The 72,089-nt window shown below is 47.2% G+C and overlaps 1 long non-coding RNA gene across 1 annotated transcript; it reads right to left on the bottom strand.

The window, feature by feature from the left end:
* Positions 1-47,205: 47,205 nt before the first annotated feature.
* Positions 47,206-59,668, bottom strand: LOC142574361 (uncharacterized). Its single transcript, XR_012826512.1, has 5 exons — positions 58,759-59,668; positions 55,026-55,119; positions 51,946-52,131; positions 49,963-50,123; positions 47,206-47,247 (listed from the first exon to the last, which is right to left on the bottom strand). It is a non-coding gene; the product is annotated as an uncharacterized LOC142574361 (long non-coding RNA).
* Between the last annotated feature and the right edge of the window lie 12,421 nt (positions 59,669-72,089).

Genomic DNA, 72,089 nt, shown 5'->3' with positions numbered 1-72,089 from the left:
TTGTACTTGTTTTCTTCGGTAGCCTCTGCAATTCCACTGCCATATTTCAAGTTTTTGTTTTTGCCTTTTCATTTATTGAGTCTGGCCATGATTAGTTATCTGAATGCAGGCCTAAGGTTGGACGTCACTGGTCAAATTTGTCTTTGACCCCTTGTGTTCTTTCTTGTTTACGCAAGTTGCGTATGTCTGTGTTTTGCATCTCGATTCTTTGCTCTATTATGTTGAATTTCTGTCTCATCTCTGCCATGAACTTGATAAAGTATTCGGGTGCTTCTGATGCCTGTTCTTGTGGATGCGATGCCCTGTGAGGGGCTCCCGATTGGAGGTCCCTAACTGCTCTCATTAGCTCTTCAATCTTTTTATCCTGCTCCTCTACCTTCTGTCTGAGGACCTTATTTCCTTTTTCTAACTGAGTCTCATGTGTTCTGGTGTTATTTCGACTATTGTTATACTAGTGTGGAACAAGGGATTTGGGAGGGCCTGCATCCCAGCTCACCTTGCCGTTGTTATTGTTGTTGGGCTTCTGCTTCTTCTGGTGCCGCTGCTGCTGCGGCTGTTGCTTGCCTCCCTTGATGCCTTGGGCCGACTGGGGAGCGTTGGTCCGTGATCAGCTTCGCGAACTGTTCCGAGAACGGCTCCGTGAACTCCCCCTCCGCTCCTGGCTCTGGTTCCGGGATTGGCTCGGGTCGCCCTCTGAGCTAAGCCATCTCTTCCGATGCTGCTCCGGCTCTTTTGGCGGCTTTGCCGCCCGCCATAGGCCGGCCCACGAAGCTCCTTGAACTGCTTGAGGCGCTCCGTGCAGTCCCTGGGCCCGGTGGCATGGTCGCCTCCACATACCAGGCACTTTGGCTGGCATTGATGTCCTTCCGGCGGGTTCCGTGCTCCGCACTGCCTGCAGGCCTTGGCATCCGGCGTCGGACATACGTCAGATCTGTGGCCTTGCTGTCCGCAGTTGTAGCACACTTGCCTCGTCGGTCGGTATGGGTGGCATTTGTATTCGCCTCCCCACCAGTTGACCATCCTGGGAATGAAGGGTCCGTCGAAGGTAATGAGGGCTGTCTTCGACTTCCCCAGCATGCTGGCCCCCAGTATGGTTACACCCTGGGTGCGCAGTGTCAGGTTTTCCATCAATTGTTCCTACGTGGTCCCGGCGTTTATCCCGTGGATCACGGTACGTAGGTGTTGACTTGAAAGGAGCGTCCACCGAAACTCAAGCTGGTGATTCCTCGAATTATATTCGCGGTCTCGTCGCTTGGTGTGCTCACTATTATGATGTTGGAGCCTAGTCACAATCTGATGATAAAGTCCTTGCCGCCTCTTTTCTTGTTTCCGCAGGCCGCACCGATGGCTTTCGCTACATCGGCTCCTTGTAGTGCCTTCACCGGCAATCCATTCTTCGGTCTAATAATAATCTTAGCGTCATTTTTCGGGAGCGGTGGCACCCTTTGCCTAGGCCGCTGCGTTGCCCTCCCTCCGATTGACTTTGGCGCGCTCGCGCTTTCCGCGCAGGCAGCTGCGTCGCTCGTTGTGACGGCACTCGCCGGAGCCATCTTGCCATTATTTGCCCCTGCCTAGGGCTCTCCGTTCTTCAAAATGACGGCGTTCCGTAAACCGCGTTTTTGGGCCTTAATTTGGTGCTTGGCCAGGAAGAGTGTCCAATCGTACTCACTCTTCGGATGATTTGTTGGGTCTGCTGCTTCGTGAAGCATATAGGCACCTTCGTAATCCTCGGTTTCCGCTGCCTCTAGGTCGGAAGTGGTCGGCTTCCATTTCTTGAGCTTCGAGCGGATTTTCGGCGACTCCGCTCAGTGTTGAATCAAAATTCGGCAAACTCGTTTGGTGGAGACCAATTTCAGGCTGCGTCGATGCCATGGTGTCGGTCTTGCTGCCTGCAAGCGCCGTCGAAACGCTGGCCTAACGTTAGGCCCAGGGCCTGCGCTCCGCTCGGCCACTTCGGTGGCCTCAATAGTCCGATAAAAACCCAAAAAGGGGCCTACCGGCTTGAGACCGGTATCCAGGTGGTCGGAAACTTGAGCGGTATCAGACACAACCAGTGGTTGATGGCTCGTTGATGGGTAGCGCACATGTTGCGTGGCAACATGTCAGCTCCTGCGGTGCTGTTCACCAGCGCAGCCAGATCGCCCAACGCTGTCCACGTCAAGCCATGCGTAACTGCATATGACATGGTCATAGCAGCAGCTCCTGCCTTGGACGTACCAAGGTTTGGCAGCGTTTCCGAGCTGAGTGCAGCAAATGTAGTGGCCAAAATTTCCTCTTTGATAAAAGGCGGCGGGGATCCACTGTCAACCATGTCATCGCAATCTTCCGCTTCCTCGCGAAACATGCAGCTTCCTTCAGACCAGACGTGTGAGGGTCAGCGGGACAGATCGTCGCCTGTGCAGGAAGGCGGTGCTTCATCCACGCACGTAGACGGCTCTGCCTTGCTCGGTGCGCTGAAACAATCCGCGTTTTTCTCGCCTTTTTTCCAACGTCTGTAAAAAGTTGTTTTCGGTACGCCGAGTTCCTTGCTATGGAGCAAGTAGTTCTCGCGCGGCCTTTTCGACGGAACGTCGGCCATCGGCTCAATTTGAGACCGATAAAATACACGTAATGTGTGCAAAACTGCCGCTACATAAAATAAAATAATTAACTAACCTCGAATAGAACAGTGAACAAGCTACTAATCATTAATCGAAGACTGAACCCTCAATTCGGCAGCGCCTGATTAAAGTCGCAAAATAGGAGGTCAAGATAAGTCGCTGGTCGTTGTCGCAGCTGTCACTGAATGTACCAATTACAGCGTAAGGCCTTTGGGTTAACCCCATCGGCTTAACCCTGTCTATTTGGGGCGAGCTCCACCAGTAGAAAAGCTGGCGCCATCGTCGGCGTGACCTGGCATGAAGGATTACGTGTACAAAGCGGCCGTGTCGGCTACTTCCAAAGCCCCGAAGCGAGCTGAAAACGCAAGTTTACGTCCCACGTGCGCTGTGGTTATGATTAAGTGGGGAGGCTTTCCCGCCTTGAGTGTCTGCTTGACAACATCTGAAATCACTATAATTGGTAGTGGCTACCTTTGCAGGCGCGCAGTGTGGTAGGCTACTGCTCGGTGCCGCAGTGCCGGAGGTACCAACGGAGCCCGATGCCAGCCTTATTCACAGGTAGCCGCAGGACAAGAAGATACGTGAAGCTGGCCCGCGAAACTTGGAACCGGCAGATAGCCATCGGCTACAACTCGGGTATGCAGCAATGACAGACGCGAGGAAGATTTCTGCTACGGCACCGATCTGCGATATTCGGTGAGAAGAAAACGCGCACTGAGACCCTCGCCCACGCTCGCTACCCGGCGTACGCAAGGACACACACACACACACACACACACACACACACACACACACACACACACACACACACACACACATATATATATATAAGTGTGTGTGTGTATACATGTATATATATATATATATATATATACTTGCAAGTTCACAGGAATGGAAAGGTATCGGTAAGAAGCGTATTAAAACCGGCATATATGGTCATGTTTGTTTTATGAATTAACGCACTGGATTCCGAAAGAGAAGCAGCAGGAAATCGCCCGCTGAGAATACCAATAAACATATAGAGTGCGATCGGTGTATTGAGACTTCATTCTGTTATGCACCATTTGGCTATACAGACAGTTAAGAACATAGACAGTTAAAACTATAAGAACATATTTCACATAGTTTGCGCTCAGCGACTGCCTACCTTTCAGGCAAGAGGTTGGTTCGGGAGACTCCATCGCTGCGACCGCGTGCAGTGGCGTTTACTCTATGTATTCGTTTACTGTATGTATTCGTATGCTTCCAGTTTGCCCCAGATTGTTATATATCGACAGTTATATAACGAAGGAATAATTCTGTTCCACGGTTGTATTGTTGTGAGCTGCGTGGTGCCACGAGGTGACCGCATTCACTTCGTTATAAAGGCGTTCGACTACAGCTAGGACTGTATTCGATCGATGTTTCTAATGAATTCTAATATATCACGATTAAAAGCCACCAAACATGTTGCCTTGAGGGTTAAACATATGTATATACATATACGCTTTCTTGCCGAGAGCATGCAGCTTGTCCATGTACTACGTGGACAATGCCATGTTTCTTGTTGTAGAATATATTCTACAACAACTATGTTGAGGCTGATTATGTCAGCATAGGTATGCATAGCTATGCTGAGTATGTCAGCATAGGATGAAGCGGTATACCGCTTTACCTATGCTGGTATAATTGTTTTGTACCGAGACAGTCTATCCCTGGTATGTTGGATTGGCGCAGTGTCCGGTTCTTTTATCGGTGCTTTTGTCATATGTTTTTAGCGACAAGTCGGTATAGATGAAATTTATGTTTATTTTGTTGAACGCTGATGACAAGCGTACGAATATTCTACGTTCATACGTTTCCGCTGGCATATATGCCCATTCATATACGGTGTAAATATTTTAGGCAATCGCGTCTGATTGAAATACGAAAATGGTTGAACCCAAAGTGCAACATTATGTCCACGGCGTAAGAATTATGACCACGGCGTAAGAATATCATCAGCTGTGGTCTGACCCGGGTTGAATTAGAGTGAAAACTGCGTTAGGAAAACGGCGGGGACGGTAGTCTTTCGTGCCAGTCGGATTCCACGTTTTCGTTGCAGCTTTCGTGCATCGAAATATGACATTCGGGGGCTACTTCGTCAGGATCTATATTTTGGGCACGCATGCGAGCTAAAATCCATTGTTCCAGCTGGCTCAGGTCTTCGAGAGACGACATCGACAATCCAGAAGCGGGCGCTTGGCTACAGCAAAACACGAATCGCGCATCAGGTGTGAAAGCGTCGTTTCGTTTTCGATGCGCTTGGTTTCGTTTTGACTAGACAAATACCAAATCAGTTCGACAGCAAACCGCAAAAACGCGTCGCTACTGCCGCAGAAATATTTTAACACGTTGGAAAACATGTATCGCAGGGACATCGACTTGATAAACAAAATAATACGTTCCCACACCTACGGCTGCACTTGTCGTCTGCCTCCAACTAGTGCCTTCTATAAGCGCTATCGCACTCACCTACCGCAGTCTTCAGCATGCTTGCGGTGAACGACTTCATCGACACTACAAATTGAAAAATGATGATAAAAAATTTTCCTCGCCGTTTTCTACATTATCTCTATTCTATGTTACTGCTGCAGCTATGTTACTGCTATGTTACTTCTATGTTACTTCAGCTATGTTACTTCTATGTTACTGCTTCAGACGCTCCAGCCAGTAAGCTTTCCACTGCACTAAAAAAGTGGGTACCATGAAAATTAGTTGTCAGTCTCTTTAACAATAACTTCTGAACAAAAACACTCAGATATTACGTACTGTGGGAATCGATGCCATGGGAAGCACATTTCAGGATGCTGACTAAGGCAACAACCCTATGGCGGTGCATCTCGACGAGCTGTTCTTTTTTTGCTGCGCTTTCACTTGCCAGAAGCACGATATAATTATTACGCACGCCGTAATGCGGGACTCTCGAATAAATTTGACCACCAAGTGTTCTTTACCGCGCATTCAATGCATAGTAAACAGGAGTCTTTCAATTCGGCCCTATGGAAATGTGGCGTCTTCGTCCAGTATCTTTTCCCGCGACTTTTTGCTTAGCAGTGCAACAACAAAGCCATAGAGCTAGCACGGTGGGCCCATCAATTTTACTCCACCAATGAGTTTGAACATGAGCTCGTTGTTCACCACGAACACGCAGAGAGTCATAAAGAGCGTGGACTTACCTGGCTGCTCGGTCATTGCGAACATGTTCCTCTCCCTCTCTGCTTAGTGGTACCCCAGTAGTACGCCCTCCTGTAGCCTCTCAGACTTTCTGAATCTCAAACCGGAAGGACACAAGTTCTGAGTTGGCACACTTTTCAGCTAACCGGCGGCCCTCTAAAGCTTTATTGTTTGCTCGAAATCTGGTGGTCGTCGATCCGAGTATCTGTAGTAAGGCTGCAACGCTGGATTCTGACGCAGCGTTTCATAGTTGCGCTCGATGTGCAGCACAACAAAGCAGGAATAGATGCCTGAATAAAGGGCGTGCTTAAGGCTAGAAGAGCCGTGAAGTCCAGTGCGATAGTAGACAGGAAGTAGGAGACGGCACGTTTCGGTCTGGTAATCGTGAATCAATGTTCGTGGGAAGCTAGCTTTTTAATCACTGTTCGTACGAAACCCACCGCCACCAGGCGTTTCACAGGCGCCATATGCGTATCATCTTAAGCGCGCCAGCTTGCTCGAGCACAGGCAGGAGAATCAAAGGCGAGAGTTCGATGCAACATTTCCAGTGACATCGTTGCAGTACACGAGCACATATTATTTGCTTAAGTTGGTAGTCGCCGTAGATTCCCGGCGTAGGAGGCTGTATACATATTCTACACTAACACAATTAGTAGCGGTAATTCGTACTTTTGCTTTTTCTGTTGGAAACAACAAAGAAATTGAGTTATTTTTCTGGATTTTAGTAATACTTTCGATGCTGTACCTTATTACAAACCAATAGTTAAGCTAGGAACTATGGCATACCAGAACAACTTGTTGCTTGGATCGCTGAATAGTTAAACAATCGCGAACAGTTCGTGGAAGTAGGTGGGTGTCACACGGCCTGTCTTGCAGCCCAATTGAGAGTACCACAGGAACGTGTAATGGGCCCTTTGTTCTTCCTCCTCTACGTGAATGACATTGCCAATGTTGTGAAGCCAAGTGTTTAGATAAGACTATTTGTAGATGACTGTGTCTTGTTTAAAAAAATTAGCCACAATAGGGACCAAGATTATTAATGATAGCCTCAGTAAAACTTTCTTTCGATGCACTGAATAGGCGATGATCTTGAATGTTGATCAATGTGTTTTTCTTCCCATTTCCCGCAAGAGAACCACTATCTCTCAGATTTATATGCTAGGCACTTCTGAAAATAAACAAGTCTCTAACTAAAGATAATTAGGTGCCACCCTTTGAAGCAAGCTTTCCTGGAACCATCATGTGCAAAATAAAACTTTCTCTGTTTTCTGTAAACGATGCATTCTCAAGTAGAATCTTAAACACCCTCTATCCTCTTCTAATCATCATCATCATCATCATCATCATCATCATCATCATCATCATCATCATCCTATATTGTGTTCACAGCAGGACGAAGGCGTCTCCCTGCGATCTCCAGTTGCCCATGTCCAATCCCTTATTACTACTTAATGCGATCGAATCTCGAGTACGCCTGCATTATCAGGGATTCCTACACTCAATGTAACATAAAAAACTTCCACGAATGAAAGACAGCCTGTCCGGTTTGCTCACAACAAAGTTTCGACGTTCGACTCTCCAACTGAACTAATGAGGTCTAATAGTATTCCTACCATTGAATCGCGTCAAAAAATATTATGGCTCTACTTTCTTTCTCAGTTACGTAATAAAAAAGTGCCACTCGATCCGGCAATATATGCACGCCAACTAACAACCTGACCTCCTCGCCAATACATTCGACATTCCGTAACCTCCTATTTTCCCCGAACCAACCTATTTAAATACTATTTCCTTCCAAGGATCATTAATGACTGGAATGACTTGCCTGTATAAAGTTGGATCAGCATTGCTTGCTTTTTGTGTCATTTGGTAGCATTAGCACTGCTTTATTTCTCGTGACATACTATTGAAGTTTAACCGCCCTGCATGGACTTCGTGTCTGCAGAATGTACTAAATATGTATATGTCAACATCAAGGAGAAGAAAGGGGGTTAACCGAGGGGCCCGATCTTTATTAGTGATATCATAAGAAGCCAACAAACACTGACACCAAGGACAACATAGGGGAAGTTACTTGTGCTTAATAAATGAGATAAAGAACCGATAAATTAAATGGAAGTGGATGATAAAACAATTTGCGGCAGGTGGGACCGAACCGATAACCTTCGCAACCCACAACTTTCGCTACATATATATATATATATATATAAAGATATATATATATATATATATATATATATATATATATATATATACAGAGAGAGAGAGAGAGAGATGGTGTGTGAAGGCTGATCATGAAGGCTCAGGAGTTTGGCGTGGCACAGCGAATGCAGGCGACATAAGTTCTTGAACGTAACACGTTTATTACATCGCTCAACGGAAACGCGTACGCCCGCATTGGCAGCGGGAACAGGATGAGCGAGAGAAGAGTGCGAGCGTACGAGCCCGGGCCTCCCTTGGGCCTGGTGTCGTGTAGGCATAAAGGAGGCGCCGTAATCGGCGCTAGCCATCAGAGACGCTGATATGGGCACTCATCATATACGGGCGCTCCCACCGTACCCCAGTCTGAGTGACGAAGTCTGGTAGCCAACGAGTTCTACACACTGTCAATAACGGTCACACACTGGCGCACGCGTAAAGGAGGCGCCCGGGGTGGCGCTAGAGATCAGTTTCACTAATACGGACAAGCTTGCGGAAGGCGGGAGATGGAAATTCAAGACGATGAGCAAAACGAGAAATAGGTACAAGCGGGAGCCAACGTGTCGGCAAGTGGACTTGTTTTTTTCAAGGCAAGTCCACTGGCGTAATAAGGGCACTCATATACGGGAGCTTACAAGAGGGAGAAAGACAGATAAACGCGCTCAAAGTACCTAAAGTTGGAAAAGAATGCTTCGCATCACAAATCAGCCTCTGAGCGCGTGTTATGGCTGTGTTGTGTATTCTTTTTATCAAAAAAGAAGCCAAGAATCTCTCAACGGTGACAGTTGCCATGCCGTTGACTTGTTACAGTGTGATGTTTCCTTCGTGCAATGTATAATCCTTCGTGCAATGTATCATTTATGCTACGTATCAAATTACGGAGCAATTATTCAGATACTAGTTCCAGAGTAATAATTCGCTTTTGCGACTAGCCGTAAACGAGAACTAAAATCTTCGTATTTCATGCACAAATCTGATAAGTTCACGCATCGCATAAATGAGCTTCCAAAACTTCTCTTTTTTTCTTTGAAACGAAATTTGCACGCACATAGAGCCTTAGCCTTTCGCCACGCAACATAGAGTGGAAGAATCTGCCCTACCATATTGCCGCCATCATGTAGCCTTCTAGGCTTATGGATAGTGCAGCTATTCCCTTTTTACAGTGAAGCTGTACCCTACGTCAACGTTCTTGCCTGCACGTGTACTTGTATTGCTTAAATCTTTTTCGCTCTTCTACGCTTATTGATGGTGCAGCTGCGCACTTTTTACAATGATGCTGCACCCTACGTTCAACGTTCTTGCCTGCACGTGTACTTGTATTGCTTAAAGGGAAGCTGAAGAGTCTGTCGAATTCAATAAGACGCTCATATACGGATGCGGGAACCTTATAAACTATGAAGGTAAAATTTTTTTTTTGGGGGGGGGGGGGATTTTTCAATTAGGAGCGACGCAAGCGTCAGTCAAAATTGCGCTGTAGCTCCGCCCCCCGTCGAGCGCCGCGTGCTGCTGCGGACGCTGACGATGCGAGCGGAGACCGGAAACCGCGGCTTAGTGACGTCAACAGTGGTGTACCGCTCCTTCGCACTCCCCGCGACCGTGCCTGACCGGGCTTATTTCTGCGTGCGTGCCGTCTTAATCTGCTTCGCTCGACCCTACATTCCTTTATTTGCGTGTATATAGGAGTGGTAGTTCACGTGCGCAGCATCAATTGAACTTGTAGGCCGATCATGCCGGCGTTCTGTGCAGCCTACGCTTCCACGAACACCAGCGGCCGCGACGATGTTTCATTAGTTCCTGCAAGACAAGAAGCTTTCAGCTAAGTGCGAGGCTGCTGTGAAGCGAAACAACTTCAAGCGCTCAACAACAAGTGTTGTGCTCTAAGCACTTCCCTGACGATTACTACCGGAGTTTATCAATAATGCGTGCTTTGGGTTCTCCTAAAACATTGTTAGCACGCTGAACGGAAGGTGCATGTTTATCGGCCACCCTTGACGCAGGTTTCATCGCCAAGTGCCGCGAATTTTCTATTCGCATGTGTGTTGTGAAACAGCCTGCATGCAGCTACCATAATGCAGTGCAAGCGTAAAGTTTGCATGTGTTGGAAAACCTGCTCACGCCAAGACGCTACACTCCCCCTTCTCTCGCACACATAAGAAACCGACCATATCACGTAGCCGATGGAATTCGCCGGTTACGAATAGCGCGTGGATGGCGCGCTGATGAAGGTTCTATACTACACGTGCTACAACAGCTGGTAAACTTTTCCCGCGTTTAAACCGTCTGTGTAGATTGCCGACAGCTTTGGGGCAGCGCACAAATGCTGAAGATCGCATCACCGCTTACGTTCTATGAGGAGGCATGCAGGAACATAACACTACAGTTGTTTGCCCGGAAACGTACTCACTGGAACGCTGAATGCCGCTTAGCAAAAAACATACTCGCCAAAGAACATTTCCAACACAAGGAGATAACACTTCGCCTTCGTCGCATGGAAAGCAGTGCTTGCACCAGCATTTTTTGCTTCTTGGAGAGGCCGGCTCTTCGCAATCGGCTCGTACATGTAGTATGTACAAGTATGTACGTACGTGTAGTATGTACAAGTACAAACCCATTACAAGTGATCTTGCACGCGACAGCCACAGCGCTGCAAGCGAGGCGATGGCTGTCGCGTTCACTCGTCGTCTGCAAGCCGAATCATTGTTGACGTCACGAGGCGCCCGACCAATCACAGGCGGAAACGAGATGCGCGAGCTGGGCGTGTCTGCTGCTGCACTTTTCGTCGAAATAAAATATGTTTGCGCTTTCTTTCACTCAATTTCGATGCGCTATTCTAATTCAGAGGGTTGAAAACCACGGCGTACTGCTCTTCACTCATTTTTTCTGGAAAACCTTTCAGCTTCCCTTTAAATATTTTTCGCTCTTCTACGCTTATTGATGATGCAGCTGCGCACTTTGTACGTATGAAGCTGTAGCCTACGTTAAACGTTCTTGCCCGCACGTGTACTTGTATTGCTTGAATATTTTTCGCTCTTCTACGCTTATCAATGATGCAGCTGCGCACTTTGTACGTATGAAGCTGTAGCCTACGTTAAACGTTCTTTCCCGCACGTGTACTTGTATTGCTTAAATATTTTTCGCTCTTCTACGCTTAATGATGATGCAGCTGCGCACGTTGTACGTATGAAGCTGTAGCCTACGTTCAACGTACTTGCCTGCACGTGTACTTGTATGGCTTAAATATTTTTCGCTCTTCTACGCTTATCGATGGTGCAGCTGCGCACTTTGTACAACGTTCAACGTTCTTGCCCGCACGTTTACTTGTATTGCTTAAATAGCTTTGGCTCAATGTGGTTGTATATATGTATTTATGGCGTAGCTAATGATTTTTATCCTTTGTGGGCTTAATAATATGATAAAATTTAGGCAGTAGTTTAGGCAGTAAGCCTTATGTAATCAACGGCTATTTAGCGAAACAATGTGAAGTGAAAAGAAAGCACAGGGGTCTTGGTAGACAATGAAACCGGTTTTTAATTTGGCAGGTCGGATACACAACCAGGCAACACTGCGAGGGCACCAATTCTCTTTCACATGTCGCTGAAGTTTGAATGAATGTTGCGCTAATTTCACGTGATTCGCAGCACGTGTATTGCCATGATGTCTGCTGTAACACCGCAGTGTTCAAGAAAATGAACATGGCGCATTATGTCCGTAGCCATCCGAGCTATACAGGAAAACCACGATAGTCATTGGCAACTAAGCAGCAATATGTGGGTCTTGCATATACATTCCACGCAGTCAAACGTTCCGCTGCATTTAGCATCAACCCTCAGCACACAACGTGCTCATTGTGTTTGACTAATAAGGGAAAACGAAAAGTTCAGGCATTAAATGTCAAGGAGAAGTGAGCCTTGCTTGTCATTTGTTGCCATAGAAACCGGTACCCAATTTGTCATTAAAATGTCATGAACATCGTAAGAACACTGATGGTAACATTCACAATGCTCGCTGCCGCAGTCGACTTTTCGCATCTCTGATGGAAGGGAACATATTCAACGGGCATCCTGCTTTTGTTTCTACTTGCCACGGGAAGTCTAATTAATTATTGAGTGACTACAAGTTATATTGTACGGTATTATGACTAGCTTAAGCACATTTACTACGCATGCAGAAAAATAACGTGCCAGAAGTTTCAACATGTTTCGGTGGTCAAGAAAAGCAATGAAGATCCGTGGAAAAAAATACATCGTTACATGCATTACGGTATGTCATGTCCTCCTCTTGGCCTGTATTTTGTGTAGCAACGTGCGCCGTACTGTCAAGGGCGACAAGCTGAGTGCTAAAGAAGATTCAAGCACTAATGTATTCACAGAAGAATTTGTACAAGGGAACAAATCCGAGTGGAAGGTAAGGCACGCATGTCGTAAAGCGAGCCTCAGGATACTGTATTTTGTGCACTCGGCGCCCAACAACACCGAGAAACGTCGCTGGCTTCGCAAGACCATAGGTGATCCAAAAATTGTGTCGGTTATGAATTCAGCCATCGTTTTCTTTGTTGGAGAGACATCTCAGCGGGAGGAGCAAGAGGCAGTGTCAGACGAAGCGATTCATGAGGGAGACGTTGTGGTGCTGAACTTCACGGACGCCTACAAGAACCTCACACACAAGTTCCTCCTTGGGGCAAAGTGGGTCTCCGACAACTGCCGTCTCGACTCTGCAGTGACGATCGTGAAACTGGATGACGACGTCTTAGTGAACGTGTTCGCCTTGCTATCGTACCTGAAGAGCGGCGTGATGGCGCTGACCGGATTTCATTGTAAAGTTGTGAGAGGTGCTGTACCCTTCAGGACGCAAAAATCTAAGTGGTACGTTAGCGAGAAGGATTTTCCATTGAATGAGTACCCACCGTATTGCGCTGGTGCGGCGGTCATTATGCAACCAACTGTATTATTGGCGATATACCATGCTGCAAGACACGTTCCTTACTTTTGGATAGACGACGTGTATGTCACCGGCGTCTTGGGCGAATATGCTAATGTCACTCTTGTAGACATGTCTCAGAGTATAATACTGGGTGAGCGTACCAGTAAGTCTACTGTAAAAGACACAACTGTGTTTGTTCACACAGGTTGGTCCACTAGCATCAGAACCGATATAGAGAAATTGTGGAACCGTTTCATGAAATACAATCAGACAGTCAACCATAAATTTAACAGAAATGTTGTTGCTTATTATCGTAGCGTTGGCTAAAAATCTAAGCAGACTGCATTTTGTGCATGTAATCACGAAGAGCCTTTATGAAGAGCTTGAGCATGGTAGCTGTAGAATGTCGATTTGGCTTTGCAACCATTCATAACGCCTCATTACAGCTAATTTTATACTATGAATGATGGCGAGCAGTGTTTAGATGCCTAATTGATCCTTATTAGGTCGAATATTTTCCCCCTTGGTGTGACATTTTAAGTACTCGACTGTCCCTTGCAGTTTATGCCTTGCTGAAGCCTCAAAAATATATATATGTAGGTCAAATTTGAGTTATGTTAATGCGAACATAAAAGCTTAACCGAATTATTCGCCAGTGGCGAACAGTACAGAGAATTATGAGGCAGGAAAAATGTGGAGCAAAAGTGTCTGCTCTAATAACCATTCCAAAGAAAAAGCAAAAAAAAAATATGTACAGGGTGCTTCAGCAAACACTTTCAAGAATTTTTAAAGATTGCCTGCGACAAATAGCGGTAGACCCTATTTCCAGAAAAAAATGAAATGCGTAAAGGCTAATAAAAATTTTCCAAACAGGTTTTTATCTAATTACCTTATGGCCCATTTCGCAATTTACAAATTCTAGCCGTGAAGCTCTCAAGGCGGGTATACTTGGAAAGGAATTCACAGGTTGATACCAATTTAGAGATATTGAATGCCGAACTTTGCGAACAAATCCAGTGGCGTTCCAGTTGTTTTTTGAGAAGACGACGTTTTATGCATTCATGCTCAAAATTAACTCAAACGCCAATGCATTTTGCTGCGAAGTTCAGAAATTAATATATATCCCGAAACTGGGGTCATCCTGAGAATTCTTTCCATGCGTATCCACCTTGGAAATTCCACGGCTAGCATTTCTAAATAGGAATATGAGTCATAAGGTAGTTAGTTAAGCATAATCAGTGAATTCTTGTTAATTATTGGGTAAAGCAACTCAGTTTTTTGTGCAAGTTTTGTGCTCTTCGAGTAGATCAGCTCATGAAGTAGTATTGGCTATCTGCCACAGTCAACATTTAAGAAAATTTGAAAGTTTTCGCTGAAATAACCGGTATGTGCCGGCTACTATTGCGTGTAAATACCAGAAATAAAAACAACCCCATCAAAACTTTTGATAGAGCGTCGTTTTTCTTCCGTATCATTATAACGTAAGTTCCAGCAAATTCACTCATTTGGCTCCTTTGGTAAACTGTTTAACTGAGAGTTAAATAGCAGAGTGCAGTGAAACTCTTCAACTTGGCGGCGTCTATCCGCGTTATATTGGAGGATACAATACGAATTTCCGTCTTCTCTGAATTTCCTGAGGTGCGTCGGAGCTTTGAAAGTGCGTTGTTTTCTGAAAATACAGCGTTGTTCTCTTTAGTGCTATATAATAAGATAATCAGGGGACCTACAACACAATTATATTTCACTCTGTTTTATTCCAATCTACTGACGTGAAATTTGAGTACCCGCCAACGCAAGCATCGGGCGTTGACCCGAAGCATTGTCTGAACAGTCCAATAAAAATCCGGCTCCTTTAGAGGATGTCACTTTTGTTTGTTTTCAGAACTAATAAAATTGACTACATCAAGCGGTTTTTCTTTTGTGATTAGTTGAAAGAGGAGAGGAGCATGCTCAAATGGAGAGGCTTTCGGGTGAGCCTAACCAGCACTGTTAAAATAGATAACCGGATGAGGAGGGTGGTGCCGGCGTGTGCGATTAGTCCGCTTCGCCTAACTAAGCTTGCGGTGGATGGTCGACAATCGCGGCGGCGTGCAACAGAAGGTTAAGAATGCCACTAAAACGGATAATGAGCAAAGAAAAATGGGCAAAGTGATGTAACATACATGACCAAAGTGCTGGATAACGTTTTACTGCCGCGCAAAATTTTTAATATACGCGAATAAATGAATGCTCTCTGTCAGATGCGAATAGCCAGTTCCTGAGCAATCAGTGGGCAGCCATCTTCTATTCCTTTCGAAAAAGGGCAGTCTCCGGTCTTTCAGAAAAAAATTGAGTGTTGTTCGTATATTAATGCATCTCTAATAAGCAACTCCGGCAATATTTTAATGTCAGCAGATGTCGATGATATTCGCTGCGTACGTTTCTCTCAACACTTTCGTCATGTCCTCAAAAAAGTACGTTTGAGAGTTGCACAGGTTTTTTTACAAATTAATTTTACTATTTGCCTCAAATTGAGTGCCCCCTCCTTAGTTACAAGCAACATTGTGTATGACGTCAAGAGCGTTCCATATTGAGCATGACGGGAGTATGCAAACGACAGTGACGACAGCGTCGAGGAATCGACGATCGTGAGCTGGCGCATAGCGTCAGATGTAGCTATCGCGAGAAGTTGTGTTCCCTTTAGACGTAGGCTGCACGCACTTCCAGCCTCGCCATCCGCCCACACGCTTTGAGCCGATGCCGATCGCGTTCAGCCTATATGTGACATTCGCGTAGTTCATGCGTCTGCTAGTGACGGGCCTGATCGATCGACATGAAGCTAATGAAGCCATCAGGGTGGAGAAAACTCCTTCTACAGTTCAGTTTTGACCATGCGGATTTGAAATAAACCATTCCTCGTTTCGCACACCATACACACAAAAAAGCGAGAAGCGACGACACAGAGCAGTATCGCCATTGGTAAGTTGCCGTTTTCGATGGAAAGGTGCCCGGCGCACTCACTGGTACTTCCCTAAATTAAATGCGACTACGAACATAGATGTATCTTTACGTATTGTCATGCATACCATTATTTACCTTCCGAGGTGCACTGCTTCCCTCGTATCCCAAATGGGCAGCGAGCGTAGGTCCCTCCATACAGCCGCGTAAACAATCGCGTAATTCGGCTGCCCGCGTTGTCTATACTGGCATCGACGTTTCCTACGCCGATGCCAGTTACTACGCGCTCTCGCAAAGTCCTCGTTTATGTCCACTATACCGAACATATTGTGTGCATGAAGAGAATACGAAGAATAATAATTAGGCAGCATAACAACGCTCCCGTACTATGGTCTCTCGCTCGCTGTTTTTGAAGTTGTTTGGTTGCGCATATCAGTGCAATTTAGAGTGATGCAACGATGCTGACATACAGAAAATCTGCCTGGTTTGATATGTTCTGGCATTAATTGATGTCGGCGAAGAGCGGATATAGCATATATCTCAAGCGAACGACGAGTGGTCGCTGTACCTGCCGATGTAAACAAATGCAACGTTCGGGGCTTGGGACTGTCAACGGCATTCTTGCGGTATTCAAATGCGTAAAATAGTGCTCCACATCTTACACTGAGCATGCGAAGCGCTTCCCTAAGAAGGGGTAAAACACCTAAAATAGCACGCAGCATGTCTCAAATCAATGGTTAAGGGTAGCCTTGGTCTTTATGTTGCAGCACGATATGCAGCGCATGGGCGCTACATGCGGATATGCGAACGGCGATTCGTGATTATCGAATTCGTCAGAATAAGAACTCAGTATTTGTTAGCTACGAAGAGCTAGTGTAGATGACATATTGTCACCCGTAGGCCCGGCGCGGTCACGATTGAGCCGAGCGTCTACTCTTCGCTGCCAGCCGGCGAGACCGGCATGCCTTGCGCGCTTTTCCCGGTGGAGACCATCATGACGTCACACGAAGAGGTTAGCTCGGCTGCTTGGTCAGGTTTCGGTTTCGCTTTAGCGCATTTTTGCTTCTTTAAGATTATTTTCGAATTTGCGTAACAATTCTGTCAGACGCGTGACAGGGGGTCTCTGGAACCTAAATATTCCATTACCTTGACACGGTAAAAAAATAATCAGATATGCAAATTAACGTGTACAGGTCACATTGACGTGGTGAATTTTGGCGCTTTTGTGACGTCGCGTGGCATACAGGCGAGGTGGGCGCCACGTGAAAGCTTTGGATGAATAGTAGACGGCTAATGGCCAAAAGGAGCCTAGTCAGAAATTATTCTTCATCTTTCATTCGGTTTATTCATGCACAATCAGTGCGCCCGCGTCATATCAGATGGGGGGCTATCTTAGTTTTCGTGACATCGCGTGACAGACAGGAGAATGGGGAGGGGGGGTGGCCGGAACCATTTTTGATCAATTGGGCTGATTGCATAATTCGAACAGAAAATTTCACAATATCTTTACGTCGTAGCGTCCTAGGTCTACCACAGGCTCCTGATTCCTACTGTACGTTCCAGCACTTTCCTTATGACGCGTTTCGCATCCCCATCTATAATGTAGGTACTTCGGCTGTGCGCGAATGTTTTAACGTATTCAAAAGAATCCTGCAGTTATATCGCGCTTCGGGAATCGGTGATAAGGAAAGCTAGGCTCGCCGGTAAGGTGTAGTGGCGCCAGAAGATGAAGCTGTGTGCACACTGTTGAGGCTTTTCCTTTTTGTTTCTCGCTGCCTGAAAATATACGTGGTGGTACTAGAATAAGTCCTCATCGCGCCGATCGGTCCGAGACAGACGTTCATCAATGGAAATAAACTAAATTGAATAATGCAGTTTTATACGACAAAACAACGATTTGATTTCGAGGCACGCCCTAGTGGAGGACTCCGGATTGAATTTTATCTCCAGCGGATTTTTAACGTGGCCCCAATACACGTGAAACGGACGTTTCTACATTTCGTCCCAATCGAAGTCCGGCTGTCGCCGGCACACTTCGATGAGGCGAAAATAGACGAACGTCCGTTTCCCGTGTGTTGGGGGTTCATAACAAACATAGAGTTTCTCACCATAACACCTAGAGGAAAATGTGGCGCCACCATCTGTGGGAGTTTCCTAAGGGGGCACCGTGCCGTCTTGGGAATGACGGTATATGTGTCTGCGAGGCTCGTGTTGGCTGGTGCTGTAAGAGGCTTCCTCCAAAACGTGGATATGGCTACACAAATAACGCGTTCTCAAAGAAAAGTCTTTATAAAATGTTTCCATTCACGCATATTACATATTTATTCACCTACAATGCATGACCAAGCGAAGAAAAGAAAGAAGAGACGACAAACTGTTTCAAAGCGAGCGCGAATCTTTTCGTCTGTCCTCCAACTTTAGCGACCCGGTGATGCTTTTTACGTATCATATAGTTATACATGCAATACCAAGTTCTCACAGTTAAAGAAAACATGTTTTTTGTGTAATAATAAAGCTAAAACAGCTTTTTACGTGCTGTCTTAGTATAAAATGAATCATTGTGACAGACGGAACGGTGCTTGCCAAGCGCGTCTTCCAGGTGACCTCTCTCTCCGAGAACGATGCCAATTCGAAGTGACAATATAGCGGTATTCCCATGCATACCACAGCGCAGCAGCGGCATATTTCGCTCTAGGTAATGTAGTGAGAAACTCTAGAATAAAAAAAATCCCCATGGGGTGAAAATTCAATGAATATTTGATGTTTAATGGTGCCAGGGCCAAGTTTCGCCAAAGAGCGCCATGCTAGTGTTAATGTTTTCGCAGTGGACTGACGATTTCTGTGAATTTAATGTGACGTGGCTGTAAGTGGGCCTACAAGAGTTGGGGTAAATTGCACGAAATCTAGGCGTCATAAAATTATAGCAATAACTAATGACGTGTATTATGAACACTAAAATGCATTGCAAAAATATGATGCAATATACAAAATATGCGGTATGCTAAAATTGTCTAAGAGCACTACTTCCTCGCCAGAGCCCTTGAAACGCAAGGGCCGAGAGACATGTGCTATACGAAATAGCTATCACCACGGCATCCTCTGAAGCGAGGATGCCTACGAATGTATGAGGCTAATAACATAAAACACAACATCTTTCATGAAACCTAGGACTGCGTTAGTGTCAAGGAGGGGTTCTGGGCCGAGTAGCATTACAGGATGAAAGGGGATGTACTGCCGGTATGCTAAGGGAAAATGTTTCTTTCTCTCAGATTCCGCTTCCCGACACTCCAGGAGGACGTGGAGGACGGTCAGCCTCCTCCCGCATCTACCATAGGTTGGAGGATCATTTCCAGTGAGTAAAAAATTAAAGGTGCCAAATGTGTCTACTATTCTGAGAAGACAAAATAGGATTTCTGTTCGGCGAGATTTTGTTGCAGAAGACCAGAAACCTAATTGTGGCTTTATTACGTGCAGCTTATTATTTGTTTCCACGTCCCACAAGCGTTACCAGTAGTTTCGCAGTTTCCTTCGTAACAAGGGCTTGAGATCTATGACAGGCACTGCAGCGGTAGGATTACAGCATGTGATGCACTTCATGTCACCATCTGGTCCGCCAGACCGTTACCCTCGATGCTGCTATGGCCAGGCACCCAGCATACAATCACATGCTGCTTAGATATATACGCTTTACACAGGACTGAACAGAGTTAATTAATTACTGGATTTTTGTGCCTACAGAATTACATCAAGGCCTTCACGACACTCAGGGAGTCTTTATATATAACTGCTTTTTGAAGTGTTGATTTCCTGATATGCTTCACAGCCGACAATAGTGCGTAGGCCTCGGCCGTAAATATACTTGTCTCAGGATGAAGTACCGCACATTCCGAGAAGGATGGCCCAACGGCTGCATAGGTCACCCCGGCATTTGACATCGAAGCGTCTGTGTAGAAACTTGTGTTTTTAAAAACGAGTGCTTGTGCTGGAATTCTGGGAAATGCATTCGTATTTAGACCTCTCGTGCGTGGTTTGTAAATTCTAGAAAGGGCATGTCACATTCTACCACCTGCAACTCCGAAGGAGGTAGCAGCTTGGTTGGATGCATTAAGCGATGCTCAAGGAGTAGGATATGCATTTTTTTCACTAAGTTCCCTCACACGTAGCGAAAACGGCTTCCTTACGGAAGGACGACTACGGAAAAGTCTAGCACACGTCATATCGTTAATCGTAATAAAACATGGATGTTCGTGTTTAGAGTGTGTTTTTAAAAAAATATGTGATGCTGATGTATGTTCTGTGCAGATGCAGTGACCACTCATTTGATTCTGCATATAAGCCTTCAATAGCGATTGTCGTGAAGGCGCCAGTGGCAACGCGGATACCTAAATGGCCGACAGGATCTAAAATGTTTGGTACGCTCAGAGCGGCAGGCTTATATACGAGGGCACCATAGTACAATCGTGATCGAATTAGGCTCTTATAAAGATTCATCAGACACTTCCTGTCGGCAGCCCATGTTGTGTGGGATTGAATTCTAAGCAAGTTCATTGTTCTTAGACATTTTCTTTCAGATATTTAATGTGCGGAATGAAAGTCAGCCTATAGTCAAGTATAATACCTAGAAATTTATGTTCTTTGTTGATAGGTATTTAAAGTCCACACAGTTGAACAGAAGCATGTGGAACCAGGCCTCTCTTTCTTTTAGAATGAACAGAAGAACATTTGTGGCATTGAGTTTAGTCCGTTTTTCCCTGCCCACTTGGACACCTTGTTCAAGCACTGCTGTACCTGTCTCTCCCATACGGCGAGGTTACAGGATTTGATGCCGATTTGAATGTCGTCCACGTAGATGGAATAAAAAATGGCAGGGGGCAATGAAGCACGAAGTGTGTTCATCTTCACCATAAAGAGCGTGGAACTAAGTACCCCTCCATGGTGTACACCAGTTTCTTGTGTAAAAGGTTGCGACAATACGTTGGCGATTTTCACGCGGAAGATATGATTTAACAAATAGCTTTCAATTATTTTCAGCATATTTCCACAGATACTCATTCCCGACGAGTCTCTCAAGATCCCGTAACGCAATGTTGCATCATGCGCCTTCTCCATATCGAGGAACATCGATACGAAATCTATTTATGTACAAATGCATCGCAGATATATCCTTCAATGCGAACAAGATCGTATGTTGTCGACCGCCCTTCTCTGAAGCCGCAGTGATAGCCATCAAATATATTGTTGAGACCAAGGAAATGTATGAGTCTGCCATTAACCATTTTTTTGGAAACGCTTACACAGGCAGCTTGTAATACCTATCGGGCGATAACTTTTCGCCATGGATGGGTCTTTCCCCTGCTCCAAAAAGGGACCAGAATCGCTTCTTTCCTTGTGGGTGGAAGGTATCCGGCAGCCCAAATATTGTTGAAGAGAAAGAGTGCGAGTAGTGTAACTTCTGTGTCAGTGTGTAAGTTTTTGGTCATGTCATACACGATTCGCTCTGGTCCCGGTGCAGTGTTCTTGCTTGAAATCAAGCCAGCTCTCAACTCAGCAACACTCACTGGCAGGTTATACACTTCGTCGTGTCTGCATTTACGTACGAATGGCTTAAGTGCTTCTATTTCTTTGTATTTAGGCAAAGATTGAGAATAGTGGATTCAGCTCGACACACGGTCAAAGTGTTCCCCAAGAAAGTGTGCCTGATCTTGCAAGGTATTCCCTTGGCCGTTCATCAGAGGCAGCGGATAGATTTGTTGCACTTTTAGCGTTCTTAAGCCATTCCACACGGTTGCCTCCTGCGTGTATGAGGTAATGCCGGAGAGGAAGCTCACCTAACTTTCTCTCTTTGCCTTACGTCATGTCCGCCTCCCATGTGATTTAATTTGTTTTAACTGAATTACATTTTCTGCATTAGGCGATATGCGCAATATGCCCCACGCCTTGTTCTGTCTCTTTCGCACCTCTCTACAGTCCTTGTTACACCAGGCAACTCGTCTGCTAAGTGAACCACCATTCGTATGCGGGAAAGACTTTTCGGCCGGATCAATAATATACTCAGTAAATTATGCAGCAGCATCATCGATAGTAATATCATTTATATATTCTTGTGTTAAACAAGATGATTCCTTAGAATGCTCCCAATCCGCCGATGCTAATTTTCATTGAGGAATAGGGTTCTCATCGAAGGTTGTAATGCAGATTTTCTCCACGACGAAGAAGAAGCGCTCATCCCTAGTCACAGATTCACTCCGTGATTGCTAGCAAATTACGAAGTGCTAACTACCTCGAACCAAAGTTTTGCTTGCATTATTGTGTCCGTGAAGGCTAACGGCATCAACCGATACTAGCTGACCCCAGAGGTCCGTATTTCTTTGCCCCATTTCGTGACTACTATAACTGCCGCCGTGCGAAGGATTGCTAGGTTTAGGCAGGTTCCGTGGACGCTAGGCCCAACACCGTCGCCCCGAGAGCGGCCTGCCGTACTCCTCGGCGGCTGCGGCTCGTCAGCTCCGAGAAGGAGGAGCCCGCTGAAACAACAATGATCGCGGACAATCATATGTGCGCTCAAGTTAAAGGAAAAGAGATATCACCCAAGGAATACCACAACGACGCCGGATGGCCGCTCACAGGGGAACGCATGTCGAGACTGTGCCAGCGGACCCCCGCCAGCGGCTAGCCCGACGGACCCGGCGGGAGTCAAACAAGCACGAGGTCGAAATTCAACAAGAACGTCAGAGTCTCGGTCATCAAGGCAGCACGCATGCCAGCCATGCCACTGGAAGAAAGCAAGATAGTTGTCAGAGGAAGAGCGGGACTGGAAATCGTTAAGACTGGCACCCCCCCCCTCCCGTCATTACGGCCATACTCGCGGCGGCCATGCTCACGAGCGAGGAAAGCGCCGCGGACACCATCTGCCCCAACACGCAACTGAACATCATGATCGTCAGTGCACCGAACGAAGACAACGCGGTAAGATACGCTAAAATCCAGGAAATGTCTATTCAAGGCAAACCCTACGAGGTCACCGCATCATCATCATCATCAGCCTGGTTACGCCTACTGCAGGGCAAAGGCCTCTCCCATATTTCTCCAACAACCCCGGTCATGTACTAATTGTGGCCATGCCGTCCCTGCAAACTTCTTAATCTCATCCGCCCACCTAACTTTCTGCCGCCCCCTGCTACGCTTCCCTTCCCTTGGGATCCAGTCCGTAACCCTTAATGACCATCGGTTATCTACCCTCCTCATTACATGTCCTGCCCATGCCCATTTCTTTTTCTTGATTTCAACTAAGATGTCATTAACTCGCGTTTGTTCCCTCACCCAATCTGCTCTTTTCTTATCCCTTAACGTTACACCTATCATTCTTCTTTCCATAGCTCGTTGTGTCGTCCTCAATTTGAGTAGAACCCTTTTCGTAAGCCTCCAGGTTTCTGCGCCGTAGGTGAGTACTGGTAAGACACAGCTATTATATACTTTTCTCTTGAGGGATAACGGCAACCTGCTGTTCATGATTCGGGAATGCCTGCCAAACGCACTCCAGCCCATTCTTATTCTTCTGATTATTTCCCTCTCATGATCCGGATCCGCCGTCACTACCTGCCCTAAGTAGATGTATTCCCTTACGACTTCCAGTGCCTCGCTGCCTATTGTAAATTGCTGTTCTCTCCCGAGACTGTTAAGCATTAATTTAGTTTTCTGCATATTAATTTTAGACCCACTCTTCTGCTTTGCCTCTCCAGGTCAGTGAGCATGCATTGCAATTGGTCCCCTGAGTTACTAAGCAAGGCAATATCATCAGCGAATCGCAAGTTACTAAGGTATTCTCCATTAACTTTTATCCCCAATTCTTCCCAATCCAGTTCTCTGAATAGCTCCTGTAAACACGCTGTGAATAGCATTGGAGATATCGTATCTCCTTGCCTGACGCCTTTCTTTATTGGGATTTTGTTGCTTGCTTTACGGAGGACTACGGTGGCTGTGGAGCCGCTATAGATATCTTCCAGTATTTTTACATATGGCTCATCTACGCCCTGATTCCGTAATACCTCCATGACTGCTGAGGCTTCGACTGAATCAAATGCTTTCTCGTAATCAATGAAAGCTATATATAAGGGTTGGTTATATTCCGCACATTTCTCTATCACCTGATTGATAGTGTGAATATGGTCTATTGTTGAGTAGCCTTTACGGAATGCTGCCTGGTCCTTTGGTTGACAGAAGTCTAAGGTGTTCCTGATTCTATTTGCAATTACCTTAGTAAATATTTTGTAGGCAACAGACAGTAAGCTGATCGGTCTATAATTTTTCAAGTCTTTGGCGTCCCCTTTCTTATGGATTAGGATTATGTTAGCGTTCTTCCCAGATTCCGGTACGCTCGAGGTCATGAGGCATTGCGTATAAAGGGTGGCGAGTTTCTCTAGAACAATCTGCCCGCCATCGCACAGCATCTCACGACACCGTAAAGGGCGTCATCAGAGGCATCCCCATCGATGCAAGCGCCGACGAGCTAGACAGAAACAACGACAACGAGAGGGACCTACAAGCAGTGAGCGTAAAAACGATTGGAAGCATGACCAGTGCGATCGTGGTATTCCAGGGACCAAAGGTACCGAACTTCGTCCGATACAGAGTCACCCTGATACCGTGCCGCCTCTACAGAAAACAGATTGACGTTTTCCAGCAGTGCGGCCGAGTGGGACACTGCAAGGACGTGTGCCCGACTCCCACAATCAAGACGTGCCTGGCCTGCAGACTCGCGAACCCTACAGAAGAGTATCGCTGTACCCCAAAATGTAAGTTGTGCCGGGACGAACACCCGACTGGAGACGAAACGTGCAAGGCGAAGGACGAAATCCCCTACGTAGTGCGCAAGCGTCGATGGGAGCGCCGTCAGGCCGAACGCCAGCTGCTGCCGCAGAGCGATTTCCCGCCACTCGACAAGGCGTCAGCTGCGCGAAAGTGAAGGACCCCATCGGATAACTACGCGCCTAAATCCAGAGACAGCAGCTACTGCAACAAGAAAAGCCTCCGCAGGAAAAGGTCACCATCATGAGAGCATCGTGAGCATCATGTGAGCATCGAAGGTCACTGCCGCGCGCGCTGCACGCAGGAGGGGCACGAGATCTGCAACGCGGCAGACGGGCAGATGCAGAGGGGGAAGACGTGGAACCTGAGGCGGCACCTGCTCGACGAAACCAAGACCATGTCGCACCAAAGAGCAGACTCGCCAGGCTCAGACATCCGGCGGTCTCGGTACACGGCGCCGACGAAGTCAGCAGGCGCATTAGCGACAAATACCTGCCGACTACATCCACCGAACAACACGCTCAGTACGACGGCCTACCTAACGCGAACCTCGATCGTGACATAGACGTCGAGGAGGTACGCGCGGCGCTGCACGACCTCAACAGCCGGTCGGTAGCCGGCCCGGACCTCGTCACGAACAAGTCGCTCAAGCACCTCGACGACGGCTCGATTGAGAACCTCGCAAAATACTTCAACAAGTGCTGGAAAGTGGGCGCGCTGCAAAACCTGTGGAAGAGAGCCAAGACCATCCTGATCCCCAAGTCGGGGTAGCAGCCGGACACGGGTAACCTCAGGCCCATCTCGCTCACGTCCTGCGTGGGCAAGGTGCTGGAGCACGTCCTGCTCAACAGGTGGCAAGACTACCTGGAACGGGAAGGGCTACCCGACCATGATGATCGGGTTCAGACTGCACCTAAGCACGCAGGTCGCGATGCTGGAGCTCAAATACCAAATACCAAATAACAAATCATCAACGATGGAGGCAGCGCCCGCGACAACAAAGCAATCCTACGGCTCGACCTGCAGATCGCCTTCTATAAGGTGAAACACTCGGCGATTCTATCCTAAGTCTCCAAGCTCAGCAAGGGCGAAAGATCCTACAATTACAACATGGACTTCCTCACGGATAGGACCGCCAAGCTAAGAGCAGGCGACCTACAGACGCGAAATCTCGGGAGCACCAACAACGCAGGGATCGGTCATTTTGCCGATGCTGTTCAACCTGGTAATGATCGGAGTGGCCGAAAAGCTCGCGGACATTGAAGACGTAAGGTACGCCATCTACGCGGACGATATCACGCTGTGGGTGACAGGTCGCAGCGACGGCCACATCGAGGGAACGCTGCAAGCCACCGTCGACGCAATAAAAGGCCAGCTGCAAGGCACCGAACTGAGGTGTTCGCCGAACAAATCGGAGCTTCTCTTACTCCCACCTGCCAAGAATAGCACAGACAAGACCAGACAACGCGAACACGAAAAAATCAGAAACGTAACCAAATCCGGCAACGTGATCCCCGAGGTTGGCAAAATTAGGATCCTAGGCATGGTCATCGAAAAGCAAGGAAGTAGCGGTGAAACCATCACCTTTCTCACGACGAAAGCAGCCAACGCGATTCGACTCCTTAAACTAGTCACTTCCCTGAAGCCTGGCATGAGAGCTGAGAGCCTAATTAGGCTTGTCCAATCCTTCATCATCAGCCACGCCGCAAACGTTGCAGCCTATCACAAATGGCTGTAACACGAACGTAACAAAATCAACGTGATCATCAGAAGAGCGTACAAGGCGGCGCTGTGCCTGTTGGAGTCCACGAGCACGACCCGCTTTGTACAACTTAGGATACATAATGCGCTTGAAGAAATAGCCGAAGTGCAACAGACCTTTCAACTCGAGCGGCTATCTATGACAAAAGCCGGGAGCAACATACTGGACGACCTAGGAATAGGATGCTCGAACGAGGTGCAGATGAAGCTTCCCGTCCCCGAAGAGGTACGATGCCAGAACAGAATCGACCCCGTACCGACGAACATGAATCCCGAGTTTAACAAGGGAAGAAGAGCGGCGAGAGCCAAGGCTCTCATCGACCAGAAGGCCGACGACGAGCACGCGCGGTACGTGGGCGCGGCCGAATACCAAGGGATCGCCTTCGCAGCAGTCATCGTAGAGGCCACAAGAACGGCAGCGAGCGTTAGAAGCGCCGGAGCGGACAAAGCTGAGGAGGTAGCCATCGCCCTGGTCATCGCCGACGCAGGCTGCCACATGGTGTTGAGTGACTCGAGACAGGCGCTACCAAACTTCGCCGAAGGCCAGATCTGCAGGGAGGCCGAGCGCCTACTGCGAGCGCCCAACCTACAAGGCAAAAAAGTAAGACACATGTGGTTCTCGGCGCACGCGGGCGATGCGTCGGAATGCAATGAGAAGCACGATGAGACGGCACACGCCTCGGCGCGACCGCTAACCAACAGCGCCCCGGCGACAGACCGTCCGACGTGGTTCGGAACTAAGGACCGCATGACGGACTACAGCAAAATCACGAAGCCCTACCTCTTGGCTCGCAGGACTCTCCCACTCCCACAGCCGAGGCTGAGTCGAGCAGAGGCAGTACTACTGAGACAGCTCGAGACCAGATTGCTACCGATCCCTGGACTGATTCTTCGCATGTACCCCGAGACATATCCGACCGATAAGTGCAGTGTGTGCCAGAGAGAGACGGCAGATTAGACGCACATCTTGTGGGACGGCGTTAAAAATCCAGAAGAAGAAAAATCAAAAACGATCCCACCACGGCTAGAGGCAGCCGCGAAGAGCTACCACCAGGACAACCAGATCTGGGCTGTCCAGCAGGTCCTGGGAGCGCTCGAAATGCAGGGACCCAGCGATCCGGCAACGGCCAGCGGAAACCCGCGCCGAGTAACGGAGACTTCGTAGATGACGTAGGACCTCGCCGGGCGCGCGAGCGCCCAACTTAACGCACAATTAAATTCTGCTCCCATCCAATCATATCATGCAGAGTTATCAGGTTTATAATTACGGCAAAGTGGTCAGTTCCATACAACTTATTGATCACAGACCATTCCAGGGGAGGCAGAAGAGAAGAAGAAATGATTGCTAGATCTATTGCTGAATATGTGTTGTGTTCGACACTGTAATACATCGGTTCCTTCTTTTTAAATAGGCAGGCACTAGAGTTCAGAAGAAAATTTTCCATCAATCAACCTCTCGCTTCGCAGCGAGAACCTCCCCGCATCGTGTTGTGGGCATTAAAATCTCCCACCAGTATGTAGGGCTTAGAAAGCTGATTAATTAGGTTATAGACACCGGTTTTCTCAGATGATAGTTGGGCGTTATGTTTATAGAACACACATTCACCAGTTTGTTAAAAAGGATTGCCTGAAGTGACACTGCCTCAAGGGGCGTCTGGAGGGCGATCTGTTGACAAGTGACAGACTTGTCCGCAACTATTGCAACACCACAGGAGGCGCTAGCCTCGTTGTGGTATTTACAATAGATTATGTACTGCCGAAGAAAGTTTGTCTCTATGGGTTTCAGATGTGTCTCTTGAACACGCAGCAACCTTGGATTATGTTTGTGCAATGGTTCTCGAATGTCGTCGAGCTTACGTAGAAGTCCTCGTGCATTGCACTGTAGCATTTGTGTTTCCATTATGATAAATCTGTTGGGTGCTGCATGTTTAAGAGATTAAGATTAGTTCACGTGCCCTTTGGAGGCGCCGTGACGCGAGCTTGTCTTTTTTGAAGCGATCAAGAGAGCTTCGCCGCTCCTCAGGCGCTGGTGGTGCCGTCTAGCTGGTGGTTATGTCCATCGCCTCTTGCGAGGCGCTGGAAACGCGTTCTTCCGAGCGCATTGTTGGAGATAAAAGTCTCTGAACGTTCGAGGAGAACTTTCAAGCCTCCTGCCCGAAAGTGGATGGCCCCTTCTGCCGGGGTAGCGGAGCAGCGCTAGCTGCAACCGCCGCGGGGCGACATGGTGTAACTGCCGACTCACTGCTTGTGCGTCGGACTGCCGACGGAAGCCGGCGCGTCACCGCCCCCTCTCACGTCACATCGCCAAATGTGTTCCTGGGCAGGTAGGATACCCGCCTGCGTTCCTCCTTGAAAGTTATGTTTCTCTTACTTTTATCGTCACAATTTCGTTTGTCTTTTTTCTAGGATGGGCACGACCGCGAGTATGCGGCGTGCTCCCCATCACAGTTTACACAATGGAGAGTGATCTCGCAAGCTTAAGAGGTATGTTCATGGGCACTGCATTTCACACAGGTGTGACGGCCTCGGCATCTCTGCGAACTGTGGCCAAAACATGGGCATTTGATACATCTGAGGAGATTGGGCCCGTATGGCCTAACACGGAGCTTGATGTACCCTGCCTCCATTGACTCGGGCAGGACACTTGAACCGAAAGTGATTATCAATTCCTTGGTTTGGATTTCTTTGCTATCTCGCCTCATTTTAATTCTTTTGACATTCATAACATTCTGTTCACTGAAGCCCTCCAAGAGTTCAGCCTCAGTGAGCTCCAACAAATCATCGTCCGAGACAATACCGCGGGTTGTGTTCATCGTGCGGGGCGGGGTTACTACTACTTGGGTCTCCCCAAATGATACTAATTTCGGCAGTTTCTCGAATTGCTTCTGATGGCGGAGCTACAAGACAAGGTCACCGCTAGCCATACTCGAGGCCTCATAACCTGGACGAAAAACTTCGGTAAAAAACCTCGATACAAGGAATGGTGAGATTGTTCGCACTGGTCTATCTGGTTTTTCAGAATGAATGACTTGGAAACGAGGGAAAGATTCTTTTTGCCGTCCAAAAACTGGAATACTTCATCGGTGCGCCCTCTTTCTCCAGGGCGATCAGGTAGTGGGGGGAATGAACTAGCCACAAGGATATTTGGAGATTTCGGCAGCAACGCCAGCCACCCACCATGGACTCCTATAAGGGGACACTGCAGGAGATGTGAAAGATGTTTTGCAAACGCCAGCGGTACGTTACCGCTATAAGCGAATATGACATTGCCTAGATAGGCTAATCACACAGGGTTAACCCTTGCCGCCAGGAAACTCGGAAGTTAGTGATAAGAACAAAGGAAATATTTAAAGGCTAGAGAGAAAGACGAAGGTTGGAGAGGTGATAGTAAAAGACAACTACCAATTTACCCCGGGTGGGTTGGTCCAGGGTTGCCGTCTACGTGAAGCAAAGTCAATAGGGTGTGTTGCCGCCGCCGAGGGACCTTAAAGGTCCAAAGACCCGGCATTGGCTCAACCCCAGGATTCCCTTTTCACCGGATACGGCTAAGCCGCGCACGGCTACACGCGGGTGCGTCCAACCCTTGTGTGCTCGGGTACCTGGTGTCGCCGCACATCAAACGTCTGCTCACGCAGACGCCCCTGTGAGGATGGGGCGAAAATTAATCCAGAGTACCCATTGCTGCCGTTATTTGATCCCGTGACCTCGTACGTAGTAGCGCAACGCCGTAGCCGCTAAGCCGCCGCTGCGGGTTGATAGAAATAACCGTCGTTTTTTGCAAGCCAATCAGAACGCAAAATTTCTGGCTTACTGGGCCGCTATTTTGTTGCGATGCCTCATCCCTTATTCTATGCTATTCTTATCATACACCACACAAGGTCGCCTGATCGCGTTGGTAATGTGGGCGGACTGCCGCTCTGACCAGCGCCCAAGCACAAAAATCCTGAAGAAGCATAGAATCGGAAAAGGCATCGCTACAAAATACCGGCCCTGGCTCGTAGAAGTTAGGCTTTCTAAATGTCATAGCACTCGCGATCTGCATAATTTTTGGGAGCAGGCATACCGCATATCCTTGCGCCTACCATGAACTCGGGAAAAAATCTACGAGAAATGATTTTGCGGGGTGCCATGCATACACAATACATTTCTTGACTGTTGGTAGGCGCCAATTAATGTTTCATCGCATGACGACAACTTCAATCTGAACGCACCCTACGAGATTTGTAGAAGATTCGTTGACAATAACGCATGCCTCAAACGTCTTCAGACATTAAGGAGCTCAAACAAACACAGCGCAGCGCAATCAGTGATGAAATTCGGTACCTTTCCGAAGCCGCACGGAAAGCTGCAGTAGAATGGGCATCTTAGTCTACTTGTTCAACCTCGATGAGAAAAAGGTTCTCTGTCCAACGCCCGCTGAGGCCAGCCAGCACATAAATAATGTGCACCAGCTCCACTGCCATGTTATGCCAAGCTTATGTAAGTGTCGTATTTATTTAGATTCAAGTGATCGAGATGCCTTCATTTGCAGCCACTACATTCCCATGGCATTCGTGATATCCTAAAATCTCAAGGGAAATTACTTTTCCTGATCCGTTTTTTTATACATCACCAGGCGAAGCAAAAACCTCCAAACTCCTTCGAAATGCGATGTCACCTTTCCGGGCAAGCTGGTTTTCGCTCAGGGAGCAAGGATGCTATTGCGATACTTTTCGGTTCTGGTAGTCCATGGCCTTTCTGGCAGGCACTGCCGGTTGATGCATATTCTGTGGTTTATTTTTCCACCTATAGTTGTAAAAATAATAGGTGTTCCTTTAACACCTTACGATGTCGTTAGAGCAGCAGTTATCAGATGCTAGTGGACCAGTTCAACGCAGGTGTTCTGCATCTATATACTCCACCAGTTTCCCCCAGCCCACCCACCTTCCGCCCTAGACGTCACCCCCTGGCAAGCCGAACAAAAAGTCATAATGTTGAGAAGGCATTGGCGGTACGGCGAAGGCGTCAGCTGAGAAAAGCACCGTTCGTACTTACGGTTAAGCATCTTGAGTATCTCAATTGGCGATACAAAGAAAAATAACACAACAGGCGAAACAAAATAAGACAAGTCTGTAGAAATTATTCAAGACTGCTCTGCAGAATGAGCTCGTTCATTCTATGGTTCACTAAATTTCAATGCCTATAAGCGCAGAAATGGGCGCCTGACCGATTGTCCCTGCGGCATCACTACAGCACACAACCGTCCGCGGTGTCGCCCGGGAGAAAGACATAGCAAAGTACCTTGGATTTCTATAGAAGGAGTGGAATAGTTTTCTGCACGAAGATCACTTCTGCGATTTCGGGTCTTTCGATTCAGGCTTGTTTAGATGCATAGGCCAAGTGCGATGAGAGGCAGTTGTCCTAGACGCTCGTCTTGCCAGGCTTGCCCAAATGCATCAAGCATCCGTTTTCGCCTTTCTATCGTGCATCGTACTATACAGAAACTCGACTGATGTTCAAAAAACGGGAAGTGCGACAGCTCCTTAGCCGGAAAGCTTCATCCAGTGAGGCTTCCAATTGTCGATGTACCTTGGGTGAAATTAAGGCATCTCTCACTTGTTCCAACAACTTGGCACCAGGTAGCGGTCACCTCATGTGTGAAATGATTAGGTATCTACACCCTAAAAAACTGGAAACACTCCTACATGTCTTTTTGCCATGTTGGCGGCTCACCACATTCCGTCCCCATGGAAAGAAACTATAGTGATCCCGATATTTAGGCAAGGCAATGAACCGTCCTTAGCCAGCCGCGACAGGCCAATAGCGCTAACAGACTGTCTGTGCAAAGTTGTAGCACCCACCGACGCTGCAATGCGGGCACGCTATGGCCAGCACTCACAGCCGGCGCCTTAGTGCCAGCTTGAATAGAAGAGCAAAACAAAGATGCTCAGCGCATGGTAGAGGCGCAAGCTCGGCAAGTGCAGTGTTCTACTAGGAATCCTGCCACGTTTGTCGCTGAAACCGGCGCTCCGCTCGCCGCCTTCGCCCTTCTACCAAAAGAAATATAGAAACGACGGCACGGCTCTTCGGCCGCCCTCACTTCGTCCTACAATGGTGACCCGGGAGAACATGATTTGCAGTGAGCGACACGATGTTACGGCTGACTGGACACCGTTCTAGTTCGACCCACCCTTACCGCGGTTGCGGTCAAGCTACATCGACGCATGCTTCTCGCAGTTCGTGGCGGCTCAGGAGCGGAACATCTGGATGCAAGAGTTCTAGTGCTTGGTGCTCCTCGACGTCCTGCGGCTTGATCTCCAGCTGAACCTCAACGTTCCACCGCCTGGCCCACTCGCCGAAGACGAGATGCGCAGTGCGGCCTGAACTTCTACGGCCCTGCGTACCACCTTCCAGACGGTGGTCACACCTCCCTTCTCCTCCAGCGCTGAGCTCATCTGGGTGCCCGCCTACTCGGCAAATCCCAACAATAAACCCGTCGATTCTTTAGCCTGAGGTTGGAGAAACCAGGCACAGGTTGATCTCATGGGGGTACCTCGAGGGACCGTGCGTGTACTATCGCTGACCTTATCGCGAATGATCGGACTGAGAGGCGAATATTGCCACGTGGGAGTGACGTTAAAGAACACAATAACAATACTGTGAAAGACAAAACTAGCTTATATTGGGGGAACCTGTGCCCACAATGACAGGCTACACTTAAAGCACAACAATAGCGGCGAACACAGTAGGCGATCGTTGAAAATCTGATCAGCGGGTCAAGCGCGTCGGCTTTTATAGAGCAGTCGTCGAATGTTCCAGACTAATCGTTGGGACCCACGTGCCTTCCGCAGAGTTCTACACCATTCGCGTCAGGCCATGAAATCAGATAATACAAGGTTCGGCGACAACAGACAACGGATAGAAGCATCGATAACTTTCCAGAAACTTCGGATACATGCAGGCGCGTCCCGCGCTGTGCGATAACATTTGTCAGGCGGCGAAACGTGCTCGCCCGATAAAGATAAAGAAATACACGTGTCATTACCCCCATCTTAAAGAGCGTCGTCCCGATGCTACAAATATAGGAGCAAAACACAAAAGGACACTTATTAAACAAAAGTGACAAAACAACAAAGTCCAACGGTGAGTTACGCGAAGTCTGAAAGTTCATTACCACTGGTAGTACGGCTTCAGTCGCACAACGCGGACTATTTCAGGTGGTGAGCGGCGCCGCTGTGATAGCGAAATGCCGTCTGGCAAGACCTCATAGTCCAGTGCGCCAATATGTCGGATGATCTTGTGCGGTCCGAAATAGCCTCGCAATAATTTCTCACTCAGTCCTCATCGGCGTATTGGTGTCCAAACACGGTCACTGGGCTGGTACTCGACGAAGCGTCGTCGGAGGTTGTAGTGTCGGCTGTTGGTACACTGCTGGTTCTTGATCCGTAGGCGGGCGAGCTGTCGGGCTTCTTCGGCGCGCTGGAGATAGGTCGCGACCTCAAGACCCTCTTAGTCGGTGACGTGTGGCAGCATGGCCTCGAGCGTCGTCGTCGGGTTCCTGCCGTAAACCAGCCTAAACGGCGTGATCTGTGTTGTTTCTTGCACCGCGGTGTTGTAAGTAAAGGTTACGTACGGCAGGACCGCGTCCCACGTCTTGTGCTCGACGTCGACGTACATTGCTAGGATGTCGGCGAGGGTCTTGCTCAGGAACACCGTGAGACCATTCGTCTGCGGGTGGTAGGCAGTTGTCCTCCTGTGGCTTGTATGGCTGTACTGCAGAATGGCTTGTGTGAGCTCTGCTGTAAGAGCTGTTCCTCTGTCGGTGATGAGGACTTCTGGGGCACCAGGTCGCAGCAGAATGTTCTCGACGAAAAATTTTGCCACTTCGGCTGCGCTGCCTTTCGGTAGAGCCTTAGTTTCAGCGAAGCGGGTTAGATAGTCCGTCGCCACGACGATCCACTTATTTCCGGACGTTGACGCCGGAAACGGTCCCAACAAATCCATCCCGATCTGCTTAAATGGTCGGCAAGGAGGTTTGATCGGCTGTATTAATCCTGCTGGCCTTGTCGGTGGTGTCTTGCGTCGCTGACAGTCTCGGCATGTCTTGACGTAACGGGTGACGTTGGCGGTCAGATGTGGCCAGTAATATCTTTCCTGTATCCTCGACAGCGTTCGGGAGAATCCGAGCTGCCCAGCGGTTGGATCGTCATGTAAGGCGTACAGTACTTCTGGACGCAGCGCTGACGGAACAACAAGAAAATAGCTGGCGCGGACTGGTGAGAAATCCTTCTTTACGAGCAGGTTGTTTTGTAATGTGAACGAAGACAATCCGCGCTTAAATGCCCTAGGTACTACGCCGGTGTTCTCTTCCAAATACTCGACAAGGCCTTTTAGCTCCGGGTCTGCTCGTTGCTGTTTAGTGCAGTCTTCCGCGCTTATTTTTCCGAGGAAGGCGTCGTCATCCTCATAGTCTTCCGGCGGGGGATCGATGGGGGCCCGTGTTAGGCACTAGGCGTCTAAGTGTTTTCGTCCGGACTTGTAGATTACAATGACGTCATATTCTTGCAGTCTGAGGCTCCACCTCGCCAGCCGTCCTGAAGGGTCCTTTAAGTTAGCTAGCCAACACAACGTGCGATGGTCGCTGACCACATAGAATGGCCTGCCATATAGGTAAGGGCGGAATTTCGCTGTAGCCCAAATGATGGTAAGGCTTTCCTTTTCAGTAGTGGAATAACTGCCTTCCGCTTTTGACAGTGACCGTCTAGCATAAGATAGCACCCGCTCATGTCCGTCTTTCTTCTGGACTAGGACGGCACCGATGATGATGATATGTAGTGTTTATTGGCGCAAGGGCCAAGTGTGGCCAAAGAGCGCCAAGACGGCACCGAGGCCTAGGCTACTGGCGTCAGTGTGGATTTCTATATCGGCGTCTTCGTCGAAATGTGCGAGTACCGACGGTGACTGCATGCGTCGTTTTAGTTCTTGAAATGCGTCGGCCTGTGGCGTTTGCCACTTGAACTCGACATCAGATTTGGTTAGATGCGTTAGCGGCTCATCGATGCGTGCAAAGCCCTTGGCAAATCGCCTGTAGTAGGCACACATGCCAAGGAAACCACGCACTGCCTTCTGGTCGATGGGCTGCGGGAACTTTGCAATGGCAGCTGTTTTCTTCGGGGTGGGCGTACTCCGGATTTGCTGATGACGTGGCGTAGGAACAGAAGCTCATCGTAAGCGAAGCGGCACTTCTCTGGCTTCAGGGTGAGCCCTGATGATTTGATAGCCTCTAGTACTGTCGCAAGCCGCCTAAGGTGATCGTCGAAATTTCCCGCGAAGACGACGACGTCATCCAAGTATACATGACAGGTCTGCCACTTCAATCCTGCTAACACCGTGTCCATGACCCACTGGAACGTTGCAGGCGCCGAGCACAGTCCGAATGGGATGACCTTGAACTTGTGGAGGCCGTCCGGCGTGATGAAGACAGTCTATTGGCGATCTCTCTCTTCGACTTCTATTTGCCAGTAGCCAGACTTGAGGTCCATCGACGAGAAGTATTTAGCCCTGCAGAGCCGATCCAATGCGTCGTCTATCCGTGGAAGTGAGTATATGTCTTTATTCGTGATCTTGTTCAGTCGACGATAATCGACGCAGAAACGTAGGGTTCCATCCTTTTTTTTTTCACAAGGACAACAGGAGATGTCCACGAGCTTTTCGACAGCTGGATGATGTCATCGCGGAGCATTTCGTCGACTTGTTGCTTAATACCTTCACGTTCTCGCTTAGAAACTCGGTAAGGGCTCTGGCGGAGTGTTTGACCGCACTCTTTGGTTATTATGCGATACTTTACAACTGGTGTTTGTCGAATCGTCGGTGACATGGAAAAGCAGTCCTTGTATCGTCGGGGAAGACTTCTGAGCCGTTGCTGCTTGCGCATGGGAAGACTTGGATTTACGTCGAAGTATGGTTCGGGAACCATGGTCGTCGGGGTAGACTCTTCAGAGTTTTCGTCGGCGGCGGAGCATCTTCGTCAGTTCGACGAACAGCAACCACACGTCCATCAGTTGCTGGTTTTTGTTTCCGGATATGGGCTCGCTGACCGGCCCGGGGCTTGATCAGGGTATGGACGGCGCTGCGGCGACAAGTAGCGACCTGGTGACGGCGAACGGGACGGTCGTCGAGGGCTCGACTGAGTAGCGGCGAGGTAGTCGGCTATGTCACGAGGTTGTTCATCTTCCCTCGGGTGCTGTGCGTTTACGGCGAAGCCTCGCAATCCCAGGTCGCGGTATGGGCATCGGCGATACACGTGGCCGGTTTCGCCGCAGTGGTAGCACAGCGGGCGGTGGTCGGGTGCGCGGCAAATATCCGTCTTCCTCGCGTAGGTGCGCTATGCGCCGGTTGACCGTGCTGGCGGTGGCGGCGGCGGCGTGACGGAATTGCGGCGTTACAGGGCCCTGGCGCGGTCGCGGAGGGGGACCTTGACGGCGTGCGACGGCCGCGTAGGTGATCGCTTCTGGCTGGGGACGTGTTAATTGAGGTTGAATTTCAGGAACTCCCAGCGATCGCTGAACCTATTCTTTCTCGATATCAGCGATCGAAGCTACTTGAGGCTGCGAAGAAGGCAAGACCTTGCGCAGTTCTTCGCGCACAGTGGCCCTGGTAGTCTCTTGGAGATCAACGGAGCCCAGCGCTTGGATGGCGCGATGAGGCGTGAGCATTTGGCGGTTATATTACCTACGGCGCATTTCTAAAGTTTTCTCAATCGTCGAACCCTCTGTCAGGAACACAGCTACGGTCTTCGGTGGGTTTCGGATTAGTCCGGCTAAAAGTTCTTGCTTTACACCTTGCATCAAGAAACGTACTTTTTTTTCTCTTCAGATATTTCCGGGTCGGCGTGCTGGAAAAGACGAGTCATCTCTTCTGTGAAGATAGCGATGGTCTCATTCAGTGGTTGGCTTCGGGTTTCCAGCATAACTTCGGCCCTTTCTTTTCGGACAACGCTCGTGAACGTCCTCAGGAAGTTACTGCGTAACAGGTCTCATGTTGCGAGGATGGACACCCGGTTCTCGAACCAAGTCCTCGCGGCATCTTCCAAGGAGAAGTACACATGTTGTAGCTTATCCTCAGATGTCCAGTTTTTAAAGGTCGCGATCCTTTCGAAGGTTTCGAGCCAGGTTTCCGGATCCTCCGACGTAGCTCCACGGAAGGTAGGGGGCTCTCTGGGTTGTTGAAGTACGACGGGTGACACTGGGGCTACCATTGTGGTTGTCTTGACCACAATATGTTTGGTCTTCTCAGGTAGAAGTCCGTGCTGCGGGGGCAGCTGTTGTAGGCGACGGCTTGATCAATTGTCCGGGACAACGTTGGCGCTCTCTTTGCGGTCCGGGCTTGGATCACGGTTTGTCGTGGGCGTCCGGTACATGGAAGAAAAACACCTCCACCAGATGTGACGTGGTAGTGACGTTAAAGGACACAGTAGCAACACTGTGAAAGACAAAACTAGCTTTTATTGGGCGAACCTATCCTCACAAAGACAGGCTGCACTTATAGCAGAATGATAGCGGCGAACACGGTCGGCGATCGTCGAAAGTCTGATCATCGGGTCAAGCCCGTCGGCTTTTACAGATCAGTCGCCGAATGTTCCAGAGTGATCGTTGGGACCAGTATGTCTTCCACAAAGTTCTACACTATTCGCCTCGCGCATACATGCACTCAGATTACACAAGTTGCGCGGAAAGACAGCGGATGGAACCATCGGTAATATTCCAGAAACTTCTTTTACATGCAGACGCGTCCTGAGCTGTGCGATAACATTTGTTAGGTGGTGACAAGTAGTCGCCCGATAAGGATAAAGAGGTACACATGTCAACATACACCCCCCCGCCCCCACTTTTCTCTCCCTACCATGGAGCAACTCTTATGGCGCCGTCTGCAAACGCAGACCGTACCTACCCCATCACTCTTCTCCCGACCACCGACCCATCCTACCTTCCAGTCCTTTGTGCAATGTACCAAAAGTAAACATCACCCCTATTCACCTGGCCGGCCCGGCTTCTCCTTCGCCCAGCGGGCCGGTGTCACTCCAAACCTGTGAGGACTGGGAGATGTCACTACGCTCGACGGACCCCGCAAGCCAGAATGAATATATTAGGCATGAACGTTTGCTTGCAGTGGGTTCGTGTGGGGACACAGGCGGCCTGGTAAGTTCCAAAGGCAGTGTCAAAATGAAGTTTTTTTCCTCGTGCTCCCGCTCTCCGAATGCGAAGTGGGTAGACCACGCGCCATACGTAATCCTGAGGAGCACAGCCTTCGATCAGCAACGCCGCGAGCGGAACCAAGAAGGAGCTCGTCTACGCCGTGCCGATGTTGGAGCCCCGGCACAAGAACGGGCTCATGCAACCTAGCGCACGCAGCAACGGCATACAGAGGATCCGGTAGCCTACCAAGGAGTCGTTTAATGAACTGTCGGAATTAACCTAGTGGTGATCACCGGGCCTGTATGTTTCAGCTTCGCTGGTCAACCATCCGTACGGAGTGCTTGGTCGGTGATTTACTTTTATCTGCTGCAAAGTGACGCCACCTAAGTGATTGTGAAGCCTCTCAATTCTCTCCCCCGAAACTCCACCATTATGTGCGCGTCGGTTTCGCAATCGTGGAAGCCCTTGCTTTTAAGCATTAAATGATTTTTGCTCCAGTAGATGGCGACCTTCAAGTGACCTTGAGCCAAAAGCCAGAGCCATTACCCGGGCACTTAAACAGGAACGTCCAGCCGAGTTGCGAGAACAAAACGAGATCACGGGGGCAATCAGTCAAAACTTCACGAAATTCACTCTTCCCCCAAACCCTTTGTACACGACCGCATTACGTACGCTATTTGCTTACTAAAGATGCTACAAAGAAATATTCCTTCCAAGTTCTTGCTAATGTTTGTTCACAATATCACTCTCAAGTTGTAACTACTAGTTTTATTTGTCATTTCCAATAGCGACGTTCAAAAGGCAGGTACACGGCACCACACTCTTCATTTTCATCTTTAGGCGCTGAGTCAGGGGTACCTGACCACATTAAACGCCAGCGCTTCGTGAGTTCCGCGGTGCGTGTTTTGCGCCATCCCGAGAGATCGCACCACGCTGTGTGCGGCTTCCTTGAGGCGCTTTTCTTCTCCTAGCTGAGCAGCGCGTTCTGTCTCTCGGCCGTGTTTCGCTGCCTTTCGTGCCGCCTTCATAGACTATCCTATCAGTGAGAAAGGAAGTGATACAGTTACATGGCCTTTCCTCGGAGCTGGTGGTGGTCTTGAGTTCCTCCAGGATGAGCTTGTGGCGCATGCTTTCGAAAGCGCTTTTCAGATTGAAAGCAGTCAGGATGTGTTCCGCACCGGTGGGAATGTAGCGTACGATTTCGCCCTGCAGGCGCCGGAAAACGTCCTGTATTGCGAGATTCGCACGGTAGCCATACATCTTGGTAGGGAAAAAGCCTCCATCCTCTAGATAATTCACTAGTCGCGTTTAAATGGATTTCTCTAAATGCTTACCGAGGCAGGGTGTAAGGGAAATCGAACGGAGTATATCAGTAAAGCCGGCATTTTGCCGCCGTCTTGAATAAGTGCTATTGAAGCCTCATCGTATTCTAGTGGAAGGCTCCCAGGTTACTATGCGTGCTCGTTAAAATATTGGGCCAGTGCCTCCAGGAAATTATGACTAAGGTTTCGTAGCTTGGCGTTAGTAACGCTATGGGGTCCCTGTGTGGTGTTACGTTGGGCATTTAGCACGGAAGCAAAGCGTTCCTTCCTCGTGATCTCGTGATCGATGCGTCCATCTCTGAATTCGTGATGCCCTCGTATCCCTCAGTGAATGGCGGGCCTCCGGCATTGTCTGCGTGTTTTGCGCGGAGGAAGTTGAATAACTCTTCGTCCGCGCCGGCAACATCGCCGATCAATCTCCGGATCGTCCTCGAGATCGCGGGTTTGGTGTTGCCAGGGTCGAGCGAAGTTCACAATATAGCTCACGTCAATGGTGTGTATAACGTATCGCTCATCAAGTCGCAAAAATTGGCGCAGCTTTCCGCCTCGAGTTTGCTAGCATATTCGTTAGCACGTTCCGTATCCTCCACTATTTTGAGTCGTAGTTTGCGATTGAGACACTGGCTCTTCCATCGCTTAGTGAGACTACGTGATCTGTCGCACATGTGGGGTAGATTTTGGAGCACTACCGGCGCTTCCGATGTAAGTGCTATGCATTTTGAGAGGCAATCATGCGCATCGCCCAAGTGGTTTGGCGATGTCTTAGCATCAGTGAACCAATGAGTTTGCCCTGTTTGCATCGCACACTTACTCAGCCGCGTTTCTTCCAACGCGAAGAAACGCTCCCTCTCCTATCAACGCGCTCTTTTGTTCCGACTAGTACTGTGCTTTAGCTTGTACTAACAAGGCGTTGCACAGAAGTAACACTACTTGAGAAAAAAAACACTATTCGTTACCTTATATTATTAAACAAAAAAGAAACAAGAAATCGAAAAGGCCCAAAAATAATGTCTAGATTACTCGTTCAGTTTTACACTTCTAACAGCCAAATGAGTGCAAATTCGAAGAAAAATATTCCGAGGACGGCTAAGTACTTCGCGTGAGTTGCAGATATGAGAGCAAAATTGTCCGACTAAAGGGCGCATAGCGATCCTGCGAGCATTGCGTGTCGAGTAATACATCATGGCGGTGCGTGCTGCCCGAGCCGGCAAGCAGCCGCCGCCTGATGTGTCATGTCACCGACGACGCGGCGACGCCCTCTCCTCTCACATAACGCACGCTTGTGCGGTAGCAAGTGTTCCCTTTTCCCAGCAGGCGCTACTTTGCCACGTGCCGTCGCAGCGAACGCCAACGCGAATTTAGGTGCCCTTTCACTGCTAAAGCTCACAGACTGACCGCTTCGGCGCGCTGCTCCTGCTGCGCTGAGACGTCAAATCCAATCTGCGCGTCTGTTTCCTTCGGCGCGCCTCGACATAGTGACTACGCGGATGGTTCGATTGGCGCTATGAGCGTCCCTTTTGAAACGGAGTGGTGGCTTGCGCCACGAAGCTCTTCGTCTGATTTTGCCTAATGTCCTACCTATATTTTTCTGTAATCCCACAAACACACAGACTTCCCAGCATAAAACTTTTTCAACTATTAGTGGGAACATTGTTGTCTCCTTACCTTGTTACGCCAGACTTCCAATCGGCTCTTACTAATATGTACTGGCGACATGTTTATTTTCCCGTTGCTATACCTGAACCTAAGGTCTTTAATGAGGCCAGAGGTGCCTAAACCGATAGCTGAGTATATATCTTCACATTCTAATAAAACATGCTCCGTCGTTTCTGTAGCTTTACCGAAGCTAACGCATGATGCTTCTTCTTTCGTGTACCTCACCTAATAACTACGCTATCTAAGGCGTCCTGATCTGACTTAGAAAACTAAGGAGCTCCCCTTTGATTTATCGGAAAATATTTGTGCGGATTTTTTAATCCCTCTCAAATTGTTACTCATACCACTTTTATTTTCAATTGCGGCCACCCATAAGATTGCCTCAACCTCTCTGACATACATTTGACGATTTTTTGCCATGTTGCGTAATACAGCAGCCGCATACTTCCTGGAAATACTCCTAGTTCTATTCATCCAATGTGAGTTAATGTTCTGCCTCTGCAAATACGTGCACACTCTCGCAACTCATATAGTTTCTTTCATATTCCTCAGTCGTTCTTCAAAATATAATTTTACACTGAGCTTCCCTCACTTCATAACTTGACGAGCGCATGTCGTCCTGCACAGCTTCATTAGTAGTCTTGCCATGAGTAGTCAATGCGAGGCGTCCCCCTCACCTGTGGTTGCATTCAAGTCCTGATTGTACCTCTGACTTGAAGCAAGCAACCGCGTTTCCAAATAAACGCCCTGGACCCATGACACCGTTCTGCATACCCTGCAGACGCTGCCATGTGGTGGCGGTGTAGCGAACCCAGCGGCGGTGGCATTGTGCGCGTCCTCCGCTGTGATTGGTCGTTCTGTTTATCGAGGGAATAGGCACGGAGCACCCACGGGCAAGGAAACCCGACGAGCTTCTTAGAAAGAAGAACCTTCGTTTTTAAACGATACCAAAATGGGGGTATTACAAGTATGCCTGCACAGCAGAGAGGAAGATACCGGGAGTGGTTAGCTACACTTGACGGAAGGGTGTCTACACTGAAGCTACACTGACGGAAGGGAGAAAGGTCCTCTTGGACAAAATGGCAAAATCTGCACGGCACCAGCTCCAATGTTTGCTTCCCTCCGACTAGACCAAGATCAAGCGCATTGTGCAAGTGAAATGTAAAAAGTTCAACATTTCTTCTGTTGTTTCGCAAAGGATTTGACGAGGCTTCATCGGCGCAGGTGGCTCCGCTCTACGTTTTATTTTTCTTAGCCCGAGGAAAAAGTCAACTTTTTGCGGAGTAATGCAGACAGTGCACATAGCCTGCGCCCGTCGTAGAGGCGATATCTTAGTACAGTATCGTTGCTTGCAGCTTTGTATTGTTATAACGAGGAATTCGGGACTACGTAATGGTCACCTCCAAGAGCGCTGGAGCTCAACCGAAGATAGAGAGGAGCAGCGTTTTGAAGATTCTGATGGATGGCCGTTTTCGTACGAAGTTTTACATCACCCTGTTCGTCGTCATCGATCTCCTCTTCGTTACGGTGATTTTTAATGACTATGGCCCTTGCATTTTGAAGACATTTCGACGGAATAGTCTCGTGACAAGTGCATCAAGCAATAGGAAAGCAAATTTGACGTCAAAAGCAGTATATGGTTGGAAGACATTGACAGCATGTGGTGATCCAAGTCTTAAGATACTCTATGTCATAGATACTGCTCCAAATAACCTCGAAAAGCGTCAGTGGCTTCGGAAGACCATCGGTGATCCTTTTGTTCAGTCTATTATGAAATCCAGGATCATTTTTTGTGTGGGATCATCGGCTCATCCGGAAGAACAGTGGGTGCTTGCGGAGGAAGCTATTCGCGAGGGAGACCTTCTTGTGCTGAACATCACAGAGAGCCACCGCATTTCCTCCCTCAAGTTTCTTCTTGCTGCAGAGTGGCTTCTTGATAACTGCCCTCTTGATGATGCACTTACTCTTGTCAAGATGGACGATGATGTATTAGTTAACGTCCACGCCTTATCTTATTACACAAGCAGCAGTGTAATGTGGCTAACCGGTATCCACGGCGTGGTTTTCAGAAACAAACCTCCCCAGAGAAAACGGAGTGATTATTGGTACGTAAGCAAAGAGGAGTATACGTCTGACGTATACCCTGCCCACTGTGCTGGAGAGGCCTTCATCATGAAGCCTGCTGTGTTGTCTGCCATTGTGAGCGCTGCAGTTCATGTCCCGTACTTCTGGATCGCCAACGTTTACGTGACAGGAATGATCGGAGAATTCGCTAACCTGAATCTGGTGGACATTTCGCGCCACGTTATATTGTACAAACAGAAAAATATGGTGACCATTGGTGATACAACGTTGTTTGTTTGCACGCGCTCGGCTGGAGTTTCCAATGAGCAAATTAACTCTCTGTGGGATATCATTCGCCAGAGAAACAGGACAGCGCAGCGAGATTTTCACAAATATGTAGAAGTACACTATCGCACTGTAGGGTGAATAAGAAGCTTTAAAATGATGTGCCATGTAATGGTAATATAAGCAGCCACTAATCTGGATTATTTTCTGCATTTCAACAATTGAACACATCAAAAGTGCGGCCATATCAATGGGAAATAGACGTGAACACAAGCAGATGTCTCTATTATAGAAAAATAACGAAGAAAATAAACACTCTGCAGAGGAACACATCACGCAATCGTGTATCTGGCCCGTTAGTTTCGCCATCATGAAGAAGTATTCATCATGTAAAATCGCTAACATTTATCGTAAGAAAGAATGCTAATTGCACTATCGTAACCAATAATCTCATAAGGATGAATGCAGCGTCAATATGCTGCACATCGAATGCATTTGTATTTTATAGGTAAAGCCCTAGAACATAGGTACATGGTGGGAGTCAACTACATGAAGTGTCAGCTAACGTTACAGCTTCTAAGTTGCTTTGCTGTACGTGCCTCGTTCCTGATTTGTCAGCACAGATATACGTTGTTGCAGCTTTTACGACTGCACCTACTCATGGATTTATCTTACAGGCGTCAGTGCGACTGTAAATGACTATGTGCTTGAGTGAAAGAGAGTTGAGAAATGATTGACGTGAGGAGTCAGGCGGACGAATGAACTTGAGTGTCTTTTGGCGAGTGTGAAACGTACGCCTCAGCTGCTAAGTGCCCGCGAGTATGAACGCGAGTGTACACGGATATGAGCGGTAATGAATAATTGTGAGATTGGCTTATGAAGTCTGTGAACGCTGGTCACCGTGAGTAAAAGTGTTGCCTGTGTGCTCAGCTCACATGCCTGCCGGGTCAGCGTCAAGAAAAATAAGTAGACTAATTATATTCGACGCTATACGCTTTTTGGGTTCATGAGAATAAATTAGTTACCATACGATACTGTGTGGCTATAAGTCTCATTCAGTGTTTTTTCGACGAGGTCAAAGGCCTATGCGGGTACTGTGATGAACAACGGACTATGGACGGTTGATTAATTTGCGCATACGCAATCAGCTACATTATTCAACTAATTCTGCAGACCTTTCTTTTTGTGGAACATGTATTTGAGCACAGATAAACCGCCCACACCTAGAAACACCTAATGATTCCAAATTTATTCGCTCTGACCCTACAAATCACGTATAATTTTTACAAAGGTAGAACTAAACAACTTCTATCATTTGCAAGCGGCGCAGATTATCTAGGCAGGCAGCGCGAATTCGTTATTACGACGGCGTATTTATACAAAGATTAGGAGTATGTGTAGGCATAGGGTTGCAACGGTGCCTAGCAATGTTTACTTGAGTGCTCTGTACCTAGAACTTGAAACTGCCTGGGACGGTATTGCTCTCAATCATATTGGTTACGCTGATGATTACCTTGTTTTAGTCGATTAGAAAGTTCTGCTGCTTTTCGCGACAGGATTATTGAGTTTGCAGACATGAGTTTACAGTTTGGTCGATGTTCCGCTTGCTGGACGTATGCCGCACGATATGTGAAGCCCGCACCTGACACTCCGACAATTCAACAGTACACAGAAATGCCATTGCCGTATCATTGTTGAACGCGACCTTGAAGTTATGCCCGCACCGCATAAAGGACAGTATGGGCAGGCAGCTAAAAGAACTAAACAATCCCCGTATCCTGATGAAAGGTTTGTTTTCCTGATCGAAAGGGTCCTACAAAGGAAAATGGTGCAAGCAAGGCGCTTCATGGGGGTGAGAAATTCGTAGAGCTTGCCGGTAATACGCGTTCTGTAGGTTCATGGTGTAATGCGTCGTCTTAAGAAAGTGGCGGAAGGTATGGTTCTTATGTCGTTTTTACGGTGAACAACTAGCTGAAGAAACTCTGCTCTGCTGTGGACAGAAGTGCTGATAGTCACACGCAACGGCTGGATTACTACACCGTTGAGAATGGATGCACGCAAGTTACCCGTTATATATGAGACTTCCCTATCATTAGGGAAATACTACAAACGTTGGATAGGCCGGGAGTTGTTCCCGTAATAGATTGTTTTACAATAAAACGTCTCTGAAGGCCTGTCCATGTTCTAACCTATATTGGCTCTGTAAGGATTTACGGCTGCGCATAACTGTTTTTTGATACCAGAATGCTTGCTAGGGAGAAGGAGAAGCCCGCAAGTTAGCTTGAATATGTTTTTTTTATCTAGTCGGTGAAATTTTGGCACTATACTATCTGTCACGTTGCACGCCTCCGAGGTACAATACATGGATGCCGGTCATTGAGAGACCAGTGCTTTCATGTCTGACTTCGCCTTTGATAATTATTTTCTGCCATATATTTGTTCAAATAAATTCGTCAGCTTACGCTCAATAGGCAGGGTGATTGTGAAGGAGGATGTGCGCAAGACCGAGATATAAAACCTAGTGGTCGGGATGGCATCATACACTGTAAAAAAATTTGCCTTCCTTTAGAGAAAATCTGCGGGTATTTTATGACCGAACACTTTTCCGCAAATTAAGAACGGTCATTTCCGTAGAACGGACAACTGTAAAAGAGAGACCGTAATACAATATACGAGTGCTTCTGTATCAAGAAAACCGAAGACTCTGTATGCTGAATGTGTACTACAACCGTTAAAATACAGGTGCTTGCCGTATTCAGAAAACGAGACTCCTTATGCTGAATCTGTACTATATCCGTTAAAGTACAGGTGCTTCCCGTATTTCCTCTTGCAGAGCATATTCATTGTTCGGACACTGTACCATCAGGGACAAAATTGCCCAGGACGTGCGAGAGTCGACCGAATTTTATGGTGCACTATTTGCTGGGTTCAGCCATGCTAACATCTGCGTTGGGAATGTGCATACGTGACCCACTGTTTTCAGCTGTCTTCAACAGAAATGTAATTTGGTCAATGCTCGCACTTTTAGGGTACTTTTGTCCACGATATTACATCTCCTTTAATGCAGATGTCATGTAGGCAGCTCATAGCCGAAGCAGCAGGTCACCATTGAGAAAATTGTCTTGCCAACACACTCACATGGCTGCAGAGATAAAACACTTTGCACTTTGTGATATGAATGCACTGCGTAGCATATATAAAAAAGGTACAACATTTCAGTCCTCAAGTTCTTAGATCACCGAAGCAACTTTATTTTCTTCAATCACTCGTCTTGCACTTCTTCCTGGTGAAAGTTGTTCTTGACCCAAAACACTTGCAAGGATAAACTTGCTGCTGTCAGAAGAAACAAATAGTATTCGTGAATATCCATCCTAAAGAAAGCGGCAAAAAAGTATAATCACAGAACACGACAAAGCAGTAACTTCTGTGTTAGAAAAACATGTAAGTAGACCAAAATTGTTGGAACAAGGGATGTTTCTGTAGCCAACATTCTGACATAGGTGCTTGTCATTAGGGTAGCAAATGTTTTCCTTGGCTGTGCTGTTTTGGATTGTGCATAGCTCACTGGCCCCTAGCCTCATTGGGGGAGAAGAAGCTGGTGCATATAATAGGTCTAGAGAAGCAGAAGTGTTAAAATTAAGGAAGGAAGGGTGTGCTTAGCAGTTTTGATTGTGATGAAGCGGGTATGAGCAGTGATGTCAGTACTTGCTAAGGGTAGGGGTGCCCAAAACAGAAAACGATGTACACCTGTAAGCAGTCATTAATCCGGTAGACCTAATATTCCCAGAAGACAAAATAGGTATTAAGATAAACAGTTTGCACTTTTGGAAAAGGGAAACGAAGTATTAAGGAAAATAAACTTTGTTTCAAGATGCATCTGGTTAAGATCACTGTAAATGGTAAAAGAAGGCACATTATGAGTGCATATTTTGTTGAAAGCCGATGAAGAAAAGTTATATTAACCAAATATAAATTACATTATGTTTATTTACATTATTGCTACATTCCAACTGACAAAGGAGCAGCCGGTTTGTGAGATAGTGACCATCGCATACTAAAGCTAATGACATTCTGTGCAGTAGAATGTTGCCGATGAGGTGTTATACGCACAGGTGCACTCTTTCACACAAAATTACATCCTGCAGTCAAACCTTGTGCTAACATTAGAGGTTGAAAAACACCACAGTGTAAATAAAGCAAAGAGTGCTAAATTTGTTGCAAATTACTAAAAATTACTACATTATTCATTATCCTTACTTTTTGTTAAAGATTCACAGACTGTTCCCTACGGGTGCTGTAAACAGGCACCCTGCTTTTACAGTCGTAGCAACAATAATCTGTGGCACAGACAAGAAGAAATGCTCATGAAGTTTATGCAAGAGTATACCCTACAAATTACACCCCATTTCACATTCTAATGTGGTAGAAGAGGAAGACGAAAAAAAACTATTTTCTGGTGGAGGAAGCATACCCCAGAGTAGAAGAAACAAGTGTACCCTAACCATTGCTGTTGCCGATGCCTGTGCACTAGCAGTTACATATAATACGGCAGTTACAACTGTTCTTCCGCAAGCACTGCAAGCTGCTGCCAGTTTACCAGTACACAGCTGTAACACATTTAGGGCAAGTTAAAACTCTCTAGATTTATCTCATATGACACAATTGGACTGCAATATTCTGCAAATAAGTGAAGCATGATGTACCATCCCATAAAATGAAACAACTTTGAAGAATCGGAATCACCGCCTGGGCAGTGACGAGGTAAAAGAGTGTATTCTGTGTAACGTAGTGCACCTGTATAGCTTAAAGCTGTGGAGAATACATTTAGTATCAGCTGTGAAATTTTCTAATTCTAATTGCAGACAGTAAAAACCTCCATGCAGGTTTGCAAAACGCAAACACCCTACCTTTTTGTTGTTCAAAGGTAATGACACGTAGGGCCATAACATGTACATTATGGGTTTCGTCTTCAAACAATCAAAGTGAATAGCATCGCCCGAAGTGTTATGTGCCTTCTGTCTCACATTTTCTGTAAAAAATGTTAGTGTCGGATGCTGCGATCGGCAGAGGAACGGATTTCTGGAGCAATATAAAGTATTAAGTACTGTAATATCAGTTCTTTCACTGCTGTTTAAGCATAATCGGGTCTTAATGTAAAAACAATGAGGAATAAATACAACATGTATATTTCACGTCACAACCCTCATGAGGTATTTAGTAGTCTGGATTATACAGGATCCCAGATTTACAACGCAGGACAGATTTTATTCCACTGAAAGAATGGCATCATGCCAATGATTCTGCATTTGGTGCAAAAGTTATTTGTATTTAGTTCAGTTGGAATGTGTGTGCATTATCAGCGATATCGCTTGACATGTTTTAAATTGTCTGTTTCTCAATTTAGCCAAATTCGTATTTGCGAATAACCTTGTATGACACCAATAACTTGCTTAGCAGGAGTATTTCTAACATTTGCAAGATATGAGGTTCTTGAATGCATATCTAAGCCTGGGGCGCACGCCGCCCCAGGCTTAGTTTCTGGAACTCATCTACAAGATTTCTTATGATGAATGTAAAGTTGCTTGAACGGGAGAAATAAGGAATTTAAACAGGTGAATTAGGCAGCATAAGAATGATGTCAGCAGGAATCAAGCATCAAGAAGCACTGTCACTCAATGTGCATAGACTATCAAACACAACAATTATTTGGGATTTAAAATTACGGCATTGAAACGAAATGTCTTTAAATCTATATATAAACTCTGATTATTTACTCTACTACCACTGCCTTCACCAGAAACATTCATAATCATTATATCTATGCCACATCATCCTTGCAAATATTCAAGCGTTCATAAGCTGCTTTTTTTACTGCCAATTCTTTGTAGGAAAGAGGTGTCCGTATGAATACCATACCATATACTTATTACTCGTTTTTTGATAAATGATAAGAGAAAAACTTCACACCAAAAATGCATTGAGCTTGAGCAAGTTGTATGTTTGAAGCTGTTGATTCTTTTTTTCCCTTTGCAATCTTTGACTTACCTGGTTAGCTAAGTAGACAGAAAAGCTGCAGGAGAAAGGTGGGGGTGTCAAATTAGACTTGTGCCCAGGGGACCTTTTCACGATGACTGGAGGAACTGCCTGTGGCCTCGGCATCTTCCTTGAGGGCCATGGCCATGTCTAAGAAACCTTGTCTCCAAAGGCTGCATAAAGAAGGATACTTTTCTGAGCTAAGTCTTTTTCTTAAAAGAACCCATTTAAGTTGTATTCGTGGCTTTGCACCACAAAACTGACAAATGACTGACCACTCAAGACACATTACGTGTATTGGCAGGCTTATTCCTTGGAAAAACACTTTTATGTAGCACACAATGAGTAACAGTAAAAGAAAAGTGTATCGGGAGACTTTCATATTGCTCTACAACTTTTTATTGACACTTTTCAGTTAATTATTTGAGATGTTTATTAAATAATTAATAATTATGTAAGTAGGCAGAATGCAAGAAATAATCCAAGTATCTCCAAGCGATGGCAAACAACATTACCTTCGTTCTGTCTAGTTACATCGCATTTACATATTTCTAAATCTTGGTGCACGATAATTAGGACGACCTGTAGATCAAAAAAACAATATTACAATTTTGATAATCATCTCATGAGTGTTATTGGTGGCTATGGCTGCTTCAAGTTATTCGTTAGGTACGGTACAAGCAGTTGTGAAGTAAAATTGTTTTGCATCAAGTGCGTGTAATCTAGAAAATCAAGCAAAAGGTCAAGTTGTGTTCACTATTCAGATGTTTAACTAAGAAGATGCAGGAAAAAGAAACAGGACACAACACCTATTAAACAATGCAAAATTTGAAAATCTCAACTGATCAAGAAAGCAGTTTTTGAAAATGTAGAAAAAAAGGCACCAGCTTGTTCGAGTACACCCTTGCTATGTACTCCAACTGAAGTTGCTACCGCAATGCATAGATACCATATAAAAGTAACAATCAACAACTTTGAGCAGAATATTAACACCACTAAATGAACTGGCCTTTGAAGATTCTTGATCTGAAATTCTCAACGACTTGTTCTGGAGTTTAATCTGTCGAGCTCAACCTGCATTCTCAAAAGCTGGCTCTCGGCCATTATTTCTCTACACGCAGCATCAGCTTAAATCTCAAGATAGCGTTGACCTGTAGGTTAAGTGGATAATGCATGGAAAACATCACGAACACTCTTACATGTTAACCAGAGGGTTCACTCATGCAGCCATGAAATTATGTCATGCAGACACGATATATTGAAGCTGGTTTTTTGAAATGTTTCGTGCTTGCAAGGCTCGTTCTCCAGTTTTGAAAGCTTTCGCCACTGGATAAATAAGGGATGAGAATAAAAAAAAGAACTTCAACATGCTCACAATATGTTGGCCATTTGCAAGTAACCAGTAGTCTTTTTGGGCACCTAGGTTGCCTAGTGCAAGTCTATTATGCCACAGTAGTTGCGTTACCCAGTACCAGCCACTTTAAAATGCAATGTGCTCAGACCCCTTTCCCTCTGTTTTTCTGCTTTGGAAACAGTTTACCATGTGTTCAGTAGACGTCGAGAAAGTGGACAGAAAACACTATGCACCACTGATTTCTAATATATTTTGCTGGATGCAGCACACCGCACCGGAAACAGGTGAAGCCAGTGGAAATGCGGTGTCATGCAGTCGCTTGTCCTGGAAGCAGGGCATATGGTGGACTAATTAGTGCGTGCGATAAGATAATATTGCTGCCGAAAAATGTTCTTTGTGGTTTTTGACATTTTATGAGGTCTCTGCATGTCTGGTAAGCGCTTTTATGACAATCTGAACCCGTATACCATAGTGTTCTCTTACATCAAATTTTTTCTCATTTGCCAGTGTATTCATTGCACGCCACTTATGTTAGCGACACTGCGGACACTGCAATGGAAAAATTCTGGACACCTCGAAACACTTCTTGGGTAGTCTATGGCACATCAGGCAGGCATGTTAGGGGAAGATATGCCACACACCCGTGCAAACGAAGTGTTGCTACAAAGTTGTGAAGCACCAACTTCCGGGACAAGGTTGGCTTCAGTCGAGGGCGCTCGATGTGCTGTCCATGCGCTGTAGTAGAGATCAGTGGTGCGGATCCTTTTACACTGGCTTTCTTTTCAGGTCGGAACCTCGGCAACAGCTTCCACCATACTTTTTTGAACCTACAACATGTGAAGAGAAAGTCACATCACTGTGCGTTGATTGTATGGCTTTATTGTTCCACACATTCTATCAAATCATTAAAATACAGTTCGCACATTTTTACTACAGTATATCGACAGTCTAGTTGCTAGACACGCGAAACATTACCATCCCTCTGACAGAATGCAACAAGAGAAGCATACATTGGAAAGCTACACTAAAATTTAAATTTATCTGACACCATATGAGCGTACAGTATATTTACTGTATATTCCAGCCCTGTGTCATGTAAAAGTTAATTGTCAATCATTTATGGTGTATTTCTACTTATTATTGGTTACCAAACTGTACAATTAATGTTCCGAGTTTACACATTGTTGGCTTTTGATTGCGTATGTGATCCGTTTCCTACTTACGCATGCAGTAATTCCACTGTAATAAGGACGAGGAGTTAGAAAAAGAAATTCCGTGATAAGCTTCTACATTTGCTGAGGGCAGACGTAATGGCCACTAGCATTTGGGTGAAGCTGCATAAATACTCAATTTTCACACAGCTTAATTGTTCAGCAAGAAATAAGGAGGTACACTGTGCGTATCTGCATGACCAATAAAATCTGACTACTTGACACTGCACTAAGGCTGCTGCTTGGTAGCGTTCGGCAGTTCGGCTTTGGTTTTCTGATATACAGAACTGTTTAGGTACCAGTAGTTTCCTTTGCGATAAAATGGAACTTGGAGCACTGGTCATTTGCACATAAATAATGCGACAGCAAATATAACACAAGGATTGGAATATCGGTCTCTTAGAAAAAGTACATACACATTATGATTATAATGTGATGTGATGCCACAATGAAACAGAAAGCAACGCATAGAAGTGGACGGCACATTCATGCCGCCAAGGTTATTGCACAGACAGTACTTCAGAAGTACCCGCAACACAGTCAAACAAGGCAAAGCCGCATTTCCTCGCGTTCAACACAATGTGTTGGCAGGCTAGTTGGCGTGAATTGATAAATACTTTGTTTAGTGCAAAATAATGGACACAAGAAAGACGACCCCCCCCCCCCAGCTTAAGGCGCTACTCTCAACTGACATCACTTTATTGCGTCGCTCCTTTATAGATAGCAGAATCTAGAAGAACGTGCGCAGTGAGCACCATGTGCAGGAACCACCAACATCCGATCACAAGAGCGCACTCTTGCGACGGAATCAAAAAAACGATATTGAGCACTGCACAAGGTTAAAGAAGACACACTAATGGACTGTAGAAGAAGAAGAAGAAGTTGATTTTACCGCATAAGTACACTGAAATATACAAAGCTATGCCACCAAGGTTATCGCACCAAATTGGGTTATTGACCCAATGACTGTATGAAGAAAGCTTCCGATAAGTTTCGGGCGGTGGTATCACATCACTTCTTCAAAATCGTAGTAGTATTACGAAACATGTCTTTGCATTTCCATATTTTACAATGTTGAGCCAAATGGGAACATGTGCCTGTTGGTATGGATCGCTCATGTTCGCAATGTTTCGTTTTACTACGAGTTTGAAAGAGAGCCGTGATACCACTGCCCGAGAGTTATCGAAAGCTTTCTTCGTACAGTCGTTGGGGTCACAGTGCATTAGTGTGCCTTCCTTAACCTTGTACAGTGCTCAATATGTTTTTTTTTTATTTTGTCGCATGAGTGTGCTCTAGTGATCGGATGTTGGTGGTTCCTGCACATGGTGATCACAGCGCATGTTCTTCTAGATTCTGTTGTCTATAAAGGAGTGACGCAATAAAGTGATGTCAGTTGAGAGCAGGGCCTTGCTCTGGTCGTCTTTCTTGTCTACGTTGTTTTGCGCTAAAATGTAATTATGTATTCCTTGTGTGTGTTTGAAGACAGCACCACACGCAGTAGTGATTCCAGTATTGCTGCCCAGTGGTTGAGCTCGCCGCAGCTTGAAGTGCCACAAAATATAAGGAGAGAAAATTGCACTGCAGTCTCGTTGCAAGCAAGAATAAACCGTGAAGTGCATTCTGACGCCAGAAACTACAAAAAAAAATTTCATGATGAACCGCTGTGCAGGGTTTTATAGCAAAGCCAAATAAATTTAGTGCAAATATCACGCTATGATGGTACACAATGGTGGAAATCTGTTATAATATAAATGGTGCCTTAACATTACAACAAAAGCTGACATTACTTAATAATAGCCCTGTAAATTTTAGCATGCAGGGGCACCACTCCGTTAAACAATAGTGATGTAATGTCTATGTGTACAAGTGTTACCCATGCATTTCTGCCATTTGGACAATGGCAGAAACGCATGGGTAAAACTTGTACGCATAGACATTACATCAATATTGTTTAATCAAGTGGTTAAAATATGTCTGCCTCATACAAGATTAGAATTAAAGCATAAATTATATATAGTCACCCTAACAGTAAAACCTCATTTGAACTTCACTGTAAGTAGACGCCTGTTGATACAGCCTCCCCCAATGCTAAAGTGTGCTGCATGCTTTACAGAGAAATTATAGTGGAATAACTTAACTCTAAAGCTATTCAGAACTGCAGCATTGTAGAAGACGTCTACAAATGTCCTATTTCATGTCTAACAGCCTGAATTGCTTGCACAACTTACCGAGTGCAAATCAAAATTACTTCTCCTTGTTTAGCATTTTTGCCTGCTAGACTACAATCCAATGACATCGATATATTAACATATTACCTCAACGGACCTAATTCGCCCTATACATTAACACCTTCGCACACTGCCAAAGCTGCACTCTGTCATATGCGTTGCAATCATAAAGGAGTTCTTGTCCACCAACACTACAATGTCACTAACAGTGCCCACCTACACAGCTAAGTAGATGGTCATGATAGATTTAGCAAATAGCCAAGAGAAAAAAAATCCACTCACTTTGAGAGCTACAATACTGCAATAACTTGAGAGAGATGGACCCATTGCAGGCAGCAGACCTCTTCTCAGCTCCAACAGAACAACAGCAACTTGCCTTTCAGTAAAAGAAAAGAATTAATTAGTAATGATAAGTTACCTCGTTTTTTCTGAGTATCAATACAATCTGACTTTCATGCATATCCACTCTCCGCTTTAGTAATACAACTGAATAATTCGTAAAATAGAGTCTATGATGATACCATTCGCATCTCTTGAATGCCCAAATTTTTTCGCACTGATACACCGTTTACTGCTTGCTTACTGACACGAATGCCTTCACTGCCCAGACATCATTTGAAGCAACACGTCTTGCTGCACCGCAAAAATTTGCACCAAGGAAACAAAGCAGAGCAGCCAGAGCGAGGAACTTATTTTTTCTGGTCACAATTAAAACGTGCACCCAAGCAAGAAAGTAGCGATCACAGGTAGTGAGCCACTGCTATTTCCTCGAACGTTTATTTCCATATTCTAAAAGAAGTTCTTGTATCGGGGACTGTATGCTCTCAAGCCAATACAAGCGTCAATAAAAGTGCGCAACTGAACGCAGTTTTATTCTACGATTTTAACGCGTGTGAGCAAAAGGTTAGAAGTACCGCACGGAAATTGCGATTGAGCCGATCGCGCTACCACTGGAATCGATCTGAAAAGATGGGGTGTTCCCTTTCCCTATTCATGCGTCATTTTTGCCCTAAGACATTGCATAGCGGTCTTTTGAAAAAAAAATATTTCTGTTCGCGACGCCGGCTTCATCATCATCATCATCATCATCATCATCATCATCATCATCATCATCATCAGCCGTTTACGCCCACTGCAGGGCAAAGGCCTCTCCCATACTTCTCCAACAACCCTGGTCATGTACTAATTGTGGCCATGCCGTCCCTGCAAACTTCTTAATCTCATCCGCCCACCTAACTTTCTGCCGCCCCCTGTTACGGTTCCCTTCCCTTGGGATCCAGTCCGTAACCCTTAATGACCATCGGTTATCTTTCCTCCTCATTACATGTCCTGCCCATGCCCATTTCTTTTTCTTGATTTCAACTAAGATGTCATTAACTCGCGTTTGTTCCCTCACCCAATCTGCTCTTTTCTTATCCCTTAACGTTACACCTATCATTCTTCTTTCCATAGCCCGTTGTGTCGTCCTCAATTTGAGTAGAACCCTTTTAGTAAGCCTCCACGTTTCTGCCCCGTAGGTGAGTACTGGTAAGACACAGCTATTAGATACTTTTCTCTTGAGGGATAATGGCAACCTGCTGTTCATGATTTGCGAATGCCTGCCAAACGCACCCCAGCCCATTCTTATTCTTCGGATTATTTCCGTCTCATGATCCGGATCCGCCGTCACTACCTGCCCTAAGTAGATGTATTCCCTTACGACTTCCAGTGCCTCGCTGCCTATTGTAAATTGCTGTTCTCTCCCGAGACTGTTAAGCATTACTTTAGTTTTCTGCAGATTAATTTTTAGACCCACTCTTCTGCTTTGCCTCTCCAGGTCAGTAAGCATGCATTGCGATTGGTCCCCTGAGTTACTAAGCAAGGCAATATCATCAGCGAATCGCAAGTTACTAAGGTATTCTCCATTAACATTTATCCCCAATTCTTCCCAATCCAGGTCTCTGAATACCTCCTGTAAACACGCTGTGAATAGCATTGGAGATATCGTATCTCCCTGCCTGACGCCTTTCTTTATTGGGATTTTGTTGCTTGCTTTATGGAGGACTACGGGGGCTGTGGAGCGGCTATAGATATCTTCCAGTATTTTTACATATGGCTCATCTACACCCTGATTCCGTAATGCCTCCATGACTGCTGAGGTTTCGACTGAATCAAACGCTTTCTCGTAATCAATGAAAGCTATATATAAGGGTTGGTTATATTCTGCACATTTCTCTATCACTTGATTGACAGTGTGAATATGGTCTATTGTTGAGTAGCCTTTACGGAATCCTGCCTGGTCCTTTGGTTGACAGAAGTCTAAGGTGTTCCTGATTCTATTTGCAATTACCTTAGTAAATACTTTGTAGGCAACGGACAGTAAGCTGATCGGTCTATAATTTTTCAAGTCTTTGGCGTCCCCTTTCTTATGGATTAGGATTATGTTAGCCTTCTTACAAGATTCCGGTACGCTCGAGGTCATGAGGCATTGCGTATACAGGGTGGCCAGTTTCTCTAGAACAATCTGTCCACCATCCTTCAACAAATCTGCTGTTACCTGATCCTCCCCAGCAGCCTTCCCCCTTTGCATGTCTCCTAAAGCTTTCTTTACTTCTTGCGGCGTTACCTTCGGGATTTCGAATTCCTCTAGACTATTTTCTCTTCCATTATCGTCGTGGATGCCACTGGTACTGTATAAATCTCTATAGAACTCCTCAGCCACTTGAACTATCTCATCCATATTAGTAATGATATTGCCGGCTTTGTCTCTTAACGCATACATCTGATTCTTGCCAATTCCTAGTTTCTTCTTCGCTGTTTTTAGGCTTCCTCCGTTCCTGAGAGCATGTTCAATTCTATCCATATTATACTTCCTTATGTCAGCTGTCTTACGCTTGTTGATTAACTTCGAAAGTTCTGCAAGTTCTATTCAAGCTGTAGGGTTAGATGCTTTCATACATTGGCGTTTCTTGTTCAGATATTTCGTCTCCTGCGATAGTTTGCTGGTATCCTGCCTAACGGAGTTACCACCGACTTCCATTGCACACTCCTTAATGATGCCCACAAGATTGTCGTTTATTGCTTCAACACTAAGGTCCTCTTCCTGAGTTAAATCTGAATACCTGTTCTGTAGCTTGATCCGGAATTCCTCTATTTTCCCTCTTACCGCTAACTCATTGATCGGCTTCTTATGTACCAGTTTCATCCGTTCCCTCCTCAGGTCTAGGCTAATTCGAGTTCTTACCATCCTGTGGTCACTGCAGCACACCTTGCCGAGCACGTCCACATCTTGTATGATGCCAGGGTTAGCTCAGAGTATGAAGTCTATTTCATTTCTAGTCTCGCCGTTCGGGCTCCTCCACGTCCACTTTCGACTATCCCGCTTGCGGAAGAAGGTATTCATTATCCTCATATTATTTTGTTCCGCAAACTCTACTAATAACTCTCCCCTGCTATTCCTAGTGCCTATGCCATATTCACCCACTGCCTTGTCTCCTGCCTGCTTCTTGCCTACCTTGGCATTAAAGTCGCCCATTAGTATAGTGTATTTAGTTTTCACTCTGCCCATCGCCGATTCCACGTCTTCATAGAAGCTTTCGACTTCCTGGTCATCATGACTGGATGTAGGGGCGTAGACCTGTACAATCTTCATTTTGTACCTCTTATTAAGTTTCACAACAAGACCTGCCACCCTCTCGTTAATGCTATAGAATTCCTGTATGTTACCAGCTATATTCTTATTAACCAGGAATCCGACTCCTAGTTCTCTTCTCTCCGCTAAGCCCCGGTAGCACAGGACGTGCCCGCTATTTAGCACTGTATATGCTTCTTTTGGCCTCCTAACTTCACTGAGCCCTATTATATCCCATTTACTGCCCTCTAATTCCCCCAATAGCACTGCTAGACTCGTCTCACTAGATAACGTTCTAGCATTAAACGTTGCCAGGTTCATATTCCAATGGCGGCCTGTCCGGCTTACCACACATTATTTTAACACCTAGGTTATGCAAACCAAATAAGATTAAAATGGGCTTACCTCATGAGCAAGTTACGAGCGTGCGTAGACTGTTGAACACCCGTTGAGAGCAAGCAGGCTATCCGTGTCCTACCGCATACGTGCACCCAAACACAGGACTTCTTCGATGCCGCAGCGAGCAAAGTTTTGTACACGAAGTGAAAGACATCCAGCGCAAATACCCCCGCGCGATAACGGCAAATGACGAGCGGACAAGCGTACACACGACACAGTGACAAATTCGGAACTTTGCCAATTCGAACGTGTCGAGACCCAAGCAGCGTAACCATCCAACGTTTCTGTTCTTCGCTCCCGATGCGTCGATCTCTCTTCCTTGGGGTCTTGCTCCGCTCTTGAGTACAAACTAAGCGATATTTACGGCAAATTAACAACTTTTACAACACGACATGGCAAACGCCGGCTGACTACACATGCGCAGGTCCGTCTGCCGCTCCTAACGGAAGCTCAGCGCGCGCTGCCCCCTGGTTCCGCACTCTGTGAGCGCGGAGAACAGAACAGAAGCGGTTTCGTCTTCGCATTTGTGCTCTAGTTATTGGAACTGCAAAATATTTGCTTAACAATTATTTGAATTCTAAAAGAGGAGGGCGCTTTCTCTAGCACAAGTTAGTGCGTTTTATACAAAGGGAGAGAGAATGCAGGAAACAGAAAGGCAGGGAGGTCAACGAAACAGTTCGCTACTGGGGATAGCAAACCCCTGTGCTGCATTGAAGTGCAAAGCAGTGCACTGCGATGCGGTAATAAGCTCTAGTGTAGTGATAATTTGGGCTGGTTGGTGTATGTAATGAACGGATAAATAATGAGTCATTCTAGGTCAAAAAGAAATAAAGCTTGAATCGTTACATGTCGGCACTGGGCATTCTTTCTTTCCGTATTATTCTTTTTCTTCTTTTTTCCAGTACGCACAGTACTAGCACGGTAATAGGTCCTTCATCTTCAGTCACCTTCCAGTAGTTTACACACAAGTCGGTGCATGTTCGCGTTCGTTATTCTGCCGTACAAGAACGAGCCCGTTTATCGGTCTTGTTTCACGATAAAGCCCCACATGTTTGCGATTACATTTTACCGCAAGAATTAACACATGAACAGTGAAGATAATGCGCAATCAATTTGTCTCAATGAATGGGCAGTTATTGTCAGAAACGAGGTATTTTGTAAATAGTATGGGAATGAGTTAAACCAACTACATTGCCGTTCAGCAATGCCCTTTGACACTTGGGTTAATTGCTTGCCGCATTCGAAAATTTCACATGACGGTTGTACTTGGATCTAGAGGCCGCCAGTTCCCTTCGAGACCATTTGTTGCTAAATGTAAACGCAGTTACGGTCATTATAGCACTCCCTGCGTTTCGGCACTGATTTAGAGTGCCCACAATTTTTCGCGTATAGAGCTCCAATGTCATTCCTAGTCCACCAGCACCTTCATGCCGCAGGCTTGTTTACGTATACACGTATACCCACGGCTCTTCGTTCACTTAAACATATATGCTTTGTTATTAACAACAAAGCGCTTAATTTGAGAACATTGCGAGAACACGCATATATATGCGCATATGATCAGCGTTACAACGCCCATATGCGCGGCAAACTACGACCGGAATAGAAGATGCGTATATATATATTTATATGATCTGTTATTGCAGCTTTTGGTAGAAGGCTAGCTCTTACACCTTGTACGCATCTTCATAATGGGTTCAGTTTGCGTATTCAATAAAATATTGTTAGCTGAAACTTTCTGAGTACGAGCGCTCCTTCAGACAGCTTAAATTTTCTCACAATAGTACGGATGTTCGCATAAAAAATACGGAATTCTGTATGTTTCGTCAAAAACAGCGTATAGCCGTTATATGATTACATTGAAATGTGACTAAGCTTAAAACGGAGAGCCCTTTCCTTATATTAACGGCAAATTTTGCCGCATTTTTGAAATATGACGCACTTTCCGTATGTTTACCTGCAGTTCTCCGAATAATGACGCGAATTTTTTACAGTGTAAGCTTTGCGTCATGTATATATATATATATATATATATATATATGCAAGAAGCTCCCATGCCTATCAAGCCATGAAAGCGTCCCGGCACAAGCGTTGCGCGGTGAAAGCGTTTCGACCACCACACATCCATATATACTCTATATACATCCGACAGCTTACAGTCAATAGGCAGGGTGATTGTGAAGGAGGAAGTGTAGGAAGGAGGACGCGGCAAGCCCGACAGGCCCGGCGGGATTCAAACAAGCACGAGGTCAAAATTCAACAAGAACGTCAGAGTCTCGGTCATCAAGGCAGCACGCATGCCCGCCATGCCACTGGAAGAAAGCAAGATAGTTGTCAGACCCAGAGGTGGACTGGACATCGTCAAGACCAGAACCACCACCATCGCTGCGGCCATACTCGCGGCGGCCAAGATCCCGAGCGAGGAAAGCACCGCGGACACCATCTGCCCCAACATGCAACAGAAAATCGTGATCGTCAGTACTCCGAACGAAGACAACGCGGCAAGGTACGCTAAAATCCAGAAAATCTCTATTCAAGGCAAACCCTACGGATCTGCACATATCGCACGGCACCTCACGACACTGTAAAGGGCGTCATAAGAGGCATCCCCATCGACGCGAGCGCCGACGAGCTTGACAGAAACGTCGTCAACGAGAGGAACCTACTAGCAGTGGGCGCAAAAAGGATTGGAAGCACGACCACTGCGAGGGTGGTAATCCAGGGACCAAAGGTGCCGAAATTCGTCCGATACGGAGTCACCCTGATACCGGAAACAGGAAACAGATTAACGTTTGCCAGCAGTGCGGCCGAGTGGGAAACAGCAAGGATGTTTGCCCGACCCCCACAATCAAGACATGCCTGGCCTGCGGACTCGCGAGGTCTACAGAAGACCATGGCTGTACCCCAAAATGCAACTTGTGCGAGCACGAACACCCGACCGGAGACCAAACGTGCAAGGCGAAATACAAAATCCTTTACGTAGTGCGCAAGCGACAATGGGAGCGTCGTCAGGCCGAACGCCAGCTGCTGTCGGAGAGCAATTTCCCACCACTCGACAAGCCGCCAGCTGCGCGAAAGCCAAGGACTCCATCGGAGAACTGCGCGCCTAAATCCAGAGACAGCAGCTGCTGCAAGAGAAGCCTCAGAAGGAAAAGGTCACCATCACGTGCGCGAGTGAGCTGGGTCGACGCAGCGAAAGCGAACACTATAAGGAACGCGCAGGAAACTACCGGAACGACGAATAGAGAAGACATGAACAAGGTGCGAGAAGCAAATGAGACCCTATGTCAAGAAAACGCGGCGTTACGAGCGACCATCAACAACCTCACGAGAGAGATCACCGAGATCCGTCAGTTGCTGCTTTACAACGACGACCCTATAGAGAGACCCACGCTAAGCACAAGCAAGACCGAGGCAACAATCATGAACATCCAGGAGACAGCCATAGAGGAACCGGCACCGAAGGAGCTAGGCGTTGAGGCCACGCGCAAGCTCGCTGAAAACAATCGCATCGACAGCCCCGAAGCGAAATTCGAAGCGACATTCACCAAACTCGAACAGCTAATCACGACAAAGATCGCAGCAGTGACAGATTTGAAACAAACAATGGACAGCATCCAAGCCGAGAACACGAACAGATTCGTCTACATTTAAAGGACACTGCAGCCGATGGTAAGCCAACCGACATTTGCGCCCCTCATCGCGCAATATCCACCGAACTAGGGAGCCCCGTACACGCCAACGCAATCATGGCCGTCAACGTAACACCAGCAGCAGCAGGTGTAACAGCGTGGCAGTGGAACTGTCGCGGCCTCGAAAGGAAGAAGGCAGTCATCCAACAGCACATCGCATATGCCGCGCGCAAGCCGGACGGTATACTATTACAAGAAACACCAACCGACACACCATCCCACCTCGGTTACAGAGTGCACAAGGTACCGCCAGACGGGAGAGGCCTGTGCACCCTCGGCAGGAAGGGACTCACATTCGTCGAACACGAGCTGCAAAGCAATATCAAGAGCGAGCACACACTCACTGAAATCATCCCGGGCAAGAAGACAAAAGGAAGCATATTTCTACTCAAAGCCTGCAGCAACGCGTCGCAAAGAAAACAGAGATTGAACACGTTACTGCACAGAGGCAGCACCACAGCGGGCCGCAACACGCTGACAGCGCGTGGAGACTTCAACGCGATGAACCCTGCCTGGGGCTACAATAATTACGCAGCAAAGGGCCGTGACCTGTACCAAGACGCTACGGAACTCGACTTTACCCTCATCACGGACCCGACACGTCCGACGAGAATTGGTAACTCCTTGTTCCGGGACACCACTCCGGACCTCACGTTCGTCAAGAACGAAATCCAGTGCGCGATCACCTGGAGAAACACGGGGACCGGCCTCGGCAGCGATCATACCATCGTGGAAATCGGCATACCGGAAGAGAACGACACCAGCATCAAAACTCACAGTTGGATAAACTGGGATGCCTTTCGAGACTCCCGAAGCCAGAAGAGAAATGGTGACGACGAGATCGAAGACATCGACACGTGGACGGCCGAAATCACCAAGAGCGTACGCGACGTGACCAAAGAAATTGAAACGGGCGCAGATATCGACAAAGTTGACAGCCGGCTTGCGCATCTCATCAAAGCCAAACGGTCGATACACAAGCGCTGGAAGGAACAATGGCTTAACCGCAGACTCAGAAAGAATGTGGCGGAGCTGAACCGAGCGATCGAGGACCATTCCAGTGTGCTCTGCACGCAGCAGCTGAAATAGATCTGCAACGCAGCAGACGGGCGACGCACAGCGGCAAGACGTGGAACCTGCTGCCGCACCTCCTCGACGAAGCCAAGACCGAGTCGCACCAAAGGGCGGTCTATATCGGGCGCTTATACATCGGGTGGTCTCGATACACGGCGCGGACGAAGTCACCAGGCGTAATAACGAAAAACACCTGCCGACTACAGCCGCCGAACAACACGCGCAGTACGGCGGCCTACCTAACGCGAACCTCGATCGTGACATCGACGTGGAGGAGCGACGCGGCCCTGCACAACCTCAACAGCCGGTTGGCAGCCGGTTGGCCGCCGGCCCGGACCTCCTCACGAACAAGGCGCGCAAGATCCTCGACGATAGCTCAATTGAGTACCTCGGAAAATACTTCAAGAAGTGCTGGAGAGCGGGCGCGGCCAAAGCTGTGGAAGACAGCCAAGACCATCCTGATCCTCAAACCGGGAAAGCCGCCAGACACGGGTAACCTCCGGCCCATCGCGCTCGCGTCCTGCGTGGGCAAGGTTCTGGAGCACGTTCTGCTCAACAGGTAGCAAGACTACCTGGAACGAGAAGAACTGTACCCAGCCACGGTGATGGGCTTCAGCCAGCACCTAAGCACGCAGGACGCGATGCTGCAGCTCAAATACTAAATCATCGACGATCACGGCAGCGCCCGCTACAACAAAGCATTCCTAGGGCTCGACCTGCAGATCGCCTTCGATAAGGTGAAACACTCGGCGATTCTATCCCAAGTCTCCAAGCTCAGCATGGGCGAATGATCCTACAACTACATCAAGAACTTCCATACGGACAGGACCGCCGAGCTACGAGCAGGCCACCTACAGACGCAAAAGCTCGGGAGCACCGCCACACCGCTGTGATCGGTCATTTCGCCGATGCTGTTCAACTGTTCAACCGCGGACATCGAAGACGTCAGGCACACTATCTACGCGGACGATATCACGCTGTGTGTGACCGTTGGCAGCAACGCCCACATCGAGGGCGCGCCGCTAGCCGCCGTCGACGCAACAAAAGACCAGCTGGAAGGCACCGGACTGAGATGTTGGCCGAGGAAATCGGAGCTTCTCCTACTCCCACCTACCAAGAATAGCAGGGGCAAACCAGACAACGCGAACACGAAAAAATTAAAATCCTAACCAAATCCGGCAATGTGATCCTCGAGGTTGGCAAAATTAGGATCCTAGGCATGGTCAATGAAAAGCACCGAAGGAACGGCGAAACGATCACCGGTCACACGGCAAAAGCAGCCAACGCGATTCGACTCCTTAAACGAGCAAATTCCCGGAAGCCTGGCATGACAGAGGAGCGCCTAATTAGGCTCGTCCAATCCTTCATCATCAGCCACGTCGCGTGCGTTGCAGCCTACCACATATGGCTGCGTGATCAACGTGATCATGAGAAGAGCGTACAAGATGGCCCGGAGCCTGTTCTAGTCCACGCGTTTTACAACTCGGCATACACAATACGCTCGAAGAAATAGCCGGAGCGCAACGGACCTCTAAACTGGCGCGGCTGTCCATGACCAAAGCAGGGAGGAAGATACTGGAGAACCTGGGAATAGGATGCTCGAACGAGGTGGAAATGAAGCTCCTCGTCCCCGAAGAGGCCCGACGCCAGACCAGAATCGAAACCTTACCGAAATCTCCTGCAAAGGCCAGCGGTACGTTACCACTATAAGCGAGTTTGACATTGCCTAGATAGTCCGGGGGTGCTGTCTCCGTGAAGCAAAGGTAATAGGGTGTGTTGTCGCCGCCGAGGGACCGTAAAGGTCCAAACACCGGGCGTTGGCTCCACTCCAAGGATCCTTTTCCCCCGGATACGGATAAGCCGCGCACCGTTACACGCGGTACGGTCCAATCCTCGTGTGTTCGGGTACATGGTGTCGCAACACACCAAACGTCTGCTCACGCAGACGTCCCTGCGGAGATGGGGTGAAAATTAATCCGGAGTGGCCGCCGCTGCCGTTATTTGATCCCGTTACCTCGTACTTAGCAGCGCAACGCCGTAGGCGCTAAGCCACCGCTAGAGGTTGATGGAAATAACCATTGTTTGTGGCTAGCCCATCAGAACGCAAAATTTTTGGCTTGCTGGCTCATGGAAGTTAGACTTTCTAAATCCCATAGCACTCGTGATCTGCATAATTTTTGCGCACTGGCATACCACATATTCTTGCACTTCCCATGAACTCAGGAAAAAAACTACGAGAAATGATGAGAGACAGAGGAGGTCTAGTGCCTGGGCGGTTACGGGAAAGCCTAGCCGTAGACAGGTCGTAAATAATTGAATGGCATGGATGATGGAAATCTGAGTTCACCTTGAGCGTGTAAGAGAGACTTCAATATGTTCTTTGAAGATGCAGAGACCATTCGTTAGATTCAGCATACAGGCTTTCTACGGGGCTAGTCCTGAACGCACCAGTAGCAAGACAGATACCCAAGTGGTGGACGGAATCGAGCATCTTCAAAGCACTAGGCGTGGCAGAGTTATACACAATGGCTCCGTAGTAGAGGCGTGACCGTATAAGACTTTTGTACAAGCTCAAGAGGCATTTGCTGTCACTTGGGGCAGGAGCTTCAGTAGATTCATTGTCTTGAAGCATTTCATTTTCAACTATTTTAGGCGTGGGATAAAAGTTAGTTTGGAGTCTAAAATGAGGCCTAGAAATTTATGTTCCTGACACACAGATAGCCGTTCTCCATTAAGATCAATAACGGGCTCCGGTATTACACCTCTCTTATTGGAGAAAGAAATGCGTGTACTTTTTTGATGGTTTAGTTTAAAGCCGTTCTCCTCTGCACAGTTAGACAACTTATTCAGACCAAACTGCACTTGTCCCTCGCAGATACTCAGATTGCATGACTTGTAACCTATTTGGATATCATCCACGTATACGGAATAAAACATTCTACGTGGTATGATAGTACGGAGTGAATTCATTTTTACAAGGAATAAAGTACAGCTCAGCACTCCACCTTGTGGCACACCACGTTCCTGGGTAAATAGACGAGACAGGACGTTGCTAATCCGAACATGAAATATGCGGTTGCACAAATAACTTTGAATCACGTTTAGCAAGTCGCCTCGGACTCCCATTCCAGCTAGATCACGAAGGATTCCGAAACGCCTAGCAGTATCATATGCTTTCTCTATGTCTAAAAATACTGATAAGAAAAACTGTATGTGCAAAGGCATCCCAAATATTTGCCTCGATGCGGACAAGTTGATCTGTTGTGGATCTATGTTCCCTGAAGCCACACTGTAAGGGATCTAGTATGTTGTTACTTTCAAGAAAATGTACCAGGTGCCGGTTAGTAATTTTGTCAAAAACTTACACAGGCAGCTTGTTAGAGCTATAGGCCTATAGCTGCTGGCCATAGACGGGTGCTTGCCATGTATCATAATAGGGATTATGACTGCTTGCTTCCAGGCTGACGTGATGTAGCTGGCAGAAAAATGGTGTTATAAAGAGAGAGGAGTGTTTTGTGTGCTTCAGAGTGTGGGTGTTCAATCACCTTGTACCAAGCATTATTTTGATTTCTACACACTTTCTTGCAGTCGTCAGTCCACCATGGAACACGTCGCTTACAGGGTGATCCATTTGTTATGGGGATACATATTGATGCCGCATCAGCTATAAACGCCGTGAAATATGCCACTGCCTCCTCGATAGAAAGATTACAGATGTCATTCCAAGTCAAATGTGTCAGCTCCCTGTATCGCGTCCAATCGGCACTATCGGCTTTCCACCGGGAGACATGTGGAGAGCACTCATCACCCTTTGTTAGTTTTATGACAACGGGGAAATGATCGCTCCCGTAGGGATTCCTATTCACTTTCCACTCCAGATGCGGCAAGAGTGAACTCGATGCGATGCTTAAATCGATTGATGAGATTGTTTTTTTGCGACACTGTAAAATATAGGTTTTTTCCCATTTAGCAAGCAAGCATCTGTAGTGAAGAGGAAGTTTTCAACTAAGCGTCCTCTGGCATACCAACGACGGCTTCCCGAAAGGGCGTTGTCTGCATTACAATCTCCAATGCCAATGTAGGGTTCCATCAGTTCCAGGGGTCGATTTATTACAACTATGTAGTGCAACCTTAAATTCCACCATATTAAAAGGACGGTTGTAGGATTCATTGCTCTTGTATTTTCGACCCAGAGGCAGTCGCTCAGCTTGTTGCTGGTATCTAGGGAATGAATCGGAGTAATGCAATGAGCTAGACATATTTTCATAATGTGCCCCTACAGAGTCAGCTTGGTCCATAAGAGTATTTCCTTGCATGTTCACTAATGGTAGAGGATGATTTTGCCGACCTTTGATTATATTCACTCCGTTCCAGGCTTTTCGTTTGTCAGTATAAGAGGTAATGCTGGAAATATATATTTGCCAGCATTCCCTTTTGGCACGGCACCACGTTCTTCTACCTTCAGACTTTATTTTCTTGAAAATGGTCCAATTCTCTATAGTTGGAGAGTCTCGAAGGTTGTTCCAAGCATTATTTTGATTTCTACACACTTTCTTGCAGTCGTCAGTCCACCATAGAACACGTCGCTTACAGGGCGATCCATTTGTTATGGGAATACATATTGACGCCGCATCAGCTATAAACGCCGTGAAATATGCCACTGCCTCCTCGATAGAAAGATTACAGATGTCATTCCAAGTCAAATGTGTCAGCTCCCTGTATCGCGTCCAATCGGCACAATCCGCTTTCCACCGGGAGACATGTGGAGAGCACTCATCACCGTTTGTTAGTTTTATGACAACGGGGAAATGATCGCTCCCGTAGGGATTCCTAATCACTTTCCACTCCAGATGCGGCAAGAGTGAACTCGATGCGATGCTTAAATCGATTGATGAGAATGTTTTTGCGACACTGTAAAATGTAGGTTCTTTTCCATTTAGCAAGCAAGCATCTGTAGTGAAGACGAAGTTTTCAACTAAGCGTCCTCTGGCATACCAACGACGGCTTCCCCAAAGGGTGTTGTGTGCATTAGAATCTCCAACGACAATGTAGGGTTCGGGCAGTTCATAGATAAAGGTGCGAAATTCTGTTTTTGAAAGTTGGTAGTTCGGGGGGATATATACAGAGGTAACTGGGTGAACAGGTTATTAAACAGTACCTGTTTAATACTGCAACTGCCTCTAGGAATGTTCTAAGCTGCAGCTGCCGGCAAGCAACACACTTATGTGAAATTATTGCCACACCGCCAGACGAGGCAAGGGCGTCATTGCGGTCTTTTCGATAAACGGCATACTGCCGGAGAAATTTCGTGCGTAAAGGATTAAGATGTATTTCTTCGGCACACATCATCTTTGGGCTGTACTTATATAAGAGTTCCTTAATGTCGTCTTGGTGGTGGAGTAAACTTGTATTATCGGTGTATCCATAAGGTATGTGCTTTGTGCTGTGTGTCTAAGAAATATAGATTATATAAGGTCACGAAACCTTTCTAGGCCATATGTTTCGAGCTCTCTCCTCCCGGCGCGCTCGAGGGAGCTGCGCCTATCCTTGGCAATCTGAGACGGCAAATTTATGCTCGTATCCATCACCTCGTCTGAGGCGAGGGATACTGCCCGCGGAGCTTGCATTTTCGCGGGAGTGGTGGGCCCATCTGCACGAGCAGTGGCCCTGTGTTCAACAGCCCCGGAGGTCGGCTGGACCTCATTTGTGAGGGACGGAACAGCGCTGGCTGTTACAGTCAGGGGGGGGCGGAAGGCGTGACCGCCGTCACTCTCAAGTGACTTGGGCGGCCGCCGAATGATGTGGCGCTGCCCCCCGACGCGGCACATCGGTGTAGGAAGGACTGCTCTGATTGTTGGAATGGAAACGCTTGGGTGCCTCTGGGAAAGTCAGATTTAGTTTGAGATTGAGTTCTATTATTTATTTTTCGTTTTTTCAGGAAGGGCAGGATCGCGAGTAAGCAAGTTGGTCTCCTTCACAGTTGGCACAGTGGGTTGCTGAACTGCAAACGTCAGAAGAGTGTTCGATGGAGCTACACTTGGCACAAGTAGCACGCCCTCTGCGGGTTTGGGACCCGTGCGCAAAACGCTGACACAAACGCTGGTTTGGAATGTATGGTCTGACACGTAGCTTGCAGTAACCAGTCTCGATTGATTCAGGAAGAATGCTGGTTCCAAAAATTTTGAATATATGCCTAGTTGGTATTTCTTTGTCCATCTCGTCTTATTTTATTCCTTTGCACCTTGACAACGTTCTGTTCTTGCCATCCTTCTAGCAATTTACATTCACTAAGTTCGAGAAAGTCATCTTCCGAGATGACCCCGCGCACTGTATTCATCATCCTGTATGGGCCTACTGAGACGGGAATGTCCCCAAACGCTACAAGTTTAGAAAGTCTGTCGTATCGTGGCTTGTCGCGAACTTCGAGAAGAAGATCACCACTTCCTATTTTTGTTACTTTATAACCTGGGCCGATTGCTTCAGTGAGGGATTTGGCTAGAAGAAAAGGTAGGACTGTCTAGTTTAGGACTGTCTTAGTTTCGTGTTGACTGTGAACGACGTGGTATTTCGGACTCTTTAGATTGCATGAGAAAGCTGAATGGTTCATCGGTAAGCCCCCTCTTCAGGGAGCGATCATGCAGTGGGAAAAAGCACTTGCCATACAAAGTTTCAAAATTCGGCGGCGATAGTGGCAACCCACCACCGAGCCGTACACGGGGACGCTACAAGGTCGCGAGAATAACTGCAGACGCCAGCCATGCATCGCCGCTATAACCTAATATAAAATACCCAAGTTTGGATAAATACGCAGGTTAACCCTTGCCGGTAGGGGGGCAGAATACGGAAGTGAGAAGTGATAAGGGGACAGGAAAGAAGAAACAGCGAGAGAGAAAGCAAAAGTTTGAAGAGGGGGACCGCAAAACGCGACTGCCGATTTACTCCAGGTGGGTCAGTCTGGAGGTGCCGTCTATGTGAAGCAGAGACCGAAGAGGTCTGTTGCCTCCGCCGGGGGGCCTCAAAGGTCCAAACAACCAGCATCGGCTCAACCCCCAGGATTTCCCTTTACCGAGACACGGCTAAGCCGCCCACAGCTATTCACGGGAGGGGCGAACCCTCGTGTTCTACGGTACGTGGTGTCCTCACACACTAAACGCCTGCTCACGCACACGCCCCTGCGGGGAGTAACTCTTGCTTGACATAGCGCATCAATTTCCTGAGCTTCTTTTCTCCCGGCATGGACGGATCCGCACGTCGGAAAAGTCGGCACATATATTCGACAAACACTGCGACGCTTTCGTACTGACGCCTGAATTGCAGATTGAGCTCGCTCCTTGCGATTGAGGCTGACGTATGTGCTGAATAGCTGCTGTCAGAATTCGTCCCATGTCGATAGGGCCGCCCTCACGGTACTCAAACTATGTCCGCGCATCGTCCTCGAGGGCAAACTAGGCGTTGCGTAGCTTGCGCTTTGGAATCCAAGCCGATAAATTCTGCGATACGCTCAAAGTGCTCGAGCGAGTCCTCAACATCCTCGAAGGTGTCCCCATGGAACGACGTGGGGATTCGCGGCTGGTTAAAGACGAGCTAGGTCGGTGTGGTTGACGAAGAAGGCGGAACATATGTGCTCATCCTTCTCACTCGATTGCGTAGAGGCCCGTGCGCAGGTGGCAGTCCTTGAAGTCAACAGCTTGTACGTACGTGAACAGGAGTCAGCTCGAACGGACTTTTTACTGGGCTTGTAGACGGTGTTCGATCAGGGAGTGGCCGCATGTACCCCGCACCTCCACAAGAAAAACGTAACGTAGATTGAAGACAGAGTCTTGCAGAACAGGCGTTTCTCTTCAATAGCGGGCCTGAAAAAGGGCGTGCAGCTTACGCGTTTCATCGTCTTTCATGGCGCCTACCTTCATGCGCGCCGTCCCGCGGTGCGGGAGCCCCGCATCATTGTGGCAATATGCAGGGATCACTGCTTATCACTCCTCGATGGCAAGAGAACCAGAATACACAGTGACCCGAGGGTGGCAGTGAGAGTCTTTACCAAGGGAACCGTTTCCAGACAGGCCGTGGTGATCCACGGGGACAAGGACTTTAGGTCGCACACGAAACAAGCTAAATGCCGGCCGAAGAACGCGTCAACGCGCCAAGAAACAACAAGAAAGTTGGGTAAGGTACATATCGAATATAAATAGTCAAGTGTTCGACGAAAACTCGCCTGGCGAGGAAACATAATGGGGCCCAAAAACGTGCACCCGCCAAGAATAAAATAAAAATAATGAACCGACGTTTCGCGCCCCATACGGGTCCCTTGAGCACAATGAAGATGTAAGCATGAGCGCGCGGCTATTTATGGGTGAGGTCGCACAGTGTTCGGCTGTGTATCTCGGGAAGATTACCCCGCGTCCTCTTTATTGTGTGCCTAGTTGATTGAGTGTAAAATGATTCTAAAAGCAAACGGGCAGATAAGTGTTTTTCTTTAGGGATGATGGCTGCCGAGTGCCAGCCAGTGATGTGTACGGTTAGTTCGTGATGTTCCTGACATGAGTGATATTCCTGATATAGCTCGTGATGTTC

This window comes from Dermacentor variabilis, chromosome 3 (genome assembly GCF_050947875.1).
Source record: "Dermacentor variabilis isolate Ectoservices chromosome 3, ASM5094787v1, whole genome shotgun sequence".
NCBI lineage: Eukaryota > Metazoa > Arthropoda > Arachnida > Ixodida > Ixodidae > Dermacentor > Dermacentor variabilis.
The sequence above is the reverse complement of the archived record's forward strand: the minus strand, read 5'-3'. Positions and strand labels throughout refer to the sequence as shown.